Source organism: Erpetoichthys calabaricus, chromosome 7 (assembly GCF_900747795.2).
Source record: "Erpetoichthys calabaricus chromosome 7, fErpCal1.3, whole genome shotgun sequence".
In the NCBI taxonomy this organism is placed as follows: Eukaryota; Metazoa; Chordata; class Cladistia; order Polypteriformes; family Polypteridae; genus Erpetoichthys; species Erpetoichthys calabaricus.
The window spans coordinates 499,092-561,550 of record NC_041400.2 but is presented as its reverse complement, the minus strand read 5'-3'; the positions used below and the strand labels follow the sequence as shown (position 1 = coordinate 561,550).

The following is a 62,459-nucleotide window of genomic DNA, read 5'->3' as shown; positions in this document are numbered from 1 at the left end:
CCTGGAGGATAAATAAGCCATGCCCCAGTCCTTCCAGGCGTCCCGGCCGGGTCTGACCCCTAACCGCGTACCACACCAATTAAATGGTAAACTGCCGGCTCCTTTGCCATTTACATCTTATTGCTAATAAGGAGCCATTAAACACAGTAAACGCAGCTGATTACGACTGAAATAAGCAGTTAAGAGTGGGAAACCTTAACAAGCGAGACCACTGAAATGAAGGGTCAAGATGTCACTTCAGCAATAAGAGCTTCATCACCAATAATTGACTCCTCACTAAGAAACTGGGTTGGAAAAAAAACCTGCAGCCACTGCAGCCCTCCAGGACCGACATGGCCCACCCCTGCTGTTATTTACATATCCTACTTGTGTATTTTTATGAGCGTCTTTGTACCATCTGAAGGGTAGGCCGACATTAAACAAAGTTAAGTTGTTTTCTCCTACGTGATTTCTTACTGCCGTATCACTAGGGAGGGGGATCATCTATACAGATTTGGTTACGTCACACGCCGCAATCACAAAAGAACTCATTGCCAGGGAGCGAGCGCCCCCTGCAGGACACACCCTGCCACTCTGAGTCCTCTTGGATATAATCAAGTGAACGCTTCACTGTGGCACTTTGGCTCCTAATTGAGCACAGTGGGCACCCGCATTGCTTACTTACTAGCTGGTCATTTCTTTATGCCAAAAGACAAAGACAAATGCGAGAGTTGTTAAGGTGTTCACACAAGTCTGAAGCCCACCAATTCATGCAGCAGTCATTTCCACTCCCTGACATGCTGATAAAGACGTGAGTCATATATTCATAGACTTTGGGTTTGAAGAATTGACTGCAGTGGGTTTGTATTTGACGCTCTTTCTCTTCTGCTTGGTGATTTTTTATTCGATGGTCTGTCAAGACGGACTCTGTTGTCATGTATCAGGTTGAAGTTATGCGTATTTTATGCTTTATTGTTGTTTTTGTTCATTTTGAATTATTATTTCTATGTGTTATTTCTTTTGGCTTTAAATGCCATATGCTAATTGTGTAGTGCCACTTTAAATGTGCTTATGTTCCCTCTTTTCTTTGAGGTTGGCGCTCCAACAGGCGGGGTCACCCTGACATCACCCCTTGAGCCAGCTTGCTACTATTTAAGAGGCTGAGAAGGCTCAGCAGTCGGAGTCATTCGTCGATGGTGGAGTGTGTTGAGTATCGTATTTCCTGTTGTTGGATTTCTGTGGTTTTCGTCGTTCCTCATTTTGTTTTAAGGATTCTGCTCTTAGGATTTCGTATTGGGTGTTTGATTGCCTTTTAGACAAACTCATTTGTCCCTCTTTTGATAATTTATGTGTTTTTTGCTTTCTTCTATAAATCCTTTTATTTATAAAGATTCTTTGTTTCCCCTTCTGTTCACGCTGAGGGTTTATAGTTTTCTTTCCTCTTGTGGGGCTTACTCTTCATTCTGGGACTATTATAGTGGTTTTGTCAGCTGCCCATTTTTGGGCCTGCTCCAACTGAAGCCAGCAGGAAGCCTTGGGGGCTCGGCTGAGGTCAAGGTTGCCTCCATTGGGTAGGCCAGGTAGGTTTCTGGCCTGCTCCCTGGCTTGTTTTTGGAGGTCTTGCCTTATTCTGTTTATTTTACAATAGCAGAAATGGCCAATAGATCAGACCTTTGAGGAAAGCCACGCTCTGTACATTAATGTGTGTTGTTGTCTCACGATGTGCTGATAAAGGCTGAGCCGTCTTTATGTGTGCCTCTTAACTTCTTCACTCCCATCAGATATTTTATTAGAAGATAAGCTTTTTAAAACATTTGTCCTTCTGAGCGAATGAGACATTTCAAGTGGCAGCTGCTGCTTCTATGCAATAGTAAAACTTGCTATAAAATCCAAAGTCTTGCCTAATTTACTTAACTATTACCCCATCGTAAATGTCGTTAACCTTTTTATTTCTGTAAAATATTAACAAAGTGCAGAAGGAAGACAGACAAGAAAAACATCTGGGAAGCAGCCAGTTTATTTCATGACTGAGATGCACTACACACAGCCAGGCCGTTCTATAATTTCAATTCTCATTTCTGACTTTAAAAAGTAAAAACTTCAGGCAAGAGCAGACGCCAACAGGCATGTCCACCAGGGCGGGAGCTGTTCCTTGTCGGGTAGTTGGCTTTGGCTTCTACATTTTCACCACTGTGCGAATGCTAAAACAGGAGAAGCAGGAGACACCATGAGAACGTTAGCATGTGAAGCGTTGAGAAGAACAAGTTGAGCCTCGCTAGGCCCCTCGGAGGTAGCCCACCATTTAGGACCCAGCTTTATGTTTACTGCAGTAACATTACCGGCATTATTATGAAGCTCTAATGGACACCTCGATACACGTCAGACAAGTTCTACTAGTGCTGTGCCACAAAGTGCTGTGACAAAGTGTTTGCCCCCTCCTAACCGCTCCTGTTTCTGCATATTTGACACAACAAATGGCCTCAGACCTTTAGAAAGAAGAGTGTTACAGAAAGGGAACCCGAGGGGAAACACAGTACAGATTTAAATCAGGACTTTCTTCATTTAAGGAACAAAGTCATCCAACACCCCTTCACCCATTAGAGGTCATGACCGCCATACTAGGTTACAACACCTTCCTATAATTTGCTGTCAGTCTTTAATGTCTCCCACTCCTCTTTGCAGAACGTCTTCGATTGAGACACGGTAGTAGGTTTGTGAGCATCAACTGTTTGATTCAGGACCTCTCTATTGGGTCCAAGTCTGGACTTTGACAGCTCACTCCAGAACGTGTCCATTTGCTTTTGTGTTGTCCAGCTGCATAAGCCAATAACGCTTCAGCTGTAGGTCACACGCAGACGAGTGGACTTTCTCCTTAAGTGCACAATTCATGGCTCCTTCAATAACAGCAAGTGTTTTAAAGCACCCCCACACCATCACCGTCATGATGTTCTTACTGTCAAATGCATAGTCCAAACAGGTCCACTTTTGACTCATCACTCACTATTCTAAAAGTCTTGGGATCATTCCAATGTTTTGTTGCACTGATGTTACTTTGCCCTTCTTCTCTCCCATTTTCCCTCAGTCTCTTTCTTATTGTGGCTTCCTGAACGGTGACCTTAGCGGAGGCTACATGGACCTGCTGTCCTTTGGATGTTCTGGGATCCTCTGTGACTTCTTGAACATGTTATTGCTGTGCCCCTGCGGTCATTTTGGTATGACACTTATCTCTCCTTTCAGATGATTATTAGTAGAAGATCAGTTCTACCATTTCTCTTCTCATTAGCAGAAAAGAATGACCTCTCTGTTCTAACGTCCTCATAGTTGAAAACCCAGAGATATTTTTCTCCACCCAAAATCTCGATATCACACAATCCTGGACGCCTTTTTGTTCCAGCAGGCGACTGTCCCACTACTCATATCTTAGCTTTCCTTGACAGTAATGAGACTGCTGGCTGAAGGTCTCCTTTCAAACTTGCTCTCCATTTGTCTGACAGCTGTGGGTTTCATGGTTTCTGTACACAGTCGTTCCTGTGCCTATGAAAAGATGCATCGACAATTGTTGTGGTGCCAGCTACAGAATCTCATTAATGATCTTACTGGTTAACATCCATCGCTCAGGTTTACAGTCGACGTTTCACATTGGATTGAGTAACTAAGGGGGGCAATTACCTCTTGACACGGTCAGTCCAGGTGTTGGGTTACTTTATAGCTTAAATATACTGCATTGTATTAAGGAGCCATTTAGAAATGGTGTTGTATGTTTACTCTCCTTCCTTTTGTCTAATGTGACATTTTTTTCTAAAGATCTGAAGCCATTCATTGGAACAAACACTGAGCACATCAGGAAGGAAGCAAACACTTCTTCACCGCAGTGTATATGAAGATCTGCAAGTTGTTCACAAGGAGGTGCGTTTTAGGTGCTGGGACTCGTTCCTTATCTCGAAAGGTGAAGGCTCCTTTGTGACTTACCTTTTCCCAGCAGTCATCAGGGTAAAGGCCTCGTTGATTTTGTCCAAGGTGAGGCTGTGTGTGATGAACTCATCCAGCTTGATCTTCTTTGCCATGTAGTCTGACACCAGCTTCGGGACACTCTCCACACTTTTCCACCCTAAGATTGAATCGCAGTTTTCATTGCTCACTTCTGCTGTTCTTATTTATAGTGCCAATGGCAGGAAAAGAACGATACAAGTAACAGTCTCGCAGACAAAGTAACGTCAGCGTGAAACTTTACCTCCAAAAAACGTCCCCTTCCAGGTGCGGCCAGCGATAAGTTGCAGGGGCCTTGTTGAAACATCTGCCACATCAGTCCAGCCCACAATGATTCCTGTTCCCCAGCCTTTGTGACACGATTCAAGGGCGTTCCTCTACAAATCCAAAATGCATAAACAGAATGTTATGTCCAGAATTGAACCCTGTGTTTCTTTAAGAGTTTGTACATAGTTGATTTACTAAAAGACAAGGCAGAATGGGAATAAAGAGGCGGTGGTGAACTGGTGGTTTGTGGGATAAAGAAGGTTGAAATAAAAAAGTAAGAAAACGTTTAGGCAAAACCCGTGTGTGACGAGTTTTTGTGTCTGGATACAACACAGAGCAAAACCAAAAACAGCATCAGGGATCTCTGGTGATCAAAAAACACCTTGGACGTCGTCACTTTGTCTCATTATTACTATCAGCTGTCTTGTTACTTTGTGTTAGTAAAAATGTGTTGGCTTATTTGGCAAGAAAGTCCCCGAATGTCCCTCTATGACTCCACTAATCTCTCACCTTCACTGACCTCGCTAGTCGTTTCTGTACCACCTTTACAAATGACAGACAAAAATAAATGAACGGAACAAAACGATCAGAAACGACTGAAAACAATACACAACACGCAGGCTGATGCCACTTTCATGTTACAAAAAGTCAATCGAGCAATGGTGCCCGCTCTGCCTAGATTGGCATCAGATCATCGGTATACCCTCTGACATCATCATCATCTGATAAAATTCAGCCATAGAGATTTACACCCTGGGTACAGTGAGAGCCTCACAGCCACCTGCCGCTCATGAAGATCGACTGAAAATGGCAACACCTGAGGTTTGGAGTCAAACGACTTTGAGGAGAGAAAGGCACACGTGGGGGCACACATCAGAAGGGGGCACAATATCAGAAGGACTGCCGACATCACGGACACACGGGAAGGTCGGCAGTAAAAAGAAGACAGTGGTGAATAAAGGGCATCGTGAATTAAAAGAATACAAGATGATAAAACATTTCACATCATCTAAACAAATGTGTTCTGCTAGTTAAAGTGGTAGGAGCTCTGATGAGTAACCAGAAGTTGAAAAGAACTGAAAAACTGAGAATACGGCCAATTCACAAGACAAAAATACAAGCGTGAGCCGTGACCAGAGACCGGCTTTAGAAAAGGGCATTTCTTTGACAAAATGGTTTTGGAATCCGCCAACTCGGATAAGGAAGTGAACCTCTCAGGCGACCATTAAACACATCGAGTCGTTCATGAAGTCTGTTAAGGCGGCAGCCACCCTGATGACAGAGGAGCAGAATGGTGACGATCGTAATTAAACAAAATAGCAGCAAGAATGGCGCTAATTAAATAGCAAAAATAAAAGTAAGCTTCTCTTTGAAAAACTCTTGAAAGATTTACAATCTGCATCCAAAAAAAAAACAAATACGTGTAAGAACTGTGAAAGTAACAAAGAAAAAATGAAATAAGTAGTTTGACCTCAACAGAATCTAAAACTCAAAAGCAAGTGACAAAATAAATTTGACACACTAAAAAACAAAGAAATGTGAAGCAATGAGAATCTGAACGTCCAAAAAGAAAACCAGAAAGACGCCAAACAATCCCAACAGGAATCGGCAGAGCAGATAAGAGAGGGAATGAGGAGGTGAACAGTTGACACTGGACATTGTGTTTGACACGTCATGCAGAGGTGAGCACAAATTCCCTGAATGTTCACTTAAATCCTGATTTTAGAAATGAGATTGCTGACCCGGTGAATCTTTAAATTAATTTTGGTTAATCTACAAAGACAGCCATTAAAAGCTTTTCCAATATGGCGAGAGAAGAACCCTTCACTGTGGCTCCCTCCTTTCACTACTCCATTATTTGTCTCTTAATCCAATCACTGCTGGGCTTCGTTTGAGATATTAATTAAGGGGAATGACGTTCAGGCTGACATCACCATCATGCTTCTCAAACGAGGTTTATCTGTACTTACCATAACCTGAACGTTGCCGACACACTCAAAGGAGAAGTCCACCCCTCCATTGGTCATCTCACTCAGCACCTGCTGGATGGGCTTGTCGTAATCCTTGGGGTTGACAAACTCTGTCGCGCCAAATACCTTTGCTATGTTGAACTTGTCCTTGTTGACGTCCACTGCAATGATTCGAGATGCCCCGGCCACCTTGCAGCCCATGACGGCCGCCAGGCCCACGGCACCAAGGCCAAACACGGCACAGGTAGAGCCTGGTTCGACCTGCAGCAGTGCAAGAAGAAGGAGAGGGAGAGATTAAGGCGATGGCATCGGATGTTCCTTCATCTTCCTCCTTATTCTTCTTAAACGTTTTTCTTGTTTTGTGTCTGGTGCCCTGGTGAAAGTTAAACAATTGTTCTAATGTCATGTTCAGTCTCAAGCAGAAGACACTGGATGGGCCTCTCATCACAGTCTTCAAAATTGTCATTGGCATCAATGGAGTGGATCAGCTAAATAGTGAGCCTGCACCAGTGGACGTTAAGAGGAAGGGCACTTAAAACTGAAAACAGGAAGCACTTCTTTACAAAAAGAGTTGTGGGAATTTGGAATGAACCACAAAGTCACGGTGTTGAAGTAGAAATCTAAGGAGTGTGTGGATGAGACATTGGGACATTTCAGTTATGAGCTAAACAAACAAGTGACAAATGGGCTGAATGGCCTCCTCTCTTTTGCTAAGTATTGCACGTTTTAGTCCATCAGGTTTACGAAGAAATTTTATGAGGCCTTGTGTGATCTGCTAATGATGAAGTGGAGGGTCAGAAAGGACATTCTGAAACCAACCTTTCAGTCAAATCACATAATGAAGACTAAATGCTGACCTTGGCCGTGTTGAGGGCAGCTCCGTATCCGGTGGAAATGCCACAACCCAACAGGCAGACTTTATCAAGAGGAGCTGCGTCATTGATCTTGGTGACGGCGATCTCCTGGACAACCGTGTACTCGGAGAAAGTGCTTGTCCCCATGAACTGAAGGATGGGCTTGCCCTTGCAGGAGAACCGGGTGATAGGGTCAGACATCACGTCGTATCGCTCGTCAGACCTGTAAGGTACAAGTGAACAGCACTCGGTAACTCTTTGCCATTTTTGTTTTGCCTGCTGTGCAAGTTTAGACGCAAAGCCAGGGGTTTCTGTGAAGATAGGAGGGCATAATGTATCAGTGTCTTCAGCTACGCATTGACCTTGTCTTGTCAGACACACAGTATACTCGTGCGAGTGCTGTGACCAAAGTCATGGCCTTAGGACTCCTTGGCTGGCTTCCTGTCACTCCCGAGACCTCTGAAGTTAGACTTCTTACCTTGTGCAAATGTGGAAAGCTCTCTCCATGTGTCTACATCCTCACTGACCTCCATGTCTTCAGGATTACTCCTCCCTGTTGCTTCCCTGCCTTTCAGTCCACAATGGCCTTCTGTGTCATTTATCCAGCATTCTTCACATCGCAGCCTCACACTCACGCCTAAACCTGACTTGACCTTCTCCTCGCTCACAACTGTCTGTAACTTCAGAACAGCTTTGTCATTACCAAAGGTGCCATGCACTCAAGTGTATATTGACTCGGGCATGAAGTATGAAATGAGCGTGTATTCACGGCGTGAGCCTTCTCACCATGGCGTGAACATCACCGTTACAACACACCAGCATGGACTCGCTCCTCAAAGACTTACCAGCTCTTCTCACATAGGTTGGTTTTGGGGTTCACACAGAACTTGCATTCTCCACACTGGGAAACAAAAAGAGGGATGACATGGTCACCTGGGGAAAGAAACAAAAGGAATGAGCTGAAGGAGCTCAAACGGCAGACGATGTGCTGGACACAATAGTCACGCTGGGCTCATGTCGGCACGTGTAGGATGTGAAGTCCTAGTAAGCATCTCATTCCTTAAATGGAGTAGGTGATGGATTACAGATGTCTGAGATGTTCCAGTGGCCTAGGGAGGGACAAGCAGACTTGTACTACTGGTCACTGCAATTGAGTTGGGGCTGAATACGATTGGTGTGAAGCAGGGAGGTGGCTTATCCCCATTGGTCCAGAGGTACATCAGGGAAGCTGGACTAAAGTAAAGACAGGGTAACAAACAGATCTCGACTTCTGTCATTTTCCATCCATAGAGGAGGCTGAGTTATCGCTCACTCCATTCAGGCCCCTCGCCGAGCCCACAGCTAATCGAGCAGTGAGCCATCTATAGCTTATTATCAGCTGGCTTGATGATTTACCCAGCACTCCTTGTAGTCTGCTTCTTTATAGTTTGGGAGTATTGTCTGTAACTCATAAAGAATTGTGTGCATCTCTCCTGCCTCTTCTTGTACTCCGGCTAATGACCTGGAGTTGTAGGCATAAAAGAAGAGGGGATGTGGTGAAACTCGGTACCTGGCAGGGTGGTAGGAGTACGAGATTGAAGACATTTGGTTAAGGAGCAAGCTTTAGAATTGAAGACAGGACTCTTGGCCAGTCAATGAGGAGGATAGGTGGGAATTTAATTCAGACTCTTGGTATTTCATATAGCGCCTTTCAAAATACATAAAGTTCATGATAATAAAAATGCATTGCAAAAAGATGAAGTGCTAAAGCATATCGTTTGGAGAGCTCCTCCATACACACGTCCTCGCCGTGTCTTAGAAAGGTCAAGTCCATAGCACTGGATGTTTCACACAGAGAGCAGATAGAAACACCAGAAGTGAATGAGAAGTTCAGATTTTAGGCCACATTGGATTCTACATTAGAATCTTTGTTATGGAAAGTCAGAAGCCATGGATGGTGCTGGAGCAGAGCCTACAAACCTCTACCTTACAGCACCAGTGGGCAAAGTCAGCTGAGGAGAGTCCAGCAAGCCGGCCTGGCCATGAAGACGGACTTACTAACTCACCCGGTTTGAATTTGGTGACTCCTGGGCCAACGCTCTCCACAATGCCAGCACCTTCATGTCCCAGAACTGCTGGGAAACCCCCTTTTGGTCCACCTTCATACAGGAAGTACAGGTCAGTGTGACAGACCCCCGTAGCGATGACCTGAATGGTGAAACAAATACAAGCTGAATTAGAATATGACTAACGACTTGTAACCCTGGCACAAATAAAATAAATTGAAGTTTACAGGTCCTTCCTATGGCACACCTCACCACTCTCTGGTGCCATCATCAGTGACCAACCTGGAAACTCCTGCCAGCCTTCCCTGAAGTAATTAGCTTGACTGCATCACCCAGTAGTTGCTGAACTTACAGGCTTATCAGGTCCTTGTTGTCAGGTGCGCTAGTGAAAGTCTTACCTGCATGTGTGAATTCACATGAAACACGCCGCTGTTCTCAGACACCATCATCAGTGAGAAGAACAACCTGACCTGGAAAATCTCAGAAGACAGAATATGGCGCCATCTACCATTAGGAGAGGCTGGAGGTCCTGAGAATGTCAGGCAAACATTGAAGATTTGCACACACATAGAATAAAGGAAATGAAGAATGATAGCAACAGAATAATAGGTGGGTACTCTACAGTGGAGACAGAATTTCTTAAAGAACAAAAGTTCAAAGAGCAGAGCTGGCAGCGGACTGAAAAAGAGACTGGTGGGGGCAGCGCTGTCAGTTTGGCCACAACAGCCACAGAAAAGAAAAGCCACCACCTCCTGGTGATTTCTGGGAGCTGTCAGTGAATGTGCATGCAAAGAGAGTGAGGCTGCCCACCATCTCGTGACCACGTCAGGCTGAGCAGATCAATTGTCCTGCTAGCAAAGTCATAACCATTAGAGCGCAGAACCCGATCATCTGAAAGAGCCCATCCACACACGTCCTGTCAGTTTCTAGGAAACGTGAAGTCTGTGTCACCGAGAGCAGAAAGGAGCACCTGAAGTGAAAGAAGAGCGCTCAGAGCAACCCAAAGTGACCTCCAAATGAGAGTCAGAAGCCAATGAACCATCGCTGTGGAGTATCCTGTTTAAGACCTTTGCAGGCTGTCTTGAGAATTAAGTGTGCAGTAGCCGGTAACAAAGATATGGGGGATATGGAGGCTTGTGGTCTTCTGCAGTTATAATCCTGACTTCAGGTAAGGAAGACAGAAGTTTGGAGAGAAACTCACTGATGATGATGATGGTGGGTGGCAATGTGTGACATGTGCATTTAAGAATGTCAGTGGACTCTGAACACGACACAATAAGGACCCATGAACATGCCGATCTAATGGTGCCTTTTGTGTCTCTCTGTATCGGGGTAGGGCACCTCTCCTTACTGACGCTCCTTCCACATGGTGGTGAGGTGTGGCATGCTGATTAGCACTCCTGACCACAGGGACCCTCGTAAGAGTTTAACAGCCACCAGAGGGCGATGTAGTCAGGTATTTCAGGGTAAGGTGGTCGCTTCAGGTCAGGTAGTTGTACACCCCACAGAGTGTGACGTGCTGCAGATCGATTAGCATGTCACTCGACTCCACACACACGATTGTGTAGTCCTCTAAAGAGAGAGCTCTGAGAGTGCCTCTCATGTCAAACTGTCAGTTATATAGTGCCTTTCATATCTGTCTGTCTGTCTGTCCGTCTATCTATCTGGAAGACGGAGGCTTCAAGGACAGGGAGTTCTGTTCACTCATCACGGCACCACAGAGTGTGACGTGTCGTATGTTGATTAGCACATGCAGGTCAGAATTTCACTGGATTCTGTACATGGGACAATAATGAGAAGACAAATCTGTTATCTAGTGCCTTTCAGATCTGCCTGTTATTAATCATGGCACCAGACAGCACAATGAGGTCCCTTAAAAATAATGACAATAGGGATAATACATTATATTGATATAGCGCCTTTCCCATGAGCCTTTGAACTCCTACAAGTGTAACTAACCAAGCGTAGACGGACTGGCTGACTGCAGTTCAATAAGCCCGACTGAGAGTCGTTCACATGGCATCTCGGTGAAGACCTCACCACTTAGACTTCAGGGATGTACAGGAGTTATGGCCGGCCTTTCTGACCCCATTCAGAGGTTTACAGACTCACAAGCACAGGAGGAAAGGCGACACCTAAAGCTGATTTCAGTAGACATGAGGAGACATTGATGTGCTGAGGACAGGCCCGTTAATAGGGCGAGGGTCGTGGACGCACTTTACCGTGTTTTGTCTTCACAGTTCTTACCATGGATGCAGTTCTTTTAAGTCAATGCTGAATGATGTACTCAAGGATAGCAGTAGGAATGAAGGAGAACCGCAGAGAAGATGGAGGGCAGGAAGCACAAAGTGTTATGGGAATCGGGGACAAACTAGCAAGTCATGGAGCAGAAGCAGAACCCTGGACACACATTAAGCAGGCTCTGAAGAGACAGGAGGCCATCTTAGCTGTCAGCCACACAGACAAACTGAAGGGCCTCCTCTCACTTGTCACATCTCTTTTTAAGTTTTACCTTTATGCGAACTTCATGGGCCTCTGGTGGTGCCACCTCGATCTCCTCGATGCTCAGGGGTTTGGCCGGCTCCCAGGCTACGGCTGCCTTGCATTTGATGACCTGTGGGCGAGCAGAGCCGAGTTTTACTTCACAGCATATGAAAGTTGTCCTTTACTCTCCTGTCACCTTTGTGCCTGATTGTCACTGAGAGACAAGCTTTGGTCATTTTCAAAATTAAACAGAATGTTGGCTCAGAGGTTGTGGTCGGCGCCATTTTTCAGATTAAGTAAAGGTAAAGACTGCGGTTGGAAAGTGGCCAGCGCTGAATCTGCTCTTTCTAATAAACGCTTGGCCACTGTTCACTTGTCCTGACGTGAGCCTTTCCAGCTGCCGCAGGAATGTGTGGGAAGAGCAGCGTCTGCAGCGAGAAGAGGCGCTTTACTGAATTCTAATGCCACCGCCTCACGGACCTGACGTGAGGGAGTCTCACATGGCACGCGTTCATCGGCTTTAAAAGGAAAGTGTCCAAGTGGAAACCCCTTTGAATCTCTCATACGGGATACATGGACATGAAGACGAGTCCCCGTACTGCTGCCCAGGGCTGATCAGCATAGATATGTAAAGCTACACCACGAGGGGGCAGCCCACACCCCAAACCAAATCCCACCACCAGCCGTTTCCTCCTCTCCGATTCTCACTTGCCTGGCTGACGTCGAGGGGGAGATGAAACCAGGAAAGTGGGAGCCTCCTTCAGGCGGCACCCAAGACCCCCAACACGGCTGCAAATATGACTTCACGCAGCCCTTTGGGTGTCCAAATGGGCACTACGCCAAAGGCAGGCACCAGCTGGGTAAGGGGTTACCTTCCATCCCCACCTTCCTTTACAAAGTGAATCTGAAATTACATGGTGGGCACAGAATGTGTTATCAGCAGTGGGCGTTGGCAGTCTCAGGCTAATCTGTTACATGGGGTAATTGGGGGCCGTGCCCCTCTACATGCTCTGGTTATTACAGAAGTGGTGCCCACAGAGGAATTGCACTCGAAATGCCAGAGGGCATGGCTGCAGGCACTTTAACTTTGTTCATCTGGCATGAGGCTGCCTCAGGTGGACATTTGTGGAGGACTCCCCAGCCCAGAAGTGACACTGTGACAGGTGGTAATGCCACCCCGCAGCCAGGATTTGGATAGCGGAGTACAGCAGCGGTGATGCTAAAACATTCATTTCACTGTCAATTTCACAAATCACTAACGAGTGTTTTTAGGGGGGCTTTTTTATAGTAGCTCCCCTTTTCACACTTCCATGATCACCCGTGTTCTCTTTTTGCCAGTTGTTCACGTCGCCCCAGAGGTGCAGCACATATTTCATGAAATGCTGCATGTTCTCCACATGAAGACTCAGCAACACACACGTTCTGAGACCCTCTTCAGGAAAAGTCACTCACCACCAGGACCACCCCACCCCAGCCCAGCCTTTCTGTTCCATGACTCCGCCAGATGAGGTTCAGGGTGTGCGGACACTGAGCGCCGTGGAGCTTCGAGATCCTTTTCTGTTTCACTAAATAAAGTCCCCCTGCACCAGGAGAACATGTCAGTGACAAGCTCAGCGCAGCGGATTTGCCTACTGGGCAGACATTCTGCATTTTGAGTTGTCCACCCAAATCTCAATGACCTGCGGCTGAGCTGGCCTGGTCCACCGTGGTGGTCTCCTGCTCCACACTCGCTGCTCTTGGGGTGACCCTGGATCAGATGAAGCAGGTGGCTCAGGTTGTGTTCTTATGGGCTGTAAAATGAAGAGGAGCATCAGGGATGTTGGAGAAGATTTCTCAAAGGTTCTTGTCATCCTGAGCGGGCTTTGACTCTGCATGTCTGCTGTTTTAGTTCTTCGAGGTTTAAAGAAAAAGGAATGAAGGCTGGAGACTCAACATCTCAACCATGTGGCTTTCATCAGGTGGGTCACTGAAGAGAAAGGAGCAGGTGACAAATAGCAAGCCGAGGCAGAGGAGAGGAGTGAAAGGCCACCAGAGAAGATGAAGGGACAACTCAAACATTAGTCGGCCATTTTCTGTCCTTTGATGCACATCACCTTTGTTTCAGGTTTGCCGTGTCAGACGTGTGTGACCTCAAAGTACTGAGGAGACAATTAAGTGCACTCCTGCCATTACTGACTCCTTCTCTTTTTCCACCCCTGACCAGGGACAGCCAAAAGGACAGTGATGTCACTTGGTCGATGACGATGTAAGTGCCCCCTCTTCTGTGTCTACTGCCTTATAATGATGGATCAAGTTGGAAGTTGGCGTTGACTCGAGAAGCCGCGACTCTGAGGCTTTGCTACTCTACAGGTCAGAATTGACGGACCCTGCTGGTCCACTTCACTCACCTTAGAAACCTTTCATTGATTTATTTTTATTTCCCATCTTTAAATGGGGTAGTCGTGCGGACACCCCAAAACTTCATCTTGTTTTCACCCCCAATGAAGACCCAGAATGAGCCACCAGCCCAGGACCACCTGCCTGCACTTTTGTGAATGTCTGTGACTGTCATAAAGGAGCGAGCAGCAGAGAGATGTCTGTGGAAGAGCTGAGGAGAGATCATCGAACCCGGTGCACATGTCACACACGTCACACACACGTCACACACCGCGGTATGTCTTACACTAAATCTTCACATTGATGGCCATCCTCAAGGTCACACAAAGGTCTCATCGTGAAGGCCACTTCTGCTGATGGTCACCCTGTCAGCTCCAGTCTGCTCATCGGACACTCGGGTGTCTCTGAACATTCTGACCTGTCACTTGTCACCTGATGTCAAATCAGTCCGCTGTCACTCCATGAACCTGAAGAACGTCTCCGTGCTCACATCACTCCTCACGCTTTCTCTGTGGCATCACGTCAGGGTCCCCCCGTGTCTGGTAATCTCCCGTCAGATTCCGTGTTGCTGCTCACTTGTAAAGCTTGCTGTGCTTTTGGACCTCGACCTCGAGTGGTCTTTTTATTCCTCACAATCCCCTGGCTGCTCCAACCACAAAGATCAGGATGCCTTGATTTCCCCAGAATGAAAACCCACCAATTAAACCTGTGCTTGTAGCGCGCTGCACGGTGGTCCGACATTCAGACGCAGTGGGGACGTGTGATTGATTATGAGAGTCAGTTTTTGAAATCCATCCATCTGAGCATTTTCTGAACCTGTTCAGCTGGAGCCCCCCAGTGTGAGAGAATATGGGGTCCCATCAAGGGATCATATACTGTAGCTTTGTAGAGTGCAGTACACGTTAAGAAGAAATATGAAGCACTTGTCTTAGAAATAGCATGAAGAGACATGCAGTGGGTGGGTACACAGATAAGGGGGTCCGAGAACTGACTGAGTGCCACATGCACAGGGGGACCTGCCAGCTTTCATGTCCAAACAGCAAGGCACGAGCTGAATGTGCGAAGTGTTTACTAAAGACGTGGATGTAGCAGAAGGAGACCCCTATATTGGGGCTTACTGTGGGTGTGTCGGCCAACGAGCCAATCAGAGTCAGCGTTCATGCGCCACTGTTACGTGACGTCACTTATCTACAGACAGCTCTATGGAGCTCTCCATCTTTACGTGGTGACCATTCTGCATGGCCCTCTACATGATGAGAAAGATGGCACCCACAAGCCTGACTACTGGCTTAATTAAATGGCCTTGGGGTAACGAGCACCCCCTGGACAGGGCGCCATAATCCAAAGTGACCCCCTCTTTGTTTAAAGTTGCTATTCTGTCATTTTACATTTGTGTCAATTATATTTGTCCCATTCAAAGTTTTCTTTTTTGCCCATCCTTGTCACTGGCATGTTGGACTGGCATGACTTGGGGTTTATCTGTTAAGCTGCTTTTATAAACTGAATTTGATTGTCCAAAGCGACTTACAGATGAGGTTAGCATAAGAGGGTCACTTAGGGGTGACTGGGGCTGAGTCACACAATCGAGCACAGTGGGCATCGGAGCCCACAGATGAGCAGCCAGCAGGCCAACTCAAGTCCACCTGACCTGAGGTAGACAAACGGTGCCAGTGTGGGTGCCATTGTGCTTTGTGGACCCCTTGATGCACACATTAAGACAAGAAGCCTAAAGAGGCATCACTGACCCCACAAAGACATCTAGATGAACTGGGGACACTCAGGGGCCGGGCAGCTGCAGACATCATGGTGACAGCCCACCCTGACTGCAGTTGTGCTCCCTTCTCTGTTTGTGTTGGTCAGAGATGGCACATCTCATGACAGCCAATGCCAAGAAGTCGTGACCATAATTCCGGGTGGTGACTTCTGAAGGGGACATGATGTCACAGCTCACTGGGTGCTCTTCTCTAGTATGTGATGCCCTGTGAGAGTTGTAGAGATGTGACTCCCCCTTACATGGTGCCCCATTCTGAGCACAGCATGCAGACGTCATTAATTTCACAAACTAATTACAACCAAATAGCCAAGGAGCCCCTGGAGATGCCACTGCACAGTCAGTAGTTGCCAGCATATCAGTGGCACTAACTGCTGATGATGGGCACTCAAAACAAAAGCTCAGCCCACCGAGAGCCTCCTGTCTCCCGAGAGTGTGGAGATAGCAGGCGCAGACCCCTCTGCTCACCTACACCCAAAGTGTTCAAACTCGGAATGTCAGCTCGAGGATCCTGGCACATTTGTCAGACTCGGACGGCTGAAGGCACAAGCAGAAGAAGAAGAGGGACGTACCTTGCCAGCAGTTGCCATGATCAATTCTGTCTGAAGGTGGGAGAAGGAAAAAGCAGCTGGAGGCGGGCATTGGCATTTATAGAGCAGATCGAGTCGGGCTGATGCTGGGAAGGCGGAGCCTCAGACTGGCGTGGCGCCCACTGCCTATCAGCCTGGGTCAACAGAGCGGCAGCAGCAGGATGGGAGTGGAGGCGGAGGCCACGTTTAAGGGCAGCTCTCCATCTTCTGTCTCATCTGGGGTCCATTAGAGGGGATGAGGGCTCAGCTTGAGATTTAAGGCTTCAGCTGACACACGCCGAGTGAAGACTACGCACCTCTCTTTTATATAGCGCCTTATCTGCAGACAGCGGCTCAGTGCAATGTCTCCATTTGTCTTTTTCAGGATGAGAAACCTGAACTGGCAGCCTTATGATTTCCAGTCAGGCTACTTGTCCGTTATGGCACAGTGCGGTGGGGCCACTTCAAAGACCACCTGAAGAGACCCTCCAGCCTCTGCAGTCTCATTTCTCTCGTCCTTCTCCATCCTTCTCTCCTGTCCTCCTGTCCCCTTGACCTCAGTTTGGCTCACAGATGTTATTCCTACATTGAATTACCGTCTAAGGGGGCCATAATCAGCTCTGTCTGACGTCCCTCTGCTCGCCACTCCTGCTGCCCGGGTGGCCGCAGTCCATGATGTCAAAGTCCAACTTATCGGCAAACCAGTTAATGTTCCTTCACTTCCCGTCCCCCATAAGCACCGACTGATGGCTCTGGAACACATTATGGCCACTGGGTGTCCCTGGCACGTTTCTCCACATGTTCTCATTCTGTTTTGTCCCTTTAGGCCTGTGTATGTCACTCCTTGACTTAGTTGCTCTTTTTGGATATTTTGCTAAAATGCGAATCCTTTCAGGTCGGCCCTCCATACGTCTCATCTCTTATCCTTTTCTTGATGCTAAACTTCTTCTTGATTCACAGAGGGAATCCTCTGAGGCAGAGACAAATGATACTTGGGGGTCTTCATCTTAAAAGTTATTCCATATGGAGTTCCAGCGCTGTGAAAAACTACAGGGAGACTCTAATGGGCGATGAAAACGAAATCAATACGCTGCATACCTTGATTGATGTGTGAACGATCCAATCGCATTTGGTTTTGGAACTGGTCACCTTCTTCTTGCAAACATACTGGCAGAGGGGTATCAGTGACCATCGTAGGGCTGATGGCAGCAGTTTCCTGCCCTGTGTTTCGCCATAATGGTTCCCGTGTACAAGGCTTCTTCTTGGCAGTGCTCCCCAAAGGAAGAAATCCAAAGGTGACAAGTCCAGGGAACGAGGTGCCCATAGTCCCTTTGAAATGACCCGATTAACAAAAACAGTTTGTGCCATGTGACAGGTCACCTTCTCTGATCTCGTGGTCCTCCAGTTCATTCATTTATTCATTATTTAACACCGTGAGCTTCGTTTCTGTGGATTATTAGGAATATGACAGAACTGGGGGCCCTGGCCCTTAGAATCACCCTGTGTTTGCCAAGGAGGTCATAATGGATGTCATCACATATTTAGGTAAAGAGAACCTGAGGAAACAAATGTGTGAAAAGGTAATTGCCCCCTTAGTTCCTCTCTCACACAGTCGACTAAAATTCATTGATAATTTGACCCTGCTGACTGAACGCGGCCACCTCCATCAATCCAAATCTCACATGGTGTTCAAGGCTTTGGACTTCCGACCTGAAAGTTGAGGGTTCCAATCCCGATATTGACGCTGTGTGACCCTGAACAGGTCACTTCACCTGCCTGAGCTCCCATTGGAAAAACAAAAGAAGAAATGGACCCAAGTGTGGTAACTCAGCCAAAAGTCAAAAATAAAACTGACCTCCCCAAATATTGACCCTCACTGTGATAGTGAAGGCGTCACCATAAGAACAAAAATCAAAATCCAGGAGAGATGAGGAGAAAAGTGTTTGAAACTTCCCGGAATTTATAAGGCTCCAAATGGAGAACACTGGGAACAGAATAACCAGAAGGGCACAGCGATGACTTCCAGAAGACCACAGGGCTCTGTAGCCCCTGCTGACGTCAGCATTCAGGCTCCACGATAAGAAAGAGATGGCAGAAATGTGGGAGAGGAGCAAGGCGGACATGTCTGCCATCCAAGAGGAGCATCAATGGAGGAAAACACCCGGATGTCCACCAAGTCCTTTGGAATAATGGCAGAGGTGGAACTCTTTGGGTGACATGGGGCCCCTGTGTGTGACAGTATGAATTTTAGACATACAATGAAACAATGTGGTGCTATGGTGATGGGGTGGGCTTGCTTTGACAGGCCGTCCACCCTGCAGGAACCACGAGTTGTGCACGTTGCCGGAATGTTCTTAAGGAGAACGTCCAGCCGTGTGACCTGAAGCTGAAGCGCCATTGGCTTATGCTGCAGGACAAGCAGCCAACACACAGCTGGATGGTTAGGAAGTCTTGGAGTGGCCAACTCAACGTCCTAACTTGAACACAAGAGAGAGGGGACATGAAACGAGCAGATGAAGCTCACAAAGCGCCCTGTGTGTCCGAGTTAAAGCACAGAAGGGCAGGTGCATTGAGAGGCTGAGAGCAAATTATGGGACGCTGATAAAGGTGCAGCCACTGAGTATTGGAACTGTGGGGGCCATTACTTTTTCACATGGGGGTGAGAGTTGAATACATTTGTTCCTTTAGTTAAAAAGCTCCAGTTTTAAAAAGCTAAACTGCATTGCTTGTTCCCTGGGGTTGAAGGGCTCAGGCCATTCATTGTGTCAAATATGCAAAAACAGAAGTGATTAGGAGGGGGGCAAATACTTTTTCACAGCACCATGTCTGCACCTTTGGCTAACAAGATGTCCATGAAAGCCATTGCAGGCTGGTCTGCCGCTCTTCAGCCCTTTAAATCCTGCATGTGATGCCTGCAATGTCCCAGATAAAGAGTCGGGGTGCAGAGGAGACCCCCATTTAATGTCCAAGAACAATAAGACTGACAAAATAAAATGCTTATCCGGCACCGTCGCTGCTGCTAGAGGCTCTCAGAGGAGCAGAAGTTTCCAGAATGTGCGTCGACTGTTTAAGTCGTTCACAGCGCAGAGAATTACAAAGGGACAGAAAGTCACAGCAGCAACTCGAGAGAAGTCGACGCCCCACCAGTGCATTCAAATGAACCGCAAGGAACTGTGGGTCACCCACCTTTATAGGACCGAGACCACTTTGGGGGACCACCCACAAAACACATGTAGACAAAGGCAAAGGAATAGAAATTAAACGAATACCAACAAACGAATGGAAAATGAACAAGAGGACATAAAACAAAATGGAGGAGGAAGAGGAGGAGGAGGAGGAGGAGGAGGCCTTGCAGGAGCTTAATGGAGCTGCGTGCCTTCGGGGCACTCGTCTGGTTTTAGCTACTTCAGGGGGCAGAGTGCCTCCATCAGCTTCTGGTCGAGTCATTTCTGATACGGCGGGACTACTGGGGTGGGCTCCTAGCGTCATTGCGGCTCTTCGAGGGTCACCTTCTCCACTCTGGGGCTGGAGGGGGACGAGAGGTTAGAAATTGTGCCTGACCTGAAGCTGTGCCCGAGTCTCCAGCGCACGCCCGCAGTTTGTGGGTTTGACGACGAGCGCAGTACAAAACAGCCAGCCAGGTGGGCCGACCCCCACCATGATGTGTCACACGTGGCATTCGTATGGGCAGACGATGACAGTTCAGGTGACAGAGGGCCCACCACGAGGTCCCATTGGCAGATGCACTCGGGGTGTTTTGATGGCCTGTGGTGGGCTGGCACCCTGCCCGGGGTTTGTTTCCTGCCTTGTGCCCTGTGTTGGCTGGGATTGGCTCCAGCAGACCCCTGTGACCCTGTAGTTAGGGTATAGCGGGTTGGATGATGGATGGATGGACGTTTTGATGGCCGTCTGGGACGCGTTGCCCCCTTTGTGCCACTGCCGTGTATTTTCACTGTCGGGCGTTGTGAGGCTCAGAATGGCGGCTGTAGCGTCTGCTCTCCTCCTTCGCTGTTGTCCACGGTCTCCTCGAGCCTCGTAAATCTCCACGCACGTTTTAACAATGTGATGATTTGCAGCCTGAGTGTCTTCTGAGCCGAGCGGCCCATCATTTCTCTTCAAGTATGCCAACCATGTGCATTCTTCTTGTAAGCCCTCACAAATGTAAACCATGAGGGGCCTATGGGGGGCTCCAGCGCTCGCTTGCTGCGTTTTTACATTTCGTGTAGACGTTGTGGCCGAGGCCGTTTGGTTTTAACTGATAGCAGGAGACCATTCTGGTCACAGGGTGGCATCTCAAATCACCAGCCAGTCAGTCAGTTACTCGACCTCCGGTCTCAAGCCCACCCACACCCTTCAAGTTTGTGACGACGTGGAGCTTTGATTGCAAATAAAATCAGCAGCCTTGAGCATTCGCTTGGAGTTCAGTCAGGCCGCCATTTGTCAAACACGCATGTGAGGACAAGCACCGTAACTCTAAAGCAGAGCCCGCCCTGGCAGCCCTGGCAACGAAGCAGGAAACAGTGGCACTCCATCAGAGGGTCCACACGTGCACAAGGCTGGAGGAAAACCTGAAGAACGACTGACCCGAGCACAGGGACCCCACGCAGACCCCACAAGGACATCATGGAGTCCTCTGAAGAGCCCCGGAGCAGCAGAGTACTGAAGGCGACGACGACGTCCACTTTAGTAAAGCCCAGGAGACCCTCGAGAGCCGTACCCTCAAGGTTCAAAATGGCAGGGGGTGACGTCAGAACTGCCAGATTTCCCCCTGGGGATAAATAAAGTTCTGTCTGTGTATGTAGACGTGTCGTAGTCATCACCAGGAAGGTGCAGTAAAAACAAAGTCACATCCACAGTCACCTGAGCACGGGGACACTGGAGGAGAGCGAAACTCTGGGCCATGAATGGAACCGCATCCCTGGAGCCGTGAGGTGCCCACGCTAACCACTGTGCCACCAGTCTGTCCCGGAGGTAAAAAGATAGACAGATGTGAAATGCACTATATAATGATAAAGACAGACAGACAAATACCTCCAGTGGGTCCAGAAAGTTCCCCATAACTTCTTAATCAGCTTTGATGGCAGATGGCAGAGGGGCAGATGGCACCACAGAAAACTGGACAAGTGGAGGTTGTGATGACTGCAGATCTTTAAAGTGGCCACTGGACTGACAGATGGTGGTCTTGTCCTCATTCTCTCCTCCATTACGGGTGCAGAGTGTGTCCCATAACTGACCTGCCCTTTTAATTCACGTGTTGATTCAGTGGACCTCAGTTGAGGAGATGTTACCAGCCCAGCACACCACACTGCCCATCACAGACTTGTAGGACATGTACGGGATGTCACTACCACGTTGGAGGAGCACAGTGTCCTAATTGTGAAGACTCTGCTCTGCCCCTTCTTCTGTAGTTCCTGTGTGTTTCCACTTAAATCACAAATACAGTGAAACGGTTAAATAAAAGCACAGCCGGCCAGACACGCAAGACCACGGGGAACGAAAAAGTGTAAAAACTGGGCCAAGTGACGTCCTCGGGGACAACAAACTCTTGAGTGCTTGGCCAGCCACATGGCCTCTGCTTCAGTGACAGAACCGAGCCGAGGACTGCCAAAGGCGTCACATGTGGTGAGCTGCGGACCCCAGTGGGACGCTCCCCGCTCAGGTCTCCACGCCATTGACTGCTCTGCGCTGAGCAAACAAAATGAAGGACAAAAAGTGTTGGCTGTGAACGTGGGCTTCAAGATTCTCACAGGAGTCTGCAATTGTGCTGGGGGGGTGCAGCCTTCGCCAAAAAGTGTGGGGGCCACTGAGACTGAAACATAAGATGAAGGAGAAGAACAAGAGAGAGAGGGGGCCATGTGGTGACGACTGCACTCCTTCTAAAGCGCCTTTCAGAGGACATGTCACCCGAAGTAGCAACCACTAGGGGGCCACACGTCCTCCGGCATTCTGTGCTGCTCGTCCACTGGCCTGTCACTTATCGTCACAAAGTCTATTCGTTTAATGATCAGTTCATCTATCTCTTTATCTGTTATTGTGCAGGCCGTGCCTTCTATCTATCTATCTATCTATCTATCTATCTATCTATCTATCTATCTATCTATCTATCTATCTATCTATCTATCTATCTATTATATAGTGCCTTTCACATCTATCTATCTATCTATCTATCTATCTATCTATCTATCTATCTATCTATCTATCTATCTATCTATCTATTATATAGTGCCTTTCACATCTATCTATCTATCTATCTATCTATCTATCTATCTATCTATCTATAGTGCCTTTCACATCTATCTATCTATCTATCTATCTATCTATCTATCTATCTATCTATCTATCTATCTATCTATTATATAGTGCCTTTCACATCTATCTATCTATCTATCTATCTATCTATCTATCTATCTATCTATCTATCTATCTATCTATCTATCTATCTATTATATAGTGCCTTTCACATCTATCTATCTATCTATCTATCTATCTATCTATCTATCTATCTATCTATCTATCTATCTATCTATTATATAGTGCCTTTTATCATCTATCTATCTATCTATCTATCTATCTATCTATCTATCTATCTATCTATCTATCTATTATATAGTGCCTTTCACATCTATCTATCTATCTATCTATCTATCTATCTATCTATCTATCTATCTATCTATCTATCTATCTATCTATCTATCTATTATATAGTGCCTTTCACATCTATCTATCTATCTATCTATCTATCTATCTATCTATCTATCTATCTATCTATCTATCTATCTATTATATAGTGCCTTTCACATCTATCTATCTATCTATCTATCTATCTATCTATCTATCTATCTATCTATCTATCTATCTATCTATTATATAGTGCCTTTCACATCTATCTATCTATCTATCTATCTATCTATCTATCTATCTATCTATCTATCTATCTATCTATCTATCTATCTATCTATTATATAGTGCCTTTCACATCTATCTATCTATCTATCTATCTATCTATCTATCTATCTATCTATCTATCTATCTATCTATCTATCTATCTATCTCTTTTTACTTGCCCAGGTTGTCAGGGCAGTAGTCTAACCAAAGATGTCCCTGCCACCTCCTCCAGCTCCTCCAGGGGGATACCAAGGCCTTGGAAGGCCACTGGGTGGTATAATCTGAGCGGAGGTCTCCTCCCCATTGGACATGTCTAAACCCTTCACCAGGGAGGCGTCCAGGAGGCCCCCTGATCAGATGCCCGCACCACCCCGAGGGTCTCCAGCTCCTCCTGAATGTCTGCGCTCCTCACGTTGTCTCTAAGGCTGACCCCGGACACGGTGTGAAGGAAGCTCATTTCTGCCACTCGTATTCTCAGTCTTGTTCTTGTAAAGCTCCTGGCGGTAGGTGAGGACAGGACCAAAGGTTGAGCGGTGAATCGAGAGCTTTGCCTCCTGCTTTATTATATTATACTTGCTGTGCTACTCATGTAAGACAGGATGAAGTCTGAATAATCCAAGCAGGCCTCAGCTTTACTGTTTGCAGTCCACCATCTATTGCAGTGTATTCTGTAATGCATGTAGTAATAAGATGCATTACATTTTTCATTCCAACAGATGGTGCATCACAAACAATAGCACTGCTTTACAACTCCCATAACAAATTGTGTATAACAGAGACATGGTAACCGGTCAGACACACAGATACACACAGAGACACGTGTCCTTTTATTAAGGTGGGCTACCGATTGTGCAGTGGCTGCCATATCTGCCTATCAGTCTGTCTTCTAGTGCTGCAAACCGTCCACCCATTTGGAGCAGGACATTCCTTGAACCCTGATCAGATGACTGCCAGACACACTAATTTAGAGTGAAATGTTGAACGTGGGACCAGGGAGGTCCAAAGAAGGGAACATGGCTGGTCTCATTGCGCTGTGGCGGACAGATGCTGTAGAATCCCAAGAAGACTTGTGATGCCCACCTGCGCTTGTTGCTCACGCACTGGCGTGTTTCTTGTGTGTTGCGTGCCACATTGTGGCGGCTGCCAGGTGTGCTTCTTTAGTTTTAACGTTCTTTGTCCTTCAGACGTGTTTACCCAGCATGCCGTGCACACCCCCTTCGTCCCCATATCTGTAATGTGAGCTCCTGTACTCAGGGAGGTAAGGAGACTAAAGCCACCTGATTGGCTGAGAGTGTGGGCTGGCTGAGCCGCCATTGGCCGACTGCAGGAGTCTCGTAGCTGGGAATTGCTGTTCTTCCCGTGCAGATCTCGCTGGGAGGCTCGGCGTTTCGTATTTTTTCTCGTTTTATTTCGTTTGTGTATTGAAGACTAAAGCCAGGAAGCAAAGGAAAGAATTGTGGGAATCTGAACTAAAGTGCAGCGTGACGGAGCCGAAGCCGAGACCTGCATGAGCCCACGTGGCCGTGAGCAGTGGGCTGAGCGTCTTCTCCTTCTGCCACCCCTCTAAGACTGGAACTGTAAAGTGGAGACCCCCCCCCATGAGACCCTCGTATCCACTGCTGGCTCCTTGTCCTGCCTTTGCGGCGCCAGTTAATCTCACTCCGTGATGGGCAGTCGACGCTGTGCAGCCCACTCAACTCCCACTCAGCCCTCTGTGACCAGAGACCCCGCGTTTGCAGTCCCGTTGGCTGCAGGCCTGATCCTTCTTTGGCAGGACTCTGCGTTTCTCAACCACGTTACTCACAGAGGAGGCAATTAGTAAAGAATGCAGCAAACAAACTGGTGGGCCTCACTGGAACATGGGGGGCTGTGCTGTGGACCTGTTTAGCTGCCCATTTTCAAGCTGTGCCCGTTTACGTGAGCGGAGATGTGTGCCAGTCCACCGAGGCCTGTAACCAGGTGTAGGCCGAGGCCCGCACACGTCACTGAGACACGCGGATGTGGCGCCGTCTGGTAGGAATGCCTAACAAGCAGTCAGCAGCCCCCATTAACTCAGCCCCACCAGCCCCCCAAGACTGGGTGACCCTTTTTAATTTAGTGGCTTCAGTCAGTTCAGGCAAGACGACATTTAGAGTGACAACCAAAAAGCCAACCTTTCAGCCCGGTCTGTTTCAATGTGAAATGAAGAGACGGTTAAAAGGAAATGAAAATGACCGGGAGAATCGTCAAAGTCAAAGGTCAGGTTAAAGGTCAAGGCGGCAAGTCGAGGAGATCGCTCAGCAAAGCCAAACACGACTGGAAGATTTGGAGTCAAAACCAAATGTGAGGATTTGAGAACAACAGGGAGGACTAAATAAAAATCTTTTCATGCAGCAAAACAAGGTTTGCCCATCAAGCTCGGATACCCAAGAGACACTTGGGGTGACGTCACAAACGAGGAGACCCCGGGGGTTCCTAAATGGGATTACAGAACACACTTTCTAGCCCCCACATTTGAATTCTTATAATCCACACACAGATTGACAGGAACTGCCCAGGAATTTACACCAAAAATGATGAACGTTGTGGAGCCCAACACAGGCCAGCAGCGAGAGGCCTGCTCCTTGAGTTTGGGGCCGGGCCCTGGCTGCTGTCCTTTCTAGGCCCTATCTGGAGCCATGAGGCCTACTTTTAAGATGAAGCCTGTGTTCTTATTATCCCGTCAGCGCCGTCGGCTCTTTCTCGTGTTGTAATCAGTTTCTTTTCTTTAGTTGATTATTTATTTTCAGTCCATGCCTGCAGGCGAGCGCACACAACTCATTCAGGCGTTATCAGCCGTCTTCGAGCCAGATGTTAGCCGTCGTCATCACGTTTCCTTTGTTATTTGCACACTTTAATTTTCGCCTGTTTACATTGGTGCCCGTTCTCATTATATTTAATCAAATCGTTTCACGTGCGAGTTCAGTAAGATGTGCGGATGTCACGTACGGGCAGCTCAGTTTCCAGCTTTGTGGTTTGTTTCCTCGCCCTGCATGTCACGTTCTTCTGTGTCATCCCTTTTAAGTTCATTCTTGTTTTTGACTTTTTCTTGTCATCTCACACGTCCGTATCTGCGTCTCATGGTTGTGAAGTAACCTCATTCATGTCTGCGAGAGTTCAAAAAACGCCGGAAAGAACGTAAAACGCACAATCAAAAGCCCAATCAAGCGTATTGAAGCCCCAGACGAGGATGGGCCAATCAGCGCTGGCCGTCGGGCCCACCATGAGGAGCCCCCTGCTCTCCACGTGTGTCTAAAGTCGGTCAGAGTCGGCCGATTAGTCAGCAGACGCCCATCGCGTGCACCAAAACTCTGGAGGTCTTTGGCTTCTTTGCACATGTAAACATCAGAAAGTGTGCATTTGGAACATGTCCACCTTCCACTGACATTTGTGGTGGGCTTCCGTCTACCGCTAGTCATGTGTGTCCCCAAGAATCCACCAAACAACGGGAGGCTGATGCCCAGTCCGCCTGGATGAGCACGAGGTTGTTGTGGTACCCACTGACACTGTCGTCATCTGACCCCTGGACCACCCGCTGCTCACGAGGACCTCTGGACTATGAACTGTCCACGCTGGCCACTGCTCTGGTGAGCTCTTTGCACTTCAGTCCCCAGACTGCTGGAAGGAGTGAAGGGGCTCATGTCAGACTCCTTTGGTAGCTTCTTCAAACCGAGTGCCATCAGCTGGTCCTCCTCAGAGGAGAGTGACGCTCAACATGCTGCTTTGTCTGGTGTTCAGTGCATCTGTCCCTCAGTTGCTGTGACTGTCCTTAGAGGAGCGGACGATCCTGCGCCATTTTTATTTTTATGAGAATGACCAGAACATGAAAGAAGATCAAATGTCAAACCCAAATCAGAAGCCCAAAGCAAGCAGTGCAAGTCCCCAACCACAGTCTCGGTGACGAGAGAGTCCTGTCACGGTCCTCGATGGCCTAGCGCCCTCTGCTGCCTGACCCAGTTCCCATAGCAACCAGCCCAGGAAGTGCACCATGAGACCACCACAGTAACGAGCTCCCAGTCGGCCGGCGAGACGGTGCCAGCGGACGTAAATAACAATCTTATAAACTCACAAAGCGACAGACTCCTTGACCTCCAAAGGCTCTCACGCCGAGGAATTTCTTCAACTACGAGAGTTCAGGTGAGGAAGGCAGACGCTTCGAGGTCATCCTCCCTGAAGGTGGGCGCTGGAGAGTCTGCCGTCTTACATTTTCAAAGACCTTGCACTCGTCTTGCGGTTCATTTTACTTTTCCTGCTGTTTCGTTTTTTGGATCGTCTTTGACAGCGTGTTGTATTTAACGGCTGTCTGTGTTGTCACAATGGGTTAAAGGTCATCGTAACGAGCCCTTCCTTACCTGGGCTGCAGGTTCAATCCCCTGATTTAATGTCTTGTGACATTTCTGGCTTGGGCTTTTTTTGGCAGGCGTACTTTCAACTTTGATGTTGTCCCTTTAGCTCTTGAGGTTCCATCTCCTCGTTCTCCCATCAAATGTCATCGGCCCCTCTGGCAGAGCAGCATGTTGATCAGCACGTGACTTAAGGAGCGATCAACTTTGGTGCAGTGACGACTCATGGAGGCCATGTGACCCTTCGTAAGTCACATGACGACGTCTGTCCTCCCCTGCTGGCTGACCAGATGTACTGCACAGTCGCAGGTCCAGTCCCCTAATCCTTCACTGCAGAGATGTCCTCATCATTGCTGTCCTTCTTCAGCCACCACGCAGTATTTGGAGTCACAGTCTGTGCAGTTTGGCACTGAGACAGCACACGGTGTGCCCAGGGAGCCGGGCACACTCAGGAGGTGAACGTGGCAGCTGCAGGGCTTTGTTCTAATGAGGAGCGCCGAGCCCGGTGGACTGAGTAACCTGCCACACAAGAGCCAAACCACTCATTAAAAGTGTCGCCGTCACACTCTGCAGCTGGACGCTCGATGCCATGAAGACGCAAGCTGCTCTGAGGAAGGTGGAAGCCGTGCCAGGAATGAAGAAGAGGAATAGAAAAGACGTTGGGGATCTCTTAAGCCTGAACGTGAGAAGATTATCATTGGGTTCCCCTCTTTCATGTGAACCAAAGTACCAAGGGTACCAAAGTCTCAGGTGAAGGTGGCCAAGTGAAAGGTCTGATGACACCATCTGTGCCCACACGTGGCTGCCTGCCCAGCACTGTGGTATCAGTCGTCCTGCGCTGTAGGCCGTGGCTAACTGGGGGGCTTATCAGGCACTTTGAAGCTTCTGGAAAACATGAGATGCTGCTGAGATGACCAGGAGGAGGGCGGACTGAAAAGCACTCTGCCATCTGGGCAGCACGGTGCCACCGTGCTTAGTGGGCTTTGAGGCCCAGTCTGGTGCTCTCTTCACTGGGTTTAAGGCTCCATCTCAAAAACAAGATGATTTCATGAATTGGTGGCTTTTCACTTGTGACTTACCGCCTTTAGGATGGCAAAGTGTGAACAACGAGGTCCCAGCATTGGCAAACCCTAACCAAGCAGTGGCCATTAATGGGCTCACTTGGAGAAGCAGCAGGGACACAAAGGGCACCAACGCCACAGCATTAAACACTTTGAGCCACCAGTCCTGACCATCTGTGATGGGCTTGGCGGTCCGTTGACCACCTGACGACTTCACGCCACACTTTTTTTTTTGCTTTTCTCATCAAATAAGGGGGCAGAGTGTGAAGAACAAAGGCGCAGGTGTTTCCAACAATGCAGAGATGTGAGCGTCTCGGGTTCTTATCAGGCTCACCTACGTAATTATCAGGTTCTCTGATTCAATGGCATTGTGTTCACAGGTGGAGCACCGAGGGCACCGCCGCAGGACGCTAAAGTCAACATTGGCCGGGCCGTCGCCTGGTAATCAGCACACAAGATGCCCAGAGCTCCACCTGACATGTACACAGAGTGGCACTGCCAATCCTCTAAGTGCGATTGACAAAGTCAAATGAGCACGAGTGACTGACACCAACGGGCACACAGGTCCAGAGGGTGCCATCTGCTTTGTCTCATCAGGTGCCCAGTTCTTACCTCACCTCTCCGTCTTCTCTTTACTGCTGGCTGGCATTGATGGTCAACTTTGAGTGCCAGCCAGGAGCCACTTGATGTACTGAATGTGACAGTTTATGGGTTTAATGTCCCATTGACACTGATGGGAACCCTGACTGCAGCGCTCTCTAGTGTCTGAACTAGTATACTGTAACCAGACAGACAGACAGACAGACGGACGGACATACAGACAGGCAGACAGACAGACAGATTTTTTTATATTTATCTCTTTCAGGGTTCAAATCGTCAAATGTCTTTCGTCCTCAGCAGGTTCCTCTAAAAGCTCTTCATTTTTTTAACAGCATTTCCATCACCATTTTACTTTGGCCGCATGGTTGCTGCCATGGCAGTTCATCCAGTGGTACACTGGGAAAGTGTGACATGTGACGTCCTCGGCGTAACTGCATAAAGGTCACCACCAGCCTTGCTGGTAAACACGGGGTCAGGCTGCTTTAGATGAGGCCTTTTCTGGGCAGGCTGGAGTTCTGTTGGAGCCATCACATCCATTTCAGCAGGTCTGGTGCTCCACATCATGAGACCCCCCGGCCCCCCAATCCCACCGGCTCAATGAGTAGTCCACAACACAAGCAGAACAAATAACAGTACACATCAAGTGGAACTAAATAAACATTGAAAAGTGAAATGAAAGTAAAGACGTGCAGAACATTTAAAAAACAACACGAAGGGCGAAAGAAAAAGAAAGCAAACGTACAGGTGGGACCTTCTCTCAATTCAGGAGGACCACCTCAGAGGGAGCCGCTTGGGGGGCTCAAAAAAGATGGAGGACATCCGATGTCACTGAGCAACATTACCAAGGCCGATAACAGGGGGGCTGTGAAAGGGACCTCCCAGGGGGTCAGGGGGTCTCCGTGCCAGGCAGGAGTCTTCTTTGGCTGTTGTTTTTCTTTATTTCCAGAGCTCAGAGGATCAAATGAAGGGGTCTGAAGTTGAGCAGCGGTCCATGGCTGCCGTGTCAAGGGTACGTAAAGCAGAAGCTCATCGGGGGCCCACTTGTGTGCACAGCCCTGGAGTTGGCGCCGCGCCACTCAGCGTTACACAAGCCTGTTATCTCCCCTGACTTTTCATTAATTTACGCTGATCTCTGCTCCAGCTGGTTTACGCCTCTGTGATTTCTAATACTTAACTCTTTAATATTTGGAAATTTGAGCTATCAAGAGGAGAACACGTGAAAAGCAAATAAAGTGTTAGAAAAGCCACAACAAGATCAGAAGACCAGGAGACATCAGAGGGAGTCTGGGCACCGATGTCAGCGGCAAAAGTCCAGGACGTCTCCTGAATGACTTCCGCTGGTGACACCTGGCCTGTCTGTGGTCACACAGCTAAACCTTTGACAATATAATACAATACGCTTTATATTTGTATCGCCCAAAATCACAGAAGGAGGGCCGCAGTGGGCTTTAGCAGGCCCCCAGCCTTGACTCTCTAAGAAGACAAGAGAAACCCTTGTAGGGAAAAAAATGGAAGAAACCCCGGGAAAGGCAATTCAAGGAGAGACCCCCTTACCAGGTAGGCTGGCATGCAGTGGGTGTCAAAAGAGGGGGTCCATACAACACAATAGACAGAAGAGAAGACAATCATCCTCAATAGAAATATGACAAGTGCAGAGCAGAACTCAACAGCAGGTGACATCCCATAATAGGATTTGGATTTCTTCAGAGAGTCCTGGAGGCCTCGGCCATCAAGCCACACCTCCTATTGGCCAATCCACAGCTTAGTCAGGTCTGGGCCAGCCAATCCGATGACAGGACGATTCCTGTGCTCCTCCATCAGAGATGACTTGACCTTAGTCAGGCAGAACACCTTGGCAGGTGGGCAGTGGCACCGAGTGCCACATTTGAGTACAGAGAAGAGAAACAGAACAGGTGAGGGTGAGTAACCAATGAGAATTGTCACATTACTCCGGTCTTAGTGCTCAGACTAACAGCAGAGCTAAACCATTCACCTCAGCCAGTCAGCTTGTCTTGATGTTCCTGTAGGATTTGTGATGGATTAATAATCAATAAGACACCCACCCCGGGACGGCAAATTCATGCAGTGAATGGGGCATCGGATCTTAGTTTCACGTTCTGTCAGAAATATGAAGAGATCTGTGCAATTCAGGAAGAAGGTTCAGAAATCGGCAAACAACTTCTTTAACACTCGTGGACAAAGACTTGCTGTCACAAATGACCCCAACTCTCCTCTTGATGTAAGCAAAAGAATAGGATTTATTTATAATATCAAGATAATAAAGGATGGACATATGCAAATATACAGACACAAACAGGACAAAACATAGAATGACCAAAGCCTGGTTGGACTCGGCCGCTCCTCTAGATAAAGGCACACGACTTCTGAACGCTGATCTTCAATTCATGAGGTTAAGAAGTTTGTGTTTGCTGAGCTCAGGGAGGTCTCTGTCTCAGTGAGTGTGTGTGTGACGCGCTGCTCTGCCCTTTGCTTTGGGATTTAAGGTGAGTAACATATAATAATATAATATAATATAATATAATATAATATAATATAATATAATATAATATAATAGCCAGAGCTTCCCCTTCACAAGGTTATCATCCTTAGTTACGGGTTTGTCCCGTCTATTCAGTGTCACCCATCGAGTGTCATCTTTTGGTGACATGAAGACTGAGTCCCTCTGCCAAGGCCGGGCCTAAACATGGGGCTGAGCCTCATTTTGAACTCCATAAGCCAGCAGAATCTTAACCCCTGGAGATCAGGCCAATGTTATGAGGCCATCGTCACAGCACCAGCTTCAGCTTCATTGTGTTTGGACTCTTCGGCCTTTTGTGACTCTTCATGCAGTGAGCCCTTTTGATATTTAATTTTTTGCTGTAAAGTTTTTATTTTACAGACGCTCGCCGTGTCCCGCAGCGCCCGTGTTTTTATGAGCGATAATGTCGGCCGCTCACAGCCTGCCCGGTGGCTCCTATGCGCTCCACTCGAAGCGTCGACATTTGCTGCTGCTTTTCTGAGACCCTCGCATCTCCTGTCCTCGTGAGTTTTGATGACCTTGACTGTTGCCGGGTGCCTTTGGCGATTGGCTTTTAGGGCTGAATTTCGGACCTTCTTCATTGGACGTCTGGCCCTGCGCCTGACCAATGGCCTCCTCAGCACATGGACCAGACAAGACGCGGCTCTCCTCGGAGTTTGGGGGGCACCACCTGGTCAGTGAACCAAGACAGACGTTCAACACAATGGCGCCCACATTTACAAGCAGTGAGTGAGTGAGTGACGAGGCTCTCCTGGTTCTTGTCGCTCTTTTACTTTGAGGTTATTTTTTTGTTTGTTTTCATGTTTATTGAATTTGTTCATTTTGTGTCACACGAGCTGTTACACGTTGGTAGTTGGCACAGAGAGTCGTCCCCAAAGTGACACAAAAGGCCTCCTGGTGTGGCGCCCAGTTATCCACCTCCCAACGTCGCCCGTGCCAACGACCTCCTGGTTTTCGACATTTCCACTTCGTCCTGACCAGCCTCATGAGGGAGCTCACACTCGCTAGAAGCTGAATATTTGGTGACGTCAAGCTCTGATGCCATTGGTCACTTGTCCCTGGCGACAGCATGGCAACAGTTAACTGTCAATGACAGCATCCATGAAACATGACATGGCATTGTAGAATTGTGGATATGAATTATCAACGATAAAATGAAGTCGAAACAGAAATGGAATCGGCATATTAACAATCTACAAAGGTCAGGGCACAGCGAAGACATTTGAAACAACACAACAGCAGGAGCAACGGGCACAAGATGGAGGACACTCGTGGAGACAATGACATCCGCACTGGGGCTCACTGCCTGAGATTTGGCTGTCTGCTTTATGCCAACCTGATTTCTTCATCTCACTTTGGCGCCCCACCTCAGATGTTTTACGGCTCAGCGTAACGCCAGTAAATGAACTGCAGATGCTTCCCACAGATTAGCGCCGAGTCCTCCATAAACGGCTCATAAAAAAGCCGTAAAACACGATGGGTGTAAACAAGCACAAGCGAGAAGGAGCTCACTGGGCAGATGGAAATAAAAATGAGAAACGCTTTACAGCTGCAAATGTCTGAACTCACATTCTTGGATTCTGTGGCAATAAAACATCCTGAGGCCAAGAAGTGAAGGGCGAGGGGCGCCAAGTGGGCCGACCACATCGGGAGCAGTCGACGTGTCTGCTATCTGTCTTGGTGTTCTGTGACAATGGGGTGGAATGTGGAGCCGTCTTAATAGTAGGGAGGGATGAGCAAAGGGAAACGGGCAGAACCTCCTGTGCCAACTCATCTTCTTACCTCAGAGCCCCTCACAACTGCAGATGCCATCATCCTCCGGCCCGTGAGGCCTTGAAACCCTTTGAAAGTCACAGGGGCCGGTGACCTAAGGACGTCACAGCTGTTGTCCCCATACTTGTGGGGACATCTGTGTCATGGTGTCAGGCACCATCCGCTGCCATTGCTGGTCTCCTTCATGTCTTCCCAGGCTGTCCTTTGAGACATTTGGGTTTTCCTTTGCATCTTTACTGTGCCAGTTATGTCCTTGCCAAGCCTCCACAGCTTACTTCATGCATAGCACTGGGTGAACCGTCAACACCAGTGCAGATGGCAGAGATGGCACATCACAGCCGTAGGAAGGGCCTTTACCAGGACTTTGGAGAAGCACACAGCAGTGGGGGCAGCTGCTCACAGATATAAGTGAATGAGTGGCATGGGTTTGGGAAGAAGCTGGCACATCTTACTTTTACAGTAATAAGGCCTGGGCCACCAATGGAGGGACTGGCACTGACATGCTTTGGGTGGACTCCACTGCTGCCACCCTTGCCCTCATATTTGGTCTTCTGTCTTTTCTGCTGGCACACCTTCATGGCCTCAGATTTTTTTTGTCACCTGTTGCTCTCTCAGCTTTGTGCCACAAGGGGCACCCGCTGCTGAATCAACTCCTGTAGATGAAGACCCTGGGTTCACTTTTTCCTGGCAGACTGGATTAAAGGGCACCAGCACTGCCAAATGGCATTGTTTTCAGGATGAAGAACAACACCAAATATCTGGGCACCCCTGCTGGGCATGAGGTCTGCTCTTGGGGTGGGTGTGGTGGTGAGGGGTGGGTATCTTATCTTATCTTGTTTTGTTTTTCCATTTGTCATCATGTGATGTTTCCACTTTATTACGATCATTGGTATTGTTGAGCTCCTTTTGATTGGTTCCCAATAAACACATGACAATCCCAAGATGCACAGAGGGACCCCACAAGTCCTAAACGGCTCCTCCTTCCACACTTTTAATCCCCCATGTGTCTCCGAGTGCCCCCCCCCCCACCATCCCTTGTGTTTGGCATGCTGTAAGTAAGCAGTGTGGCCTTTGGAGATGGCACAGTGGGTAGACGAGAGCTCCGCAGTGTTTGCCGTTTCTCTTTGTTCCTCTGAAGGCTCAGCACCAAGTCCTCGTGCCGACGTTTAACGCTAAGAGGCCTTCGAGGGTTTGGTGCTGTGATTCAGGGGACAGAAAGTGACAAGTGAACTCATGGAATTGATCAAAAAAGGCAAATCTGAAACCAAAATTAGGAACAAGTGCCACCCTGGTTAGCCATCTTCAGGCTCCATTTCTTCGACTCCCCAGCTTTGTCTTCTGGTCCTTTCCGTTCTTTCTGTGGCCGCCCCCCATCGTTTAGCACCACGTAACCCTGGATCACAAAACGAGTGACCCTGACATGAGACGTTTGTACCACGACATGCGCGGGTTACACGGAGGAGTTAAATAATGAAAGCAAAGCCAACTCAGAACTCACACCTGGGCATGTTCAATGCTGGGCACTGCCCCGTGTTCTGCTAACGGCGGGCATTCGCCATGTGGTGTCCTCACACCTTATGACATCACAAGTTCGGGGGTCTTCTCACAGTGATGGTATTGATGGCCGATTGGCAGGATGTGCGTCTTATTAGGATTTTAATTTTAATTTTAATATGGGGGACCTCATGGGCCTGGATGTCGGTGGACTGCTCATCTCTAGAGCTGCTGTTTAACTTTGGAGTTACGCATTGGATTGGTCGCCGCACTTGATAGGAGGCGGGCCCTGGATGCTAGGCCACGCCCCCTGGAAGACTTTGCATTGGTTGTTGTGTTGCAGACACACCTTTGGGGTCTTCGTGTCCTCATCCATCTCTGCCTCTGCCATCAACCCGATGGGCTCTGAAGACCCACATACCACTTGAAGCCTTTTGAACTTTGGGCCCAACTGCAGAGCACCTGCTCAGAGTGTCAGGGTGCTACACCACATGTCTGCTTGTGTTACAGTACAGACTGCAGTGTCGCTGAGCCCACTCTCAGGGTGCTGTCTGGGGCTTTTGGGGGCTTTGAGGTCACACTGTATGCACAAACCTTCCCACAATGCAATTCTTGAACCTGAGCCATCCGTGAAGCTGGTTGAGTCAGCGTCACCTCTGCATAGAAAGGGCCACCATGTCTGTGCCGTGGCTAACCAATCAGCTCTGAGCCCACCAGGTACGTGGCTCTGCTGGTGGGCCGCTCTCAAATCAGGGTGCAGGTTTTGACGTTTTCAAAGTTCCATTGGATAAATAAATATAGGAATCTCCTCTTGGGGATCTGTTACTGTATATAGTGCCTTTATGAATCTGCGTGCCTATAATGTACAGTATAGCGCCTTTCATGTCTGCCTGTCTTCCTGTCACAGAGTGCCTCTCATCTCTTTGTCTCCCTGTGCTGTGTAGTGCCTTCTGTGTTTATCGATCTACCTCTTATATAGCGCCTTTCATGTCTGCTATTATATACAGTAGTGCCATTCATCTATCTGCCTCTTCTATTTATTATATAGTGCCTTTCCTATCTCATTTTTACAGTCATTTCCAGCTGTCTGTCTGTCTGTCTGTCCATCTGATTATACAGCCCCTTTATATCTGCCCGTCTACTTGTACTGCACCACTTGTATTATATAGCGCCTTTCTATCTCCATCTTGCAGAGTAGGCATGGCTTTTCCATGATGGACAGGTGTAGCCTTGACTTGTCCTTGACCCAATACCAACAAGTTTTTTCAAAGAAGTATCAGGCGTGCTAATTGATAATGTTCTTGACATAGTAAACTCGTCATTAGATACGGGGGTCTTCCCAGACTGTCTTAAGACTGCGGTAGTTAAACCCCTACTTAAGAAAGATAATCTCGACCCCTCGGCTCTTGAAAATTTTAGACCCATCTTTAACCTGCCTTTCTTAAGTAAAATTCTAGAGAAGGCAGTCATTATACAGTTAAATGAACACCTCAATAAACATGCTATTCTTGATAAGTTTCAGTCGGGTTTTAGAACAAATCACAGCACAGAAACTGCACTCGTTAAAGTAGTAAATGCAGACAGAGGCCATTTATCTGTTCTCATCCTCTTAGATCTGAGTGCCGCATTTGACACCATTGATTATAATATTCTTAGAAATCGCCTTAGTCAATGGGTGGGCCTCTCTGGCAGGGTCTTAAATTGGTTTGAATCCTACCTGGCAGGGAGAAAATTCTTTGTTAGTTGTGCTAATTATAACTCAAAGACCCCTGATATCCTATATGGTGGTCCACAAGGCTCTATCCTGGGTCCGCTGCTCTTCTCAATCTACATGCTTCTGTTAGGTCAGAATATCTCAGGGCACAACGTGAGCTACCACACCTATGCTGATGACACACAGCTGTATTTATCAATTGCACCTGATGACCCCGATTCTCTTGATTCACTAACACAATGTCTGACTTGTGCTTCAGAATGGATGAATAGTAACTTTCTCAAATTAAATAAAGAGAAAACTGAAATCTTAGTGATTGGCAATAATGGATACAATGAGGGTATTAGAAATAAACTGAATACGTTAGGATTAAAAGTCAAGACGGAGGTAAAAAGCTTAGGGGCAACTGTTGACTGTAATCTGAATTTTAAATCACATATTAATCAGATCACTAGGACAGCATTTTTTCACTTAAGGAACATAGCAAAAGTTAGACCTCTTATATCATTGAAAGATGATGAGAAATTAGTTCACGCGTTTGTTTTCAGTCAACTAGATTACTGTAACGCACTCCTCTCAGGACCACCCAAAAAAAGACATCAATCGTTTGCAACGAGTGCAGAATGCAGCTGCTAGAATCCTAACCAGGAAAAGAAAATCTGAGCACATCACCCCAGTCCTAGTGTCACTACACTGGTTACCTGTGTCATTCAGGATTGACTTTAAAATTCTGCTTATGGTTTATAAAGCCTTAAATAATCTCGCTCCATCTTATATATCGGAATGTCTGACACCTTATATTCCAAATCGCAACCTCAGATCCTCAACCGAGTGTCTCCTTAGAATTCCAAGAGCAAAACTTAAAAGAAGTGGTGAGGCGGGTGACCTTCTGCTGTTATGCACCTAAAATCTGGAATAGCCTGCCAGTAGGAATTCGCCAGGCTAATACAGTGGAGCACTTTAAAAAACTACTGAAAACACATTACTGTAACATGGCCTTCTCATAACTTCACTGTCATTTAATCCTGATACTCTGTATATCCAATTCATTATAAGAACTATTCATGGTGGCTCTAAAATCTGCACTAACCCCTACTCTCTCTTCTGTTTCCTTTTCCGGTGTCCTTGTGCCACCACCATCTACTCAAAGCACCATGATGTTCCAACAGTGACGGATGGATTAAAAGTCAGAAGTCTGTGTGACCATCAGCATCACGTGACTCCGTGAGAACATTAAATACAAAGAGGACTATTTCATTTATGTGAGGTAGAATGCCCAGAGGGGACTGGGTGGTCTCGTGGTCTCGTGGCCCCCTGCAGATTTTATTTTTTTCTCCAGCCTTCTGGAGTTTTTTTTTTTTTTTTTTCTGCCCATCGGCCATCAGACCTTACTCCTTTTCTATGTTAACTAATGTTGTCTTATTTTAATTTCTTATTTTGTCTTTTATTTTTCTTTTCTTCATTATGTAAAGCACTTTGAGCTACTTTTTGTATGAAAATGTGCTCTAGAAATAAATGTTGTTGTTGTTGTGTGCAGCAGACGGCAGCGTCCAGGAGACCCCAGAGGCCTTAGTCACTGATGAAGGACAAAGAGACGACACAAGCAGAGTCCCAGCAGGCTGATGTCAGTCAAGTGGCACCCAGCATTGGGTTTCATTTTTTATTTCATGGACACTTTGGGGAGGCTGAAGGTGAAGGTCCACTCAGATCCCAAGGAAGTCGCCGCTTGCTTTACATTTTCAGGACGGTCCGAATGCTGAAAGACAAGAAACAAAGCATCAGTGGCAGACAGCAGGCACAGCGGGCACCTCGATGTCTCAATCGACAACACAGTCGCTGGCGTATGTGGCTTTGCTCGTCTTCTGTTGGACTTTTAAGGTTCAGAAGTAGGACTCGGCCCTCCATACTCCACATGTGATGCCAGTTTAATTCCACCCGGGGGTCCTCGACATGAGTCAGGAATGACACCCAGTTGGGAGACCCTTTCATGGCAGGACACCCAGTGCCGAGGGACCACTCAGTTGGCCGTGTGTGTGCACTTTTAGGATGTCTGAAGAAGCCACACAGAGGGTCACCAAACCGAGAGCAGTGCCAGTCACTCTTTCACCGGACCACCCTGTGCCAGGAATGTGCGATGGACACCCCGTTAATAAAAGAAGTGAGACGAGCCCACGGCCACCACGGGTTAACATCACAGCATGAAGTGGACCACCACAGGTGCTGAGGTTCAGTTTGCGCCTTGTGGTCTTTTACATGTTTGGCTCTTTTTGTGTGTTTGCCCCTCGCTGTTGTATTTGCCCTGCTAATTTGGGCAGCACCTCAGTGCCAAGCCAGCAGGGCGTCTGCCGCGTGTCAAACCCGCCGCTACACAAGACCCGCAGGCCAAAGGAAATGCTGAGGAGGTCTGGAACCTTGAATCAAAATGGAGGAAAGGGAAGTCGTGATGAAAGTGTGATCCACAATCTTGGACGCCACACACAGTGTGCTGGCACCGCACTCATGACGCCACGCGCTAGGACTTCTGGGGTGTGAGATCCAAGCAACCAAACACACACATCGCTACACCAGGGCCACAAAACAGAACAAGGAGACCCAGGAGAACGAAAGATAACATCAAAATACTGTAAAATAAAAAGGAATTCAGTCCACCTGTAAAGAAATTATAAATCAAGGAATAAAAGTTCCTAAGCCATAAAAATGAACAAACCGCTCATAACCGGCTGAAACGTATGTAGGAGGGCATCATGGGACGCTTGTCATGCGTGACAATTCTACAGGGCAAAGCTGAGTGCCACTGAGGGAGAAGGAGAAGCCCCTTCATTGAGGAGCCTTTCGCTACCTCGACTGCAATTCTTGGTTTAAGTATTTGGTGCGGACCATCGGTTCTGATGTCATCTTTCGTGTTTTTCATCTCCCAGCCTGTCCCTTTCCTCAAACTCCATTTCCTTCTGCGTCTTTTCTTTAATTCAATACCTGTGACCCTCTTGACACCTTTGAATCGCCACCCACCCCTTTTTCCCACCGTAGCCTGGTCGGTGCTCACATGGACCTCCATCACATCTTGAGAAGTGTCGACGTCCAAATGATTAGAAAAGTGCAAAGGCGGTAAGAACGTCATCGTGGTATCTGGACGCCTGTGCGCCGGCGCAGACCTGGACTCTGCTGAGGTTACCACAGAGCAGCGTATCTCAACCGGTGGGCAGTGATGGCATTGCTGCCTACCCCAGACCACACCCCGTTCACCACACTGACAACTGCAGCATCGCAGGGGGATCGCCGCTGATCCTGGACGACCACCCCAACCTCTGCTGAGATGACTGTGCTCGAGTCACCAAGGAGGGACAGCATTGCCCGTCGCCCCCTGATTCATCTAATGCTCTGACGCTCTGGTGGGTGTGCAGGACCGAAGCGTTGGCAGTGACCCTTGATGCTCAATGTGGGCCACAAACACACTGGCATGTGAAAAACTGGGTGCTGACAACACAAAGGTTAGCAAACACTGTCATGGAGTATCATTGGATTCAGGGTGGCCACTGTTAGGAGATTAAATGCGGCGCTTTGAGTGGGAGACAGGCCGTGATCAGAGGCTAAGAGTCAGGTAGGAGTCCAGAAGTGCACACTAACTCACCTTTTTCCGGTGATCATCAGGTCAAACGCCTCGTTGACTTTCTCCAGAGGCAATGTGTGAGTTATGAACTCGTCCACCTTGATTTTCTTGTCCATGTAGTCAGAGACCAGCTTGGGAACGCTCTGCACGCTCTTCCAGCCTGGCAGAAAAGAGAGTTTGTGTCGATGTTTGACTTGTAACAAGAGGAATGGTGAAGCCGGGGGGTCACTTTACCTCCAAAGTAGCTGCCTTTCCAGGTGCGCCCACAGATCAGGTCCACCGGCTTAGTAGAAACGTCCTTCACGTCGACCCAGCCGACGATAACGCTGACTCCCCAGGCACGTCTCGTTGACTCGAGGGCACATCTCTGGAAAGGAAATCAAACCCATCAACTCAGACTGGCACACCGGCCACACACACCGGCCACACACACCTGACACCTTGACAGTCAGACAAGTGTTTGTTTGTTTGTTTGCCCTCAAGATATCTTTGTAGACCTCCTTTGGTTTCTCTAATGGGCTTTTCTCCATTTTGTGGGCTTCTCTTGTTCCCAATGCCCTGTTTAGTTTATCGACTGTCATTTCCGACTTCAAAATCTGATTTTGTGTGGAAGTCAAAAGCGTTTTGTTTCAAAAGGCCTCAAAAAGTGTAGCCAGACCTGCACTCCACCACGACTCTGAAAGGCACTATATAGTTTAATAAAAGTGCACCGGCGTCCATCTTCTAAATGAGTGGGTCACATGATGACTGGAGTGAGCGAGGCGCCACTAGAGGGCCACACTCACTTTTATTCTGACTTCTCTGAACACGGGACAATCTCCAGAAGAGTGAGCGAGTGATAAGAATCCTCACTTTCCTTTTACATTTTTAACATTTTATTGTTATTGAGAGTTTTTATTTTTAATTTTAATTTTTGTTATTTTCATTTTTATTGTTTTATTTCTCCGTTAGACCAACCTGTTTGTGAACCTTTTTCTTCCTGATCATAAGTTACAAAGTAGCATTGCTGTTGCTGTTTGGCGCCAGGGTTTTTATGGTTTCTCGCCCCTTTTTGTCAGTTTTTGAATACTAAGGCCCATGCAGGCCACAGGCCTGCTTCTTGAGTTCGTGGCCAGGCGAATTTCTTTTCTCGGCCTCACAGAATTCTCAAGGCCTCCTCGTTTCTATTTGAAGCCTTTGCTGAGTTTGTCGGCTGGGAAATCAGAGGGGAGAGAAACTGATCAGGGAATGAAAGTAGCAGAGGGAGCCCCGTGTTGGGATGTGGAGTTGGCACCAAAGACACCCCATTTCTGTACTCTGGCACTAATTATTTGTGTCACGTTTTTCACAAGTCCTTGTTATTCATTTTGTTTACCTCGGGTGCCTCCATTTTGGCTCCATTTTTCCTGTTCATCACCGTCTTGTTAGCAGCAGGGCTCTGTTGCCATCATGTGACCCTGGAAGTCAAAGACGATGTAGAAACCAAAAGAAGGTTTCGAAAAAATGGGACGTTTGTCACATTGTCATCAAAGCCACAGTGAGAGTCAAAAATCAAAGTCAAAAATTCAAACACGAGTCGGAAACCACGAAACGTTCGCTGAAAAAGAGTTTTAAGGAGCACAAGGCCAATCGAGAAAACGGCCGTTTGAATCTGCAAACTCAGACAGGAAGTGCATCCAAAGGTTACGACCTCTGAGGACACGCCCCCTAACACAGTGACATGTCATCCTAGTGACAAAATGGCTGTGATGTAAAAAAACAAAATGGCAGCAAATAAATGAACAAAATGAGAAAGTGCAACTCTAATCAAGAAACCCAAAGCGAGGGCGTAATGTGAACGGGGGGCCTGGAAACACCAGCAGCGTCACCTCTCCACACTCACCATGACGTCCACGTTGCCGGCGCACTCCAGAGAAAAGTCCACGCCGCCGTCCGTCATCTCCATCAGCACCTCCTGGATGGGCTTCTTGTAGTCCTTGGGGTTGACGAAGTCGGTGGCTCCGAACTCCTTAGCCTTGCTGGACTTGTCCTTGTTGATGTCCACTGCGATGATGCGAGATGCTCCGGCCGCCTGGCAGCCCATGACAGCCGCGAGGCCGACGGCGCCGAGTCCAAACACCGCACAGGTGGAGCCCGGCTGGACCTGCACAGGTAAAGGGACAGACAGAGTGACGGTGAGGTGAGACCAGGTGTGTGAGACCACCCTGCTGATACTCACTGGCGTGTGCCATTCGCCAGTCAAGTGCCAGCCTGTGATTTCTGTCATGTCTGGTGACTTTGAGGTCCTCCAGTAAGTGGAGTGACCTTCTCACAGTGCATTTCCCAGCATTGACCCTGGTTCATTTGTAGCGCCCCCCCACAGGACACAGTGCCAGTGCTTACCGCCCACTCAGGTGAAGCCCGAAGGCCAGTCAGCAGCCCCCCACACTAAAGTACAGACCTTGGCCGTGTTGATCGCGGCTCCGTAGCCCGTGGAGATGCCACAGCCCAGCAGGCAGACTTTGTCGAGGGGCGCGCTGTCGGATATCTTGGTCAAAGCCACCTCTCGGACCACCGTGTACTCGGAGAAGGTGCTGGTGCCCATGAACTGGATGATGACTTTGCCTTTGCACGTGAAGCGACTTTTGCTCTCCATGTTCTTTTCGTCAACAGTCCTGGACGTGAAGTAAAAGAGCAAAAATATAAAAATGAACAGAATGTGATTTAACTGGACAGACACTTGGCGTGACGCGATGGTGGACAGGAGGAAGCACTGACTGACAGACACACATTTGGCTCATTCTGGACAACAGTAGGACATTCAGACCATCAGGATCACCAGGTTTGTTACAAGTGACGTCTGGTTGATCTGTGAAGGTCTCTAAAGTTTTACTGACCACCACCCAATGTGGCCACTTGTTCCTTGTGTTGCTGGTTCTTTTTGAACATCAGTGCCCTTAACAAATATCCTTGTCTTGTTGATCCTCATCCCCTTCATCAGGTCACCTCCCCATCTCCAGCTCCCTCACCTTCCCTAACTGCTTTCTGGACTAATGATGGTGAGACTCCAGTTAGTTTTGGGGTGAGTGGCTCACAACTCATCTGGGTGTCTGTCGGTAACGTCACTAGGTGTGGTGTTTGCCACACCAGGTGACACCATCACTGTGCCATTTGAGTGTCCATGCGCTGCCTTATTGAAAGTGTGCGTGTGGGGGTCTTAATCTGGCCTTGGTCAACACACCGGGTGACACCAGCCCTAGTAACGCCACTGCCATCGGGCCCACCTCTGCAGTGACGCATTCCTGGTGACTCTAAGTGGCTGCCAATTTGTCACACACACACACACACAGCAGGGACACGGCGGAGCTGCTTCAACTCGGGGGTCTTGACTCTCCATTTAAGAACAATGTCATAAGTGCGTTACCAGTTCTTCACACATTGGTTGGTTTTGTCGCTCAGGCACAGCTGGCACTCCCCACACTGGGAGACGAAGAGGGGGATCACTTTGTCTCCTGGAAAGTAAATAAAGAAAATGAATGTTAGAAAATGAGGAGACATCTGAGGGACATGCGTGTGACAGATGCCACCGGTGACCAACTCCTCAGTTCCGCTGACATTCCAGGTGACACAGCCTGTTGGTGATGCTGGGTGAACACGTCGGTTACCCCCAAATTAACAAGGCGTTCATTAACATAAAGTGAACCTGGGAAAGAAAGAAGGGATGTGGGCCTGTAAATGAAGATGGCACATGGAGAAGAAGGACAAATGTGGATGTCATGGAGCCTGAAATAGAAGAAGACAGACAAGTGACGGAGGTGACCATCAGAAGAGTGTGGTGGCAGGGACAGACAGAAAGGTCCCTTAAGACGTATTGATGGCAACTCAACTCATCAGGACAGCAGAAGTGTGGTGGATGGAGGAAGTGGAGGATCTGCAGAAACCCCAAAGGAGGATGGAGAAGAAAAACAAGAAATGAAGAGCGATGGGCAGAATCAGGGAGGCGGCTGAGGCTCTCTCTGGTAGTTGGGCGTTCAGACACCAGGGTGGTCTGTGTCATCATTGTCACAAAGGGGTCCGTTCAAACCCCTAAACTAAGAAGACTTAACTTCAACGTATTCAGTGAGGAAAACAGAAAAGCCCAAGAAAGACTGAGGCCTCTGCATCTTCACACTCCTCAGCCTCACCCCAATAGAGCTGCTCAGGAGGTCCCATGAGGGGAGTCACCACGGTGTGACTTGGGCACCTTAGGCCATAAACGGGCATCTTGAAGGACCTGAGTGGGAGGGCATCAAATAATTTCAGAAATATTGTTTCATTTTGGATTATTGGGGTCACTCAACATCTGCACATAAACATTTGATCACAAAGTATGAACCAAAGATGTGAACATTTATTAAAAAGATCCAACAGAAGCCTCTATTTGCGTCACGTGAGGGGCCCACAACCAGTGCAACGACTCCGAGCGAGAGCAGGAGATGCCAACTAACGGCTCAGCCAGGAGCGGCGGCCAGAGGTTGGGACATCTGAAGAAGCAGAGAAATGAAACGAAAAGGTGACACGAAAACCAAGCCCCCATTGTGACAGACGGCCAACAGCTGGCAAAGGAACAGCAGCAGAGAGGCCGTGAAAGGCGCTATATACAAAGAACATCATGGACCCGCTGAGGCCTCCTTAAACAAAGCCCAGGACTTTTCTCAAACATGAACGTGGGGGTCTCACCAGGCTTGAATCTCGTCACTCCCGGCCCAGTGCTCTCCACAATTCCAGCTCCTTCATGTCCCAGGACACATGGAAAGCCGTGCTCTTTGCCACCTTCGTACAGGATGTAGTAGTCGGAGTGGCACACGCCAGTGGCGACCACCTGTGTGGTAAAGCACATGAGCTTCATCTCAATCTTCAAAGCAGACCACATTTTACACCCCTGAGAGGCGGATTTGTGACCCTTGGTAACGTCCCCCAGGCCACGAGACAATTCACTGGGACGCTGTGACGATGACATTGTCATTGATGTGACTATTAAAACCTGTGAGCGCCTTGCCGGTCGTTTCTTTTTGGCTTGTGACTACCATCTTGGTTTCGATGAAGGACAGGATTGCCTTCTGGTTATCGAGCTTTACGCCCCTCTGACTACGTGTTCTCTTTCTGTCTCGTCCTCGTTGTGCCAGTGACGGGAAGGTCCTCACTTGGGGTCGTTTCCTATTCTGTCATGTGACTGCACGTGCGCTAGTAAAAGGGGACTTCCTGTCAGGTGACCCCCTACTGTCTCACTTTAGACCCTGGTGGGACACAGCTGCTGGACGCCCAGACCCTCGCCTTAAGTCCTTCTTGACGCTAATAGCGCTGGATGTCTAGAGGCAGGCGCTGAGCTCGTATGCCTTCTTAGGCGCGTCACTTGTGTTTATGTGCCCCCCCATGTGGACCCCCCGAGTGCTCCTCAGATGTGACTTTCTGCTGGATGAAGGAAGGCAGCAAACGTCAACCAAAAGAGTCGACTTCAAAGGGGGATTAAAAACCTTTCAGTGGCATCAGTGAGAGTGCGGACCTCAACAGAAAATCAGGTCCTGGTCACCTCCAGAGCCGGGTGGCGCTGGGGGGCATCGGCCCTGTGACGTATGGCTTATCCCTTTGTCTTTTTAGCACAGAATTCTTACCTGTCTGGCGCGTGTTGTGTGTCGCCGCCGCAGTGCTGCTGTTTCGTGCCACTGAACGCTGCAATGCGGTGTGTGGACGGGGTGACAATAAAGACACTTGGCTTGACGTGTCGAGGTCTTCCTCTTGATCCCAACACACTGGACGTGTAGACTCCTCCGAGTTGAGATTTTTATTTTCTTCTATTAATATCGATTTTGCCATTTTAACATGTCAGTGTCGGTGTCCGTGCGGTGACCGCTGCAGCAAACTGTGACGCATGAAACCCCAGCATTGATCCTGATGTGATTGACAGCGGTGTCAGCCTCTCCCGTGCCAGCTCCTGAGGCTCCGCCCCCCCTGACATGTCTACTCCCGGGTTCGAGTCGCATTTCTAAATATTAGTGGGCAACAAACGCAGCGCCAAACTGGTGAACTGGACCTTGAGAACTGACCCTCAGAACGTCGTCCCATTGCAGAGTCACCACGATTGGGACAGATGAGCGTTTGTGTCGCGCTCAATTCATACAAAAGTGACGGGGCAGGACAGTCCATCTGTGAGGATGTCACCGCCAGGCCTGGCTTGATGACCCCCAGAAATAAGACGGTGACGGCACCCAACTCGTCTTATTGACTGTGACTTCAAGTTGGAAACGTCAGGGTGTGCCAAACAAGACAAAGACGAAACCTGAAAGACCAAAGGCGTACCCCAAAGTCACCCCCAGCCCTCCGCTTACCTTCAGGCGGACTTCGTGGGCCTGCGGCGGGGCCACCTCGATATCTTCAATGGTCATCGGCTTCTTGGGCTCCCAGGCAACGGCGGCCTTGCACTTGATAACCTGTGTGAGGACATCGAGGACACAGAGGTCAGTCAGCCGTGCCACCCCAGAGAGCCCACGACGCCACCCCACTGGCCACACCCGTCAGTCGTATCGGGCTTGCTGGCTTTGGGCCATGTCGCTGTGCCCTTGTCTCAATGCACCAAGCACACGACTGTCATGGTCACAGGCGGGCGGGCGCTTTATGTGTGCACTGTGAGTACAGTGGGCACTGGCAGACTGTGAAGCACCTTGATATCAGCCAGAGGGCATATCTGAAACACAAGGGGGCACAGTGTGATCAACTCCAGCTAAATGACCCCTTGGAGCCTGGCCTGCTTGACCTGGCACTCTCTTTGCCTATAAGGCACTACATATGTAGAAAACACGCTGGCTGCCATCTTGTGACCCTCCTGAGCTTCAGTTTTCCAGCTGAGCGGGCCTCACAGTGCAAAGGCTGGTGGTCCCGTCAAGAGCAGAGATTTTCGAGGACATAACGTGATGCAATGTGACGTTACCAGACCTGCTCGAGGTCACATGACAGAGCCTATCCTGGCAGCACTGGGCACAAGGCAGGAAATGGCCCTGGACTAGAGTGCTAGTCCGCCTCATGGCCCACTCATGCACAAGCACAGTGCCCCATGAGGCAGCAGTGCCCTCCATCATGCCACCGTGCCGCCCCGTGGTCTGGTGCCACCTCCTCGGCTCACCCCTGTCCACACCCGCCCAAAGTTCCATTTTCTGTCCCTTAATCTGAAAGGCACCATATAAAGAAAAGGGTGAAAGGGCAGCACACTGCTAATGCCATCTGGGCTGAGTGCTCACCTGCTCTTCACGTGTGGCTCTCTCCCACCCTCGTGGTCTCTTCATGCCTTCTATCATCTCTCGGACCCTCTTTTGTGCCCGTCACATTTCATTTCATGTCATTGACATACGTCTGAGACCACCCACCAAATGGCTTGTAATGGCAGATCCTGAAAATCTTAAACAGTTTCTGTTTGCACCACCGGTGCCCATCAGTCATGTTAGACACAACAGACAAAGTGCAGCAGGCTTCACCCGGGCACAGCGGACGGGGATTGAATGTGTGATTGTGCCACCCTGCCTTGTGCAGGGGTCTCATTGGGTCGAGGAGGTGCTATGTGAAGTGAAGGTTTATGGGAATGTCTGTTCCCTCATGCCATGGGCTCTATAAAGTGACATTAGACAAATGGGCATTGGATGCACTTTCAGCCTTCACGGCACTCACGATGGTGACTTGGCTTATATCTGTGCCCACTTTGAGGCTTTGGAGGGCACAACACTTGACTGAAAGCTGCTTATTTGGCATTCATCTGTTTCAGCTCAAGGACTGTGAGGGGTGGAGCCAATCCTGGGTGGGTGGGACTCCTGTATGTCATGGGGGGCACTTACTTATGCACACACTTGGACCAGTTTAGAGTCAGATGTTAACCCAACGGGCACACCTAATGGAGAAAAATCCAGCAGCTTGCAAGGTCCACACAGTCTGGGATTTGAACCCGGGTCTCCAGGAGGCACGAGGCAGGGGTTCAAACAGACTGAAGCACAAGTCACCTAACCACGTTCAGTGCGAGCGCCCCCTACTGGAGACCACAGCGCCTTAATGCTCTGCACACCTCACACAGGAACAAATCACTGGGGTCTTGGGGGCAACAGTCTATCATGGCGGGTCGAGCATCGGCACAGGAATCGAGTCGGCCCACGGCCGACCACCCCGCAGTCCCGCCAGCTCGGCCGGCCGTGTCGTTCGACTTTGGGGTGCGCGCCGCCGCGTTTGCGCGTGCCACTCTTCCAGCCTCGCCTCGTTCTGTGGAAGCCTGAAGCGCGAGCGCGCGTCCGTGTGGAGGGCGTGGCGTCACGTGAGGTGACACTGAGGGACTTTTCTTTTAAAACTTCATTTAACAACAAGCGTTTATATACAACGCGATGTCAGCAACGCAATTGACAAGTAGAATAAAGGGGGCGACACGGGGTGCCATTAGCGGCTACCAATCAGGTAACGAAGCCGTGGGACCCCCACAGACGCCAGTTGTGCTTTTATTTCAGTTCCTGCCTTATTTATGCAAACTTCTGTTTCTCCGCTTCTGTGTTCGAGGGTCACTCCATAACGACGGTGGCCCTCCATTTTAGTTGCACGGGGGTCGCTGCGTGTTTTTACCTCGAATAACGATTGTCGTCACCGTCACGATTTCATTTCCCGGTGCTCCGGTGGTGCCGTTCTGTATGGTGGCCCTGAAGTGCAACGCGCAAAAGCAAATCAGAAAACGCAAAAAACAAATTGAATACGCAAACGACAAATGAGACAAATGAGAAAGAAGAAAAGCAAATGGAGCAGCAAAGAAACCTGAAAAGTAAAGAGCGGCGCATAAGCCAAATGGCGGCGCTGAACAGTGAAGTTCTGTCGGTGTGATGAAGACGAGGACGCTCGAAGGTGAAGCAGATCTCTAACCCTCTTGAGTTATTTTCTATACTTTAGCAGAAAGAGGACGTCAGCATAACTCGCAGCCCCCACGACCCGAGCAGAGGAGCCGACTGGACTTTCACCAGTAAGTGGGTTTGTTTCCAGTAGAAGTCTGACGTGTCCACTCCAAGCGCATAGCAGAGCGACTTCGGTGTCAGATGTACTGTCACAGTTTGGACAAAAATCAGCCGACCAACAAGTCGCGTTAAAAGGTCAATGTCGCTCGTGTCCCGTCACGCACTCAGCATTACGTTATGGTGTCCTAACAGGCAGGACTGCGTGGCACACTGGTGTCTGTAATTCTTTCAATGGATCTCCTTTACATGTCCAGTCATTAAGAAACAGCAAAACAGACGGTGACATTCGGCGACAGTGTTTCTAGCGCACCACCCGTTAAGACCCCCACGACTCTTGACGTTCTGCCGCCTCGCTTCTTTTTATGTTTGTTTCACCTCTGGCTTTGCCGGTATTTGTGGTGACTTTTCAAACAGTCCATCCATCCATCATCCAATCCGCTATATCCTACCTACAGGGTCACGGGGTCTGCTGGAGCCAATCCCAGCCAGCACAGGGCGTAAGGCAGGAAACAAACCCCCGCAGGGCACACACACACACACACAGCCACACCAGGGACAATTTAGGACCGCCAATGCACCTCACCTACATGTCTCTGGACGGTGGGAGGACACGGGGAGAACATGCAAACTCCACGCCGGGAAACGAACCCAGGCGGGTCTCCTAACTGCGAGGCAGCAGCGCTACCCACTGCGCCACCGTGCCGCCTTCAAAGAGTCACGCAGGCTGAAATATGAAGACAGACATGAAAGACTACAGGATTCGACATAAACTGGCCAGACACTAAAAGGACCGCCTGTCTCTTTTCATACCCACTTTCTAAATATGCGGTGATATCAAATGATGAAAGTGAACTTCAACTAAGCACAGCGCCGAGGACCTGAGTAGTCACACTGGACTGAGATGATGAAAGTGCTCTTCAACAAACTGCTAGGAGAGACTCCACCAAGTCAATAGCTGTCTGTGTCATCCATAAATGACAATACTATAGCGCCCCGGGTCCGAATGTGACAGGCCGTCACTTATAGCAGTCCCGGGACTAGCGGCTACAGAGGGGTGCAGACACCTCACCTTCGACCGCGCACCCCCCGGCAGCTAAAAACTCATCGGTTGCGATTGTTGGGTCGGCTCACGGAACTGGGGAAAATGTGCTGGACGAGCGGAGTGACACGAAAAGTGAGCGGTCATTTTTAGGGTGACATCCAGCAGTCGGGCGGCTGATCGCACTTCTCCTTCTCGCTGAGCCCCCGAGTCGCTGCAATACATTTTAGGTTGATGCCGAATACGACAGCGGTGTTGACGTGCAACACGAATAATAAAAGCTGACATCGTGCAGGTTCAATAAGGCGCGTCAGTGCTGTCACTACTGTCACTAAAAAGGCGAACAGCAAACGTCTTCAATGCGGAGCGCCGTCGCCATGAAGTTACAGCTTCAGCTTCACTGGCACTTCAGATAGCGAAGTATGTCTGACATGTGCAGGCGGAGGGGCTCCGAGTTACACGGACGTCTGCTAAAGTGAGGAGAATGAAGAGAAGTCGTTTACCTTCAGCGCACCCCTCGTTCAAAAACTTCAGTGAACTTCACCGCTCAGCGCCGCTCTCCTGATTTCTCTGCGCGGACTTCACTTTCTTTGCGCTCAGCTGCGCCATTTGACTTTGTTGTTTCTGAGTTGATTTTGCGCCTTCAGTTTGTTTTTGTGTTTTCGGATTTATGTTTACGTGAATGATTTCATTTGGTTTTGCTCATTGCACTTCAGGGGCACCAAACTTCTTATATAGCATTTAAAATGGACAGAAAAAAGACCACCGCACAAATGTAAATTAAGAGGAAAAAGCAAGAAAGCTGAACAATTAAAGTGATGGTTAAATGACAGTGACGTGTAGCAAAGGCGACATTTGTGAATGCAGAAGAAGAAGAAGAAGAAGAAGAAGAAGAAGAAGAAAGGAGAATGAATTTAAGGAAGGCTCGGGGGAAACCCCAAGGGCTAACTCTGAAGAGGTAGGCATCACCCACAGACCGATGGCACAGCCAGGGCGGGACCACCTGAGCGGTGCAGCGACAATGAGAGCGCCTTTGCAGCTAAACGGAATATAGCGCCTTACACCCCTCCACGCACAGCCAGCCGCTTTACCTACCTTGCCTGTTGTCGACATGTCTGCCTGTTCAGGTGCTCGGCTGTCTGAAACTCAAATTCCTGCGAAGAGAATTTAAGAAGGCGCAGCGGGTTAATATTTCATCGGCTGTCCAAACAAAAAAATGGGCTTCTGTTCAGTTGCGCCTTTGCCAAGGGGGGCGATCGGCGCCAACCAAGTCTGAAAGTATGAGGGGGAGGGGCTGGTGGGGGGGGGGGGGGGTTCGCGGTGGGGGCCGACTGTGCACGCAGCCGCTCCAGAAGGCGTCTGAGTCCTGGGGACCCCCTCTGGCCGTTCTCTTCATTCATCAGCCTCACGTCTGGCCCACTCGTATCACGACGTGCCCGGCATGTTTCGGTTCAGGGGGCGGTCATCGCTTTATTTCATTATTTATTCTCGTCCTGACTTGTTTTCCTGCATTTCTGGATGTTTCGGTTAGTTAAGCCCTCATTTCCCAAGGTGAACGCGCGACAGATGCTCGTGTCCGCCTTGTTTTTTTGGACCCCCACTTTCTGCAGGAATTACGAGCCCCTTACGATAAGAGAAAAGCAGCAGAAACGACCAGAAGGACCGTCACCGGCCACCAGGGGGTCACCCGCTAATGGGATATGGGGGTCGTTTTGGTGAAAGGGGGATACGAGGTGCAGGTCTGTCAGTCTTTGATGAAGTGCAGCAGGGCCATCTTAACGCATGGGCACGCTGGGTACGTTGGGCACGCTGGGCAGAGGGGCCCCACGCCAATGTATGTACAGTATTTTAAAACACTGATTTGTTTGGATTTAAATAGATAGATAGATAGATAGATAGATAGATAGATAGATAGATAGATAGATAGATAGAATGAAAGGCACTATATAGATAGATAGATAGATAGATAGAATGAAAGGCACTATATAATAGATAGATAGATAGATAGATAGATAGATAGATAGATAGATAGATAGATAGATAGATAGATAGATAGATAGATAGATAGAATGAAAGGCACAATATAATAGATAGATAGATAGATAGATAGATAGATAGATAGATAGATAGATAGATAGATAGATAGATAGAATGAAAGGCACTATATAATAGATAGATAGATAGATAGATAGATAGATAGATAGATAGATAGATAGATAGATAGATAGATAGATAGATAGAATGAAAGGCACAATATAATAGATAGATAGATAGATAGATAGATAGATAGATAGATAGATAGATAGATAGATAGATAGATAGAATGAAAGGCACTATATAGATAGATAGATAGATAGATAGATAGATAGATAGATAGATAGATAGATAGATAGATAGATAGATAGAATGAAAGGCACTAGATAGATAGATAGATAGATAGATAGATAGATAGATAGATAGATAGATAGATAGAATGAAAGGCACTATATAGATAGATAGATAGATAGATAGATAGATAGATAGATAGATAGATAGATAGATAGATAGAGTGAGTGAAAGTCACTATATAATAGATATATAGATAGATAGAATGAAAGACACTATATAGATAGATAGATAGATAGATAGATAGATAGATAGATAGATAGATAGATAGATAGATAGATAGATAGAATGAAAGGCACTATATAGATAGATAGATAGATAGATAGATAGAATGAAAGGCACTATATAGATAGATAGATAGATAGATAGATAGATAGATAGATAGATAGATAGATAGATAGAGTGAGTGAAAGTCACTATATAATAGATATATAGATAGATAGAATGAAAGACACTATATAGATAGATAGATAGATAGATAGATAGATAGATAGATAGATAGATAGATAGATAGATAGAATGAAAGGCACAATATGATAGATAGATAGATAGATAGATAGATAGATAGATAGATAGATAGATAGAGTGAGTGAAAGTCACTATATAATAGATATATAGATAGATAGAATGAAAGGCACTATATAGATAGATAGATAGATAGATAGATAGATAGATAGATAGATAGATAGATAGATAGATAGAATGAAAGGCACTATATAGATAGATAGATAGATAGATAGATAGATAGATAGATAGATAGATAGAGTGAGTGAAAGTCACTATATAATAGATATATAGATAGATAGAATGAAAGACACTATATAGATAGATAGATAGATAGATAGATAGATAGATAGATAGATAAATAGAATGAAAGGCACAATATGATAGATACTTTATTAATCCCAAGGTGAAATTCAGATATTTTCACCGACACAGTAAATATTTGTTTCATTTTATCGACTATTTATATTTCTATTCCTGGTTGTGTAGGTAGGGGTCTCAGTGCACTGCCATGCCATGGCCTACAATGCTGTTAGTCAGCCAAAGCAGCTAAACGACGCATGATGGGCACGGTGTGACAATTCATGTCACGAGCCATCGGTGCACCTCACAAGTGACGAATGTGACGTTGAGACGCCTTGTGTGTGTGACTGTTGACATCTGAATCTGATGACTGCCTGTAGCGCTGAACTGACCTCTCTGTACAATTCTGTCCTCTGCATGTCCTGGCACCATACGGTGACATGTGGGGACTGGTGCGGTCACCGATTACAAGCACAAGATGGCATGCGAATGAATAGGATTAAGATGAATGACGTTACATGAGTGCCACAATGTTTAATGCACTATCAGGCCATCAAATATCATATCCAGTTACTGTACCGCTGTCTCTGTCTTTGACATCAGAAGGCGCGGACTAACGCAGCGTGACCAGGACACTCAATAAAACTGAACACATAAAAATCAGGTGACACTGAGATACGAAGAGGGAAGGCCGAGTCAGCAGCCTTTGTGTGTCAGCTTTTATCTTCCCAGATCAGAGAACTTCCAGTTCCATTGCCTCACAGCTCCACTCACATCTCCAGTTATTCCCAGTTTCATAACCGCGTCAGATCCCTGGGTGAGAATAAAAGTGAAGCCCAACAGTAACTGTCCCAAGTGCTGTGAATGACACAAACCAGACGTGTGTGTGTACTGCAGTCTAATCTGACCAATCAGAGCAGTGAACACACCAGATAACGGGGTGGGGGGGCTCTTGACTAGAAGCCCGCAGTTCTTACCGCTACGCCACCGAGCCTTTTGTGAAAGTGTTTCTTTGACATTCACACATCATCTTGTTTATGCCTCCATTTTGTCATTTATTACTACGTTCTCTGTTTTAACGACGTGTTTCCACAGATTCTCGTAGACTCATGAAATGCTTGTGTTCCAAATAACGATCTCTGATTTCCACTCTAAAACTCCAGCACTTCACTCCCAGACAATCAATCCTGGCATGAACTGGCAGAACTTTGTGCCCACTCTGTGGCGGTGGGAGGGTAGAATAGCAGGCTGCTTGCTGCTCGTCTTGATCGGCACATTTACAAGACAAAAGACGCTGGCAGAGAGGTGCGAAGGGATTTGAGGTGGCCGAGTTTATTAGTTTTTCGTAGGCTTTGGTAATTCCAGTGTTAAGGCTGCGTCTTTGCCCCGAGGGGCTTTCCTGTTTTCCGTCAGTTCATTCTCAGGATCACAAAAGCCTAAGGGTCTGACACAAGAGGACGGACTACAAGACCACACAGATGTGTCCTCAGCTACGAAGGGAGTGGGCTTTGAGGGACGCGTGATGATGACGAGTGGCTTTCAAGTGGCCTTCTGTGAACTCTTTGCTGAGTTGGCACGAGCTTTAAAAAGACAGACTGCCTGAAATCGGGCCACAGCGTTCATATGCCAGTTTAAACAACGGTTGGCAACGGACACCTGCCAGAGGGAACTGGCTGACAGGTCAGGAGGATCTCCGCTAAGCTTCAGCTCCAACATGGCCGCCATGCAGGAAGTCATAAACTGGCTGACAAGGCGCTATATTCAGTTTCCGTCTGGTGCGGGTGTACAGACAAAGGACAGCAACAAGGGCGCCTAGTAAGAAATGACGCTGCTGTTGTCAGCCGTACGCAGTGAAGTCATCTGTGATGCCAAGGCGAGACTGTCGAACATCACAGCTCGGTGGCCCGTGTCACCCCGTCATTCATTAACTTTGCGATATGTCTCGGCTGGCCCACCGTATCTCTCATAGCCTCATCTGTCATTGTAACTGCAGTCACCTTATTAACATGTGCCAGGTGACAGTGGCCACCTGCCCAGATGCTGGAACCCCACACCCTTCCCAGACCCCCAGAGCACAGAAGAGCGGTGCCTGAATGCCATGCCTCAGGTGGCAGGTTTGCAGTGTCACGACTGCATATGAATGAGCTTCATTAACATAGCCCATATATGGTCGTTCCTGGGTGGCAAGTGGGTGGGGTTTGAGGGGCATTCAGGTCCGCATGTTTCTAAGGTGGCTGTGATTCTTAAAGGTAAACTGTGTACCACTGTGCGTGTGCCATGCGTTAAAAATCAGATTTTCTTTGCCCTACGCCTATTTTTCACACTGAAATCCACACCAAGTTTTATAAATGAGACCCCCGGGCTGGAGCTTTGTTGATAAATTGCTGTGCCAAGAGGGATCATGAAGCTTAGAGTGTGCAGATAAGCGTCATGGTGATGCCGAGGACGTGTCCACTTGTGCCACACATCCACAAACTCCTGTCCTCTGACTTTCAGTTGCAGATCTGACTTTTTATTTTCACCTTAAGGGGCATCTTACCTGTGCCCACCCACCATTTGTCATGCATGTCTTCACATTCCTCATTGGACAATGCTGGCTGACTCTCATGTGGCGTCTGTCTGCATGTGTGGGGCACCAACTAGGCATGGGGCACAGAGCGGGCAGTGACAAACAGAAAGCAAAGGGAGGAGTTGGGGCGGAGCTCCAGACACCAACAGGACTGGCCATTGGCAACTAGCAGGATAAGGCAGAGGTCGGGGGCGGAGCTCCATCTAATTAATGAGAGGAAATTCGACAAACTGGGATCAGCGTGTCACCTCACGGCACCAGGTCACCTGACGATGACAGAGCCCATCATAGGCCGGTCCAGAGGCAGATAAAGGGGCGTGGCTAAGAGCCTGAAGGGCAGTGACACCAAGTCAGGTTGGACTCCAGGAGGTTAGACCTTCAATGGAGGCAGCGTTAGCCATTAAAATTCGACGTTGGCGTCGTCTGGCCTTCATCTGCTCAGTTCCGCCTCTCGTTCTTCTCTCGGTCACCTTAGCTCTGAGCACCTGCTCCTCTGGGTGTCCCCGTCACCTGCCCTCCTCTGGGGCCTCCAAGGACCCCAACTGCGTGTGGCAGCACCTGTCCCAGTCCAGGTGTCCAATGACCCCATCAAGGAGGTGAAGAATGTCTGGGCCCCCTAGTGGTTACACTGTTTGTCACATGGGCTTCTCACCTCATGACAATGTATTAGTAAAGGGGTGACAGCAGAAGCCAAGTGCTTTCTTGTGAGCCTCTGGTGGTCTTGAACCTGTGGCCACCATCCACTGTGTCTCTCCTATGAAAGAGCGCCCCCTTGTGGCTTTCAGCCTTCCCTTTGCTGCTGCTCTGCACCCATCTGCCCCTGACTGTTGGACGACCCCCTCAGTAGTCTTCAAAGTGGCAGACGGGGGCACCAGCAGGACTGCATTTGTCAACTGCCGCTGTTGAGAGAAGGCTGGCACTGGTGCCCCCCCCACAGGGTGACTTCTGCTTTTATGCCCATTGCTGCCCTGACCAAAAAAAGAAGGTGGTGCAGGAAATGAATGGACACGCCCACTGACCCCACCGGCCTCTTATTGGCCTTTTACTACTGACCTTCTCAAACTGAGGGTCACGGGGGGCTGGAGTCTACACTGGCAGCCCTGAGCACAAGGCAGGAGCCAAGCCAGGATGGGACGGCAGCCCACCACAGCACACACTCACACCTGCCTGGGTCCAGTCGAGAGTCAAAGACCCCCATACTTGGCAAAGCCCACCCACACATAGGGAGACTTCACACTGATTTATGAGACAGCAGCACTAACCCCTGTGCCACCGTGCCACCCTTTCATTACTTTTATCAGCTGGTGCTGCAGCACTTAGCACTGTGGCCTCACAGACCCCCAAGTCTCAGGTTCAAATCCCGGTCCATTCGTCAGCTGAATGGGTGACCCTGAAGTGGTCCTGAGTGAATGTCAGGTGCCCAGTGATAGGCTGGCATCCCAATCGATGTGCCCTGAGCTGCTGGCATTCTGACCTGGCTGAGAAAATGGATGGATGGATGAAATTAATAAACTGAAGTGACGCCTCGCTTCTCCAGGGACTTCCTCCTTTGGGAGGGATGGTGGCCTTTACTCTATATAGCGCCTTTCTCCGGCGGGCATAGATCACAGAGTGAGTGTCCTCACACTTAGTTACTCATTAACTGGCACTGTAATGGCGCCAGTTACCTGACCGACAGTTCAGGGTGTCTCTCCGCTGGCTCAGCCTTGACTTCTGATAAAGTGATTGGGAAATGGTGGTCCGCTTTGGAGCTTCGAGCCAACAGACCTGCGGGGGTCCCTTCCTGTAACACTGCAGCGGACTGGCATGAAGGTGTGCCCTGATGCCAGCTGCATGGCATTTGTGTCCCCTCAGCCTCACTCTTGGTGCTATAACGACCCACAGGGGCCCTCACCCACATGATTTTTAGAGGACCCTTTCACAGTCACCGTGTACCTCTTCACAAATGACCTGGTGGACATCCAGAGGCCAAGGAGCTTGAGCTGCAGCTGGACGTATGACGGGGTGGGGGGGCGGGGGGAGGCTAGGACCTGAAAGTGACCCCCAAACAGAGTAGATCTGATATAGTGCCTTTCACAAAGACCCCCTCATGTAGGGAGAGGACTGTGTGCTCTTTACCTGCAGGGGGCGCTCCAGACGTGACCACAACAGCTGCAGTGTCAGGTCAGAGTGACGGTGCTGTCACCGCTGCAGCTCTCTGTGGCCTCAAAACCACAATGGCTGACAGCAGTGTCCCAGCTCAGCCACGGTGACCTCGTCTCTAAGGTGACCGCCATGCCCTGCACTGTAAGGGGAGGTCAGTGCCAGCATATGCCTCAGCTGGTGAGACCCCTGTGTTGGCACCCATGTAGACACAGAGGCTCCCCTGGCACTCGCTCTACTTGTCCTATAGGGGGCAACACTTCCTAACAGCAGCCTGACTCTGCCCCCCCACCCCGTCATTTCCCATAAGGCCATTGGAATGGAAAATGAAAAAGGCAGCAGGGTGTTTGAAGGCCTCTGGCGCCCTCTGCTGGGTACTCACAGAATAAGCGGCAGCAGCAGCCATCGGCACTTCAAGTCACACTTCCACATTAACTTCATTTTCCTCATTGCTTTCACTGGCTGGACTCGGCTTTTCCTGTCTGCCCTGGCATTACGTTGCTCAGTGCAGAGTTGGGGGCAGAGCCAGTTGTTGTGCCCAGCTGGCACAAGACTTCAGAGGGTGACTGGAGGAAAAGGACGTACTCAGAAATCTGAGGTGAGGATCAGAAGCAGAACGACAATCAGCAACCAAAGCTGTGAATCACGAGACCAAATCAGAGGCAGAAGAAGTTCAAGAACCAGAAGGCTTTGGAATGCGTGGAGACGGACGAGGAAGCCTTCCCTTCGATGACCTTTAACCCTGTTGCATCATTTTGACTGATAGGGCTATGACCTCTGAGGACACGCCCACTCCAGGTCAGTCCTGGCAACAGGAATTAACAACGGCTCTCTTAAAATGGCGGCGAGAAAACGGACCAAATCAAAACCCAGAGGATATTTTAGGAATAAATGTGGCCAATGGAGTCCTTAGGGTACACAAACCCCCCCAGTAACCCGAAGACTCGAATTAGGAGACCCTGAGAACATTTCTTTAGAAAGCCAGCCTGGCTAATGATCTTCAGCTGGGGGTCTCCCAGTTACGGTGCCAGCTTGCGTCTCTTCTTCGGGTCCTTCTCGTTATTTCTTGGGCTGTTCTCCATCGTTTAGCACAACGTAATCCTGGATCTGAAAACGAGGGGCCCTGACGTGGGACGCTGACATCACACAGACGGGCCTGGCACTGCCCTGCGTTCAGGTCGCTCTAGCAATGGCAGGTGTACGCCATGTGATCTCCGACTCCTTGGTATTGATAGCCGATTGGCTGCAGGGAGATGGTCAAGCAGGTTAACCCAGTGCCCGAAGTGAAAACAAATGACTGGCGGTGGTCTTTCTATGGCGATAGTGACATTCGAACGGCGGGATCCTTTGAAGATTCTCGAAGAGCTTACACTAAAGCAGGTGAAGCCCATGCAGATTCTCTTCACTGGTTTGCTATACGCTGGTATCGAGGGCAGGCTGGGAATCCCCTCACTACAAGCGGGCACTGGCTGCTACTCCATGTTGAAGAGTGTCGGCCCACGTCAAGCGCCGGCTTAGCAGGTGTTTGTTGGACTGATGTCGGCCTGAACTCACGTTTCGTTATTCTGATATTCATCTGGGGACCCCGGTGGACGTTACGCTCTCTGAATTTCATACGTTTAGATCTTTTGTTTTATTTTAGCGTTAAGCCATTTTGGGTAACACCCCCTCGGATGCTGCTAGGCCACACCCCTAGAAGTGGGGTCCCGTCCGCCATCGTGGCTGTGTGTGTCTCCGGCTCTTTACTGCGCTGCGGTTCTGCTCATCGACTACGTCTTCATGTCCCCTCCATCTCTCCCTCGGCTCACCTCGCCAGAGCGGTGCGATGTGATTTCTGAATAACCTCTCGTGATCGCATGGTGAAGCCCAGTGCTTGACGTGGCTCGGTACCCACCAGTGCCCCCCATTCGGCCATAAGAGTACCAGTGGTGAATGTTTGTGTCCTGGGAACAACCACATGACAAACCCATAATTAGAAAACCAGCCTCCACATTTCCGAGGAGACCCCTCGAAGCCCCCACCCGCTCTTCTGCATATCAGCACACTTTCAGACCCCCAAGGGGGACCACCCCTCTCCAGAACAATCTCAGCAGTTATCAGTCAAAGCAACAGTTAGTGCCACCAGTTCTTTTCTGCACCTCGGTCACTGGTGAGATGCCCACTCGGGTACTGCGCCACAGTACAGGTGAACTGCATTCGAGCCCACTCTCATTGTGGCTTGATTAGCTTTGATCTTCTGACCGGTGGACTGCAGTGGGCCCACCAGGAGTTCCTCAGGATTTCTTCCTTGAAGCCCCCGTCCTGGCGTTTCTCAGGTATAATGGAGGGGTTTCTTGCCGCCACCACACTCGTCTGCCCTCCTGCCCCTACAAACACTTTCTAAACATGGAGTCGCTCCCCGATTGGCCAGTGGGACCTCAAGCAGACCATTGGCTCACACATGACCTCTCCCGCCCAATGAGCTCCAGGTGACGCTCTCCGAGTTATTTTGACACTGTGGTGGCTTTGAGATCACACTGGACCTGCAGACCACAATGCAGTTACCAGCCACGTGTGCAGCTGGCGCCCTCTGCTGGGCAGAACCAAAATCAGTCAGGACACAAAAAATATTTTTGACACTTCACTTGTATTAAAGAATTTTCCAGCCTACCCCCACTATAGGCTTTGCTGCAAGACCCCCACTGCATGAATAGCAGTGTCTGGCCTTAGTGACCGATGAAGGACATGATGATGATGATGTCAGTCAAGTGGCACACAGCATTGGGTTTCATTTTTTATTTTATGAACACTTTGGGGAGGCTGAAGGTGAAGGTCCACTCAGACCCTGAGGTGGTCACCACGCTTTACATCTTCAGGACGGTCCGAATGCTGAAAGACAGGAAAGAAAGCATCAGTGACAGACAGCAGGCACAGCGGGCATCTCGATGTCCCAGTCAACATCACAGTCGCTGGCATTTGAGGCTTTGCTCGTCTTCTGTTGGAATTCTAAGGTTCAGAAGTAGGACTCGGCCCTCCATACTCTACATGTAATGGCGGTTTAGGATTGTGGGGGCCGAAGTTCACCCAGGGGGTCCTCGACATGAGTCAGGAATGACACCCAGGTGGGAGACCCTTTCATGGCAGGACGCCCCGACTCACCCAGTGCCGAGGGACCACTCAGTCGGCCACACAGAGGGTCACCCAACTGAGAGCAGTGCCAGTCACCACCCTGTGCCAGGATTGTGTGCCAGGCGCCCTGTTAATAAAAGAAGAGAGACGAGCCCACGGTCACCACGGGTCAACATCGCAGCATGAAGTGGACCACCACAGGTGCCCTTTTTTAATGATTTAATCCTCGTTTGAAATGCAATGTTGTGTGTCGAGTTTTGGATTTTTGCTTTAGTTTGTTGTTATATTTCAGGTTTTTGTTTTCATTTTTTTAGTTTCATTCCACAAAATCACAAAATGAACGTCAAACTACAAACGGCCAAACCCAGAAAAACAAACAGAAGGTCTTAAAAATGAACAAAGACCTCATAAGGCCAGTGGAGCGCAGTGCAGTTGGCATCCCCAGTCATTGGACACTCGCTGAGGTGCCACCTGCAGTCACGGCGGCGTCACAACCTGAAATGTCTGAAGATGCGAGGACACAAAGCGACTAAATGATTACAAATACGGGCTCAGCATGCTGTGTGTGTGCTGAAGGAGGTTTGACTCGATGAGTTCTTTCCTGACTTTTCTCCATTTTGGGTGTTGGAGATTTCAGTTTTGATCGTATGGATGCCGCTCTTTTCGGGAGTGGTTGCTATGCTGTTGCTAGGGACTCGTGCTGCCATGTGCCACGGGTTAAAGGTTGCCAGATTGTGGACGATTTGTGTGAGACTGGTCTGAAGTTCTTAGTTGCAGCTACAACTTCAGTTTAACTTCTACGCCCACCGCGCGATTCTCTCGACTGCGTTTCACCTTCTCGCCCTTTTCTATTCAAATCCGCTCTCTCGCGTTAACAGCGGAGCACCACGAGGTCACAAACAGTCGTCCAGAACTGCGACGTCCGCTGCCGGCCATGTGATGTGCGAGATTTCCTCATTGTGCTCCACCAGACGTTTAAAACTGGCGAGCCATGCGGGCAGAGAGAAAGGAAGAACCGCTGCGATCGAGCAACAGAAGACGAGTCCAAGCCGGCGAGACGTCCACCGCGTGTCAAACCCGCCGCTACACAAAACTCGCAGGCCAAAGGAA

At 48.6% G+C, this 62,459-nt stretch overlaps 2 protein-coding genes across 13 annotated transcripts in view; both read right to left on the bottom strand.

Annotated features, from left to right (window-relative positions):
• Window positions 1-1,978: 1,978 nt before the first annotated feature.
• Window positions 1,979-16,401, bottom strand: LOC114654527 (alcohol dehydrogenase class-3-like). Its single transcript, XM_028805129.2, has 9 exons — window positions 16,306-16,401; window positions 11,615-11,716; window positions 9,103-9,244; window positions 7,903-7,990; window positions 7,061-7,280; window positions 6,204-6,464; window positions 4,211-4,343; window positions 3,949-4,087; window positions 1,979-2,180 (listed from the first exon to the last, which is right to left on the bottom strand). The coding sequence occupies exons 1-9, from the start codon at window positions 16,321-16,323 to the stop codon at window positions 2,156-2,158; spliced, it is 1,128 nt and encodes a 375-aa protein (XP_028660962.1). The 5' UTR covers window positions 16,324-16,401; the 3' UTR covers window positions 1,979-2,155.
• A 21,951-nt stretch (window positions 16,402-38,352) lies between these two features.
• Window positions 38,353-62,459, bottom strand: part of LOC114654528 (alcohol dehydrogenase 1-like) — a 247,194-nt gene continuing 223,087 nt past the window's right edge. For 2 of the 12 annotated variants that reach the window (XM_051929820.1, XM_028805132.2), the window contains one exon: window positions 38,353-38,485. In XM_051929820.1, the coding sequence (XP_051785780.1) occupies window positions 38,461-38,485 (25 nt within the window). In that variant the 3' untranslated portion in view covers window positions 38,353-38,460. Of the gene's footprint in view, window positions 38,486-40,357; window positions 40,497-40,570; window positions 40,704-42,197; window positions 42,459-42,755; window positions 42,970-43,718; window positions 43,807-45,013; window positions 45,156-46,659; window positions 46,762-51,433; window positions 51,586-61,078; window positions 61,110-62,459 lie in introns of those variants that run through there. The other 10 variants (XM_028805130.2, XM_051929818.1, XM_051929819.1 and 7 more) reach the window with 10 other exon arrangements.

Coding starts and splice junctions, on each gene's coding strand:
- LOC114654527 (XM_028805129.2), bottom strand. Junction 7,991..9,102: donor AGTCACCAAATTCAAACCGG/GTGAGTTAGTAA, acceptor TTCTTTCCCCAG/GTGACCATGTCATCCCTCTT. Junction 7,281..7,902: donor AACCTATGTGAGAAGAGCTG/GTAAGTCTTTGA, acceptor TGTACCTTACAG/GTCTGACGAGCGATACGACG.